The sequence below is a fragment of the Marmota monax genome, unplaced genomic scaffold, assembly GCF_021218885.2.
Source record: "Marmota monax isolate L192 unplaced genomic scaffold, Marmota_monax_Labrador192_F-V1.1 WCK01_AAM20220418_F8-fsc00079, whole genome shotgun sequence".
Classification (NCBI taxonomy): Eukaryota; Metazoa; Chordata; class Mammalia; order Rodentia; family Sciuridae; genus Marmota; species Marmota monax.
Genome location: NW_026694099.1, coordinates 3506310 through 3578398, shown reverse-complemented (window position 1 = coordinate 3578398; position 72089 = coordinate 3506310). Strand labels below are relative to the sequence as shown.

Below are 72089 nucleotides of genomic sequence, written 5' to 3'. Positions count from 1 at the left end.
GCCCAATTCTCTTCTAGTATTTCATTTCTTATAGATTTTCTTCTAGGTGTTTTAAATATCTTTAAAAGATAACTGATCATTTAGACAAAAATAAAAATATAATATTTTAAGAATATAAATGTAAAATGCATAACAGTTGCATAGAGGCCAAGAGTGGAGAAATGGAAGTATACTATTTTAAGGATCCGAAACTCCATGTAAAGTTGTATAACACTATTTTCAGGTAACCTGTTGTTAGTCAGATTTCTATCACGGTGACAAAATGCCTGAGATAAACAACTTATAAAGAGGAAAGAGGTTTTGTTTTGTTTTGTTTTTAGCTCAGGATTACTAGGATTTTTTAGTCCATGGTCACTTGGCCCTGTGGCAGGACAGTGTATAATGTTGGGAGCACATAGTAGAGAATGTCGGTTCAGCTCATCATGGCAGGGCAGTAAAGAGAGAGTGGGGAAGGGGCCAGGGTCCCTTTCAAGGACATACCTTCAATGACATAATTTCTTCCATCTAGGCCCTACTTTCTAAAGGTTCCACTCCATCCAATAGTACCACATGGTGGTAATGAACCTTTAAAACATGAGCCTTTGGGGGGCATTCTAGATCCAAACACCTATAATAATGCAAAGATGCATGTTATGAGGCTTATAGCAATCATTAGAATAACAAAGAGTATTGTTACAGCTAATAACTCAAGAAAGGAGAATCTGAAAACACAGTTATTTTAAAAGTATGCAGAAGTAGACAACAAAGAATGGATAGAACAAAAACAAATTGCAAAATGGTAGATTTAAACCTGGCCATATCAACCTATTATTGACTATTATTGTCTAAATACTCCAGTTAAAATTCAGAAACTGTGACATTTGATCAACAAAAGAAAAAAAAAAGAAAAGATGCAGATGGGGTGAGATGGTAGGTCACTGTGATTCATACTTCACCAATGGCTAATGATACTTGCTGGGAGCCATTAGCCAAGTAGGTATGACAATTTCCTTGCCAGCGTACCCCATGTTGCTTAGTGGAAGGACTCGTGGAAATAGGACATTTTGCAGTGACATTGCAGTTAGGTGACCTTGCTCAAGGACCAGGGCGGATCCGGGATTAGGGTGTTCCCGGTTTAGGATAATCAGGTTTAGGGCGTTCCAGGTTTAAGATTATTCCTGCTGGGAATAGGGCGTATCCTGCTGCCTGAGTTCCCCTTGAGTTCTCACGGGATTCAGACAGTATTTTTTTGGGAGATAGAAGCCCAGTGGAGGTGGATTTGGGCAGAGAACGTGGATTTCCCCAGAACGTGATTGTAGACGGCTGGTGTGAGTTTGGGAATAAAAAGTTGCTGTTTGAATCTACAAGCTGTGTGGTGGCTAGTGATTGTGTGCCCATCCAGACTGCGGCATGTGTGCCCAGCCAGACTGCGGCATTTGGCGGCCTGTGTGGGGAACTTCTGAAGCTTGGAGGTAAGTGAAATTGCTCGCCCCTGAGGAAGAGCGAAAGAATGGGTGACCAATTCAAAAAACAATGTGTTATTGTTTTGATTTATCTTGTTTTTGTTTCAAGCTGCCTATCCCTAGAAATTTCTCAGGCAAACTGGAAAAAATGGTTGACTAAAGGTTTGAAGTTTGTCGGCCCTGAGGAAGAGAAAATTGATACAACGATTTTTTATTCCGTTTTTGTTTCATTCAGTTTCAGTTTTGTTTTGTGTTATCTTATTGGGTTGCGTTATCTTTATAGTAGATTAGAAATTAGTAAAAAACAAACCGAAAAGATGTTAAGTAAATTGTTAGAGGTTCAGACCATGGAGAAAGACATTTTAGATCAAGCAAAAGAGAAGGTCTCTCGAGCTAGTCAGACAGAGGAAGAAAATTTAAAGGAAAAGGGGTTGTTAGGAAAAAGTCCACAACAGGAGGCTGTTACTAACTCCGTTTTATCACAAGAGGGCGTAATTCAACCAACAGCCCCACCGATGGAGACAGCTGAGTGGCCCTCAAACCCCATAGTTGATAAATGGGATCCTGAGACAGGACCTCAAAGATTAGCATGCCCTGTACTTGAACAGGTAGGAGGGCAGCGAATTCACTGTGCTTTAGATTTTAAAACAGTGAAGCAGTTAAAGGAGGCTGTAACAACCTATGGTCCCCAAGCTCCCTTCACGGTAAGCATGGTCGAGTCTATTACTAACTTGGACATGACGCCAGCAGATTGGGCTACCATGTGTAAATCTGTACTAAATGGAGGACAATATTTGTTATGGAAGGTTGCCAATGAGGAATTTTGCATGGAGACAGCTAGGCGAAATGCAGCAGCCGGTTACCCTCAAAGAAATCTAGATATGTTGTTAGGAAAAGGACCCTATGAGGGTCAACGGCAACAAATTGAATATGATCATTCTATATATGCACAAATTGCTACAGACGCAGTTAGGGCATGGAAGACTTTACAAGGACATGGAGATTTACAAGGTCAGCTATCTAAGGTAATACAGAGAGCTAATGAACCTTACACTGACTTTGTAGATAGGCTAATTCAAACGGCTGCCAAAATTTTGGGGGATACAGAACAAGCAATGCCATTAATAAAACAACTGGCTTATGACCAAGCAAATTGTTGCTGCAGAGAGGTTATTAGACCATGGAGACATGAAGATTTAAACACATATATTAAATCATGTAGAGATATTAATGAACAAGGGCAAGTCTTGGCAGCTGCAGTACAACAGGCTTTAGATGCCAGGCCAAAAACATGCTATGATTGTGAACAAACAGGACATTTTAAAAGGAATTGCCCCATAGGAGGAGGGTTTAACAAAAGTAGGTATCAAAGGAATAGAATACCGGGTATTTTCCCACGATGCCATAGAGGGAGACATTGGGCTAATGAATGCCGTTCTCAAACCACCATAGAGGGTACTCCCTTATCAAAAAACGGACAAAGACCAGGTATTTATCCACGATATCGTGGAGAAAGGCATCAGGCTCCATTGCCAAAAAACGGACAGGGGGGCCCAATGCTCCGGGGCCCACAACCACAAATCTACGGGGCAGTGGAGGAACCCAGCAACACCATCAGGGTAGTGCCCAGGAAACATTGTCCATTAAATCCCTCATCAGACAAACCTGAGGGAGCGCAGGGTTGGACATCTGCGCCTCTGCCAGAGCAGTATTAACTCCAGAGATGGGAGTTCAAATCATTCCCACAGGAGTAAAAGGACCTCTTCCCCAAGGAACAGTAGGCTTATTATTGGGACGTAGTTCATCTACATTAAAAGGACTTATGATAAGTCCTGGGGTAATTGATCCCGATTATGTAGGTGAAATAAAAATTATAGCCAGTTCTCCAAGAGGTATATCAGTAATTTCACCTGGAGATAGAATAGCACAGTTGTTAATAATACCCAGCCTACATAATAAATTTCCTAGTCATAGTGTAGAAAGAGGTTCCAGGGGATTAGGCTCCACAGGTGTAGATTGGGCTATGTTGTCTTTAAATTTAGATTCTCACCCAATGCTAAAACTAAATATTCAAGGTCATGAGTTTAATGGGCTACTGAACACAGGAGCTGACCTTAGCATCATATCTTGTTAAGAATGGCCAAAACATTGGCCATTAAAACAAGCCACTCAAACGCTTCGAGGCCTAGGAGTGGCGACTAATCCCCATAGAAGTTCTATGATATTAGATTGGAAGGATCCTGAAGGATGTGAAGGAACTATACAGCCATATGTATTGGATCATCTTCCTATAAATTTATGAGGACGAGATGTCCTAGATCAATTAGGTTTGACGTTAACAAATAACATCAATCCTAATGCGCCCACTACTAGGGCTAGACAAGGCTTTAGGAAAGAAAAAAGATTAGGAAAACAAGGGCAAGGTATAGCAGCACCAATACAAATAGATCAAGGAACAGACAGACATGGGTTGGATTTTCAGAAAGGGCCACTGAGACAATCAAAATTACTTGGAAATCAGAAAGACCAGTGTGGGTTCCTCAGTGGCCCCTAAAGAAAAGATACAAGTAGCCCATGATCTGGTCAAACAACAATTAGCGGAAGGACATATACAACCTTCTGTATCTCCCCATAATACTCCCATTTTTGTCATCAAAAAGAAATCTGGTAAATGGAGATTATTGCAAGATTTAAGAGCCATTAATAATGAGATGGTTATTATGGGACCTGCTCAATCAGGGATTCCTCAATTGTCTGCTTTGCCAAAAACCTGGCATGTTTTAGCTATATATATTAAAGATTGTTTTTTTTCAATTCCAATTCATCCAGAGGATAGTCCACGTTTTGCATTTACTATCCCTGCATTAAATCATGAAGGTCCTAATCAGAGATATGAATGGAAAGTACTCCCTCAAGGGATGGCTAACAGTCTAACTATGTGTCAAATATATGTTAACAAAGCAATCCAGCCACTTAGAAATCAAAATCCTAAACTACAAATATTTCACTATATGGATGATGTATTATTGGCACATAAAGATAAAAATATATTGCTGGAATGTTATGCCACACTTACAAACTTATTAAAAAATTATAATCTAGAGATAGCAATAGATAAAGTACAATTAAATTTTCCAATTAATTATTTAGGAGTTCTATTATCCTCAACCATGGTCCGTCCACCAAAAATTCAAATACGAGTAGATCAACTCAAATCACTTAACGACTTTCAAAAGTTATTGGGAGACATAAATTGGATAAGGCCTTATCTAGGTATACCAACAGGAGAGTTGGGACCTTTATTTGATATTCTAAAAGGTCCATCAGATCCAAATTCACCCCGCATGTTAACTCCTAAAGCAAGAAAGGCATTAAAAATTATTGAAACATATATGGAAAATATGCATTTGGATAGAATTGATATAAGTTTTCCTTTATTATTTATTGTACTACCAACAAAAAATATTCCTACAGGAGTATTTTGGCAAGAAGGTCCATTATTGTGGATACATTTATCTTATTCTCCTAACACTATTCTTACTAGGTATCCTGAGGCTGTAGGACAATTAATACTCAAAGGAATAAAAGCAGCGAAGGGAGTGTTTGGAATTTCTCCCAATAAAATTATTACTCCATATACTATGGATCAAATTGATGAGTTAGCTAATGAGTTAAACACTTGGGCAATAATCATGTGTAAATCTAATGTTTCATTTGATAATCATTTACCATCTAATCCTTTGTTGTCTTTTTGGTCTAAGCATCCTGTAGTTTTTCCTAAAATGACAAGAAAAACACCTATCATGAATGCTCCAAATATATTCACTGATGGGTCTAATAATGGTACAGCAGCGGTAGTTACCCCTGATCAAACTTTTACATTTTTAGTACCCAAACAGTCAGCTCAAAAGGTAGAGCTTAATGCAGTTTTACAAGCTTTTTTGATGTTTAAAGATTCTGTATTTAATTTATTTTCTGATAGTCAGTATGTAGTTAATGCTATAGTATCTCTTGAAGATGCTGGTAGGATTTCCCCTTCTTCTACTGTTTTCTCTTTGTTTTCCACTATACAAAGTCTAATCTGGGACAGAAAAGATCCATTCTTTATAGGACATATTAGGGCACATACAGGATTGCCTGGAGCCCTTAGTTTGGGCAATGATTTAGCAGATAAAACTACACATGACATACATATTTTCTCTACATTTGAAGAAGCTACAAATTTTCATAAAAGGTTTCATGTTAATGCTAATACTTTACAAAAGCGTTTTAAAATAACTAAGGAACAAGCCAGACATATAATAAAACAATGTCAGAATTGTGTGACATTTTTACCACAAGTTAATCTTGGAGTCAATCCTAGAGGACTGATACCTAACCATATTTGGCAGATGGACGTCACACACTTGCCAGAATTTGGAAAATTAAAATATTTACATGTTACAGTCGATACTTCTTCTGGATTTTTGATGGGCTCCCTTCATGCCAGAGAAAAAACTAAAGATGTTATAGCTCATTGCTTACAAAATTTTGCCACTGTGGGCGTTCCTAAACAGTTAAAAACCGATAATGGTCCTGGCTATACCTCTACCTCTTTTAAACAATTTTGCTCATCATTTGGTATTACTCATATAACAGGAATCCCATACAATCCACAGGGACAAGGCATAGTTGAAAGAGCTCATCAAACTATTAAAACATACTTATTAAAGCACAAAGAGGGAATTGGAAAGGGGTATATATCCCCCAAAGATAAACTTAAAATAACGCTTTTTACTCTAAACTTTTTAAATTTGGATTCATCAGGACTTAGTGCTGCGGAAAGACACATGTATCCAAAAAATGTACATAAGCCTAAAGTACTTTGGAAAGATATTCTAACAGGACAATGGAAAGGTCCTGACCCAGTGATTGTCTGGAGTCGGGGGTCTGTTTGTGTTTTTCCACAGGGAGAACAGCAGCCGATTTGGATTCCAGAGAGATTAACTAAAACAATTTCTACAGATCGAAAAGAAGATGATTTGACTCAAATCCATAACACCTGATATCCAGAACTCCAGCTTGGCCATTCTTACATCTGCGAAAGTGATTAACCAGGATGCTTTTTTTCAATAGCTATTTTATTATTGCATTTTTCCACATCATAAGGTTCTATTTTTATTTTTTGAGCTCATACAAACCTAGGTTAATGTTTTTCTGATCAGTTTTATTTTTTAACTGTGAAGTTTTTAAACATTGCAATGGAGATTTCACTTAGGTAAAGCTACAAGGCCTTTACTATTTTCTTATGTGTTGTACGTTTGTGTGCACATTTGTGTTTTGTGTTGTATGTCTGTATGTGCGTATGTCCATATTTCTTATATGAGGAGCACTCATGAAAATATGGATCCGAATTATTATTTTTTTTATTCACGTGATTTAAATGGTTTAATTTAAATTAGGTAAACAGCTGTTAAGGATTGTTTTTAAAGGTGGTTAACAGATCTGTTTGTTTACTAATTTAAATTAGGTAAACAGCTGTTAAGGATTGTTTTTAAAGTAGGTTAACAGATCTGTTTGTTTACTTTCACCTTTCCTTTTCATTATATTTAATAATTCTTTTCAGGATAATGTCTCTTTAGCATCATTGCCAGAATTCCTATCTCCATCCCAGTGCCGGTGAAGACAAAGATAAAACCAGACTACAGCTTCTATGATAGCTATCACAGTAAACTATATAAACTGATGCATCAATGAATATAACTCAACAAGTAATGCTCAATCAAGGAGTCAACTTACTTTGGGAGGAAACGGATTTTGGGAGGAAATGGACATATTGATAGATTCCTCCGCTTTGAACTGCTTGCAGAACTTGCCTGGACTATGTAACTATCGTTTGGTGCAGCGAATTGTGGTAATGCTGGCATATCTTTGCTGATGGTGTCACCAGTGATGCAATTTTTATTTCCTTGCCAGCACACCCCATGTTAATTGTGGTAGTGCTGGCATATCTTTGCTGATAGTGTCACCAGTGGTGCAATTTTTCCCAAGGAGCCGTCAATTGGCTTGGTGTCGTGGCATTTCTGTATCCTCCTCCCTTCTGCTAGTGATGGTCTAAAATTTGGGGGCCAATGGCTGTATGCTGGACCGGTAGTCAGTGATGGGTATGATCCAATTGCAGTGGTATCAACCTAAGACAGGAGGCTGACGCCTAAAGGTCAGTTTTCCGATGACGGGTAAGAACCATATGTTGAATTGGACAACCTACCAGGCACGGTCCTTAAGCCACATTGCTTGTTGTTTAATTAATCAGAAGGGGGGAGATGCTGGGAGCCATTAGCCAAGTAGGTATGACAATTTCCTTGCCAGCGTACCCCATGTTGCTTAGTGGAAGGACTCGTGGAAATAGGACATTTTGCAGTGACATTGCAGTTAGGTGACCTTGCTCAAGGACCAGGTCGGATCCGGGATTAGGGTGTTCCCGGTTTAGGATAATCGGGTTTAGGGCGTTCCAGGTTTAAGATTATTCCTGCTGGGAATAGGGCGTATCCTGCTGCCTGAGTTCCCCTTGAGTTCTCACGGGATTCAGACAGTATTTTTTTGGGAGATAGAAGCCCAGTGGAGGTGGATTTGGGCAGAGAACGTGGATTTCCCCAGAACGTGATTGTAGACGGCTGGTGTGAGTTCAGGAATAAAGAGTTGCTGTTTGAATCTACAAGCTGTGTGGTGGCTCGTGATTGTGTGCCCAGCCAGACTGCAGCAGATACTGGTCATTTTGTCATATATTTGTTGGACATTTATATATCTTATTTTATAAAATGTCTATTTAAATAATTTTCTTTTTTAAAAAAATACCTTTTTTAAATTTTTTAGGTGTAGATGGACACAACACAATACCTTTATTTTTATGTAGTGCTGAGGATCCAGCCTGGGCCCCATCATGCTAGGCAAGCGCTCTACCACTGAGCTACAATCCCAGCCCCTATTTAAATAATTTTCATTACAAGGAATCTTATTATTAAGTGGATACTTATTTTTGTTACATCTTTTGAACCCCTTATATGTTCAGAGTATTAATTCTTTGTCAGATGAGTAGTTGGCACATGTTTTCTCTCACTCTGTAGGTTGTCTCTTCATTTGGTTGGTTGTTGTCACAAGTGAGGAGAAGTATTAAGTTCTGGTGTTCTATAGCACAGGTGGGTGACTAAAGTTCAAAATAAGCTGTTAAATACTTGAAGATCTAGAAGACTGCAGCTTCTAGAAAAAATGATGAGGAGAGGGTAGTACTAGTGAACCTGATATGATCAGGGCATGCTGTTTGAATGTGTTGAAATACCACACCATATCCCATTTATGTGTACAATTATTACATGTTAATAAAACAATTCTTAAAAAGACTCAACTCTCCACAGTTTGAAAACGTACCTGTGAAAATAAGAGACAAAGTATATTTTTTTAAAAAAAAGGAATATAAAAATATATACTATGTAAACACTATAAGAAGGTGGAAGTGGTGATGTTGATATCACACTAACTAGAATTCAGGACAAGGAATATCCTAAAAGATAAATAAGGACATTTTCTAATTAAAGAAGCCCTGACAGAGCAAACATAATAATAAATATGCATGTCACTAATAACAGAGGAAAAGGCAAAAAAAACCTCACAATTATATTTATACTATGTAAGAGATCCATTTAAGAATCACCTCACGTGGCTGGGGGGGGGGGGGCTCACAAATGTGAAGACTGCGGGGCAGAGGAACAGGCTGAAGCCCCAGCCAGGGTTGATGCTGCAGTCTGATTGCAGTGAACCACAAGTGGACTGTTTCAGATAAGAGAATATTTTTATGTTTTGATTAAAATGAGATTACAAGGGTGAAAAAATTGTCAAGGAGCATCAAACTAGTCACTTAAGAAGGGACATATTTTATTGTATGTAAATGAAATTCTAGTTGTAATAGCATTACTTTTTAAAGTAATATCCACTTATTGTAACATGTCAGAGTATAGAAGTATATACAAAAAATAAAATAAAAAATTTCAAACCCCACCCCACCAAAATCCAATTCCCTGAAGTAAACAAGAGTTAAGAGAGTCCTCTCTGATGACCTCCTTGACACCACTCTATTCTTCTTCTTAACTAGCTTTCTGCTTGTTCCTCAATGGCAGTTCTAACTGTCTGGCCACCAAAGAGCAGGACTCCTCAGGATTCTGTCCTCAATTCTTTTCCTGTTCTGTTGTATACATTTTTATTGCTTGATCTTACATGCATTTACTTCCTCTATTCTAAAGCTAATGTCAGACAGAGTCTCTTTCTGAATGCTGACAACTTCTTCTCCCTAAGGTCCAACAGGAAAAGGAGTGAACTGTCATCTTCACCTACACCCGCCCCTCACCCTCCTTCACTTCCTTCCTGTTTAAAGACACCATTGCTCACTGATCCCCCTTGCAGGAAGTGGGAGGTCAATCCAAAATACAATGGACAAAGAGCAGTAGTAAACTTTTGGATTCACAGCTTTAGTTTTAAGGAAAAATAGCGTAATGGGTAGAAGGAGAACAAGTCCTGCATTCACTGCACACTGCCCAGCTTCCTTCTGGCAAATGTTTCCTTGGCCTGAGAGAAATGACCTTGTTGATTTCACCTGAAACAACCCGACATGTTGCCCCCACTAGTCTGTGAAGGGAAGGAGTGAAAAGGAAATGTCCACACATTTGATGCCCACCTGGACCCCACGAGCTGACATCCAGGACAGTTTCTCTCCAGCTCCATCATCCATTGCAAGGCCATGTAAATAATCTCTGAGTTGAATTTTGGGATACAGTCCCCACATAATCAATCCAGATCTTTTACTCCAATGTTGCTGGGAGGTATTATTTCTAGGAAAAGTACCTCACAATTGAGAACTGAATCGAGATCCTCCATCCCAGGATTTCTGACAGCAGGTCCTGCCAAGCCTTCACCCTACATTCGTCTCTAAATGTGGCATGCCCACCTGTGTTCCAACTTCTGCCCCATTCACTTTCTCAGCAAAAAATGTACTCTTTACCCATTCCTACACACCAAGAAAACTTCCTATTTTTTTTTTACTTTAGTACCACTGGAATTCATTTTATGCCTTCTGTACGCTAGTTACCTATAAAATATCTTATTCTCTATCACCTATGGGATATCTTTGCTTTAATTGTCTTGTATTTTGTATAACTTTTATATCCAGGGCTCAGCATAGGTTTTTCTCAACGTTGGTACTGTCAACATTTTGGGCCCAAATAATTCCTCATTTTGAGAGGCTCCCCTGTCTGTTTGGGGGTTTTTCATAGCATCTGTGTCCTCTGCCACTAAATGGTAATCCTCCCACATCATAATCATGACAATCAAAATTTTCCAGTGTCTCCTGTGGGCAAATATCACCCTTGTTGAAAACCATTGGCCTAACCCACATCCTGGCACAAAGAAATATATGGAATTAATAACAGCATATATTGTTTATTAGGTGTTGCAAGCAATGGCAGGAAAGTGTAGAAGTCAACACATCATCGCATAGTTAGCCAAATAGGAGGAGGTAGACAGAGGGAGAAGGCAAACAGGCTACAGTGATAGGGCCTACAGAAACAAAAGAGGGTTGGCAAAGCAGAAACATCAATGTGTCCTCTCCTCAGAAGTCCAAACTTGTAAAGAGCAGAGCTAGACTTTGAACCTTGGTTTATATGCTTAATCAGGAAGATGATTATGTATATTCCCCCATGTAAACCTGATCAGGCCATGGGAAGGCATATTCCAAACAGAGCAGGAATATGCTCCAATATTTTCATGTAAAATGCAAATAGATCTCACTGGCTCATGAAGGTGAACAATGGATTGGGATTTCCCCAAAATTGATTGCTGCCCTCCTGGAGAACTGGGAAGGAATAATGAACACTCCACTTTATTGGAATAGAAATGAAATAGAACCTCACATCTTCCCATATCTGGATTTGGTCACCAAGATTTGGAAGACATATGTGGAAACAGCACAGTAGGGTTTGTATTTGAATGGGCAGGGTTTTTAGGGCAAGTCAAATGTACTTTTGCACTAAAATAAAAAACATGTGAGCATCATAATGGAAATGCAGAAATCATAAATAGCAAAGCTAATGCCAACACAGCAGCAGTACAAAAGATCAGCAAAGAGGCATGACTGAGTGTTAAAAATAAAATAGGTTCTGAAGAGACACACTGAATATAGGAATTTTTTGTTTTGTTTTTTAAAGCCAGTGTAACAAATGATGGTAATAGTAACTTTGGCAGGCTGCTGAAAAGCTCAGTATCTTAAAAAAAATGATTCTCTCTTTCCTAGCAAAAATAATATTAAAATGAAACTGGGATATTTATTTCCCTTTTTAACACAGCAGGGATCACTTACAGCAAATAAGCCTAGCAACACTCCAATGGAAGAACCACTGAAGCTGCTAGGAACTGACCATTGTCATTATCCACACAATGCATTAAGTGCTCAGAGCATGTCTAACCACAGTCTACCCAGGCTGCCTGCCTTCAGAGCTGTTTATTTTCCCCCATAAAATCACAAAAGATGTTATTAAACAGAAAGGGAACTCCTCAACGACTCCCACTCTCACCTCACCCTATGCCGACCCCTAATGCAGGAAAGAGAAAAGTGGACCCATAATGCAGCACAGCGACTAGGAGCCAGATGTGGAAGAACTTACCAATTAGACAGTTATTCAGCACCTGCATGGTGTCAAGGACTTGTATCAGGTTCTGTAAAATAAAACAGAGAAGTCAAACTATTTTTTTTTCTCGAGTTTACAAATTATTAACGAGGACGAGAAGCCCAAAAAGCAATTGTATGTTTCCAAAACAGGCTGCTTAGATCAGAGAGCAGAGGCAAGGAAGTCCATGGATCTTCAAGGGGCTCAATCAATGAAGGCTTTCAAGAAGAATGCTTAATTGTTAAAGGGTGTATGACAGACACTTAAAAGCAGAACAGACCCTTATCAACCTGAGAGAAAATTAGATTTAACAGTACTTGAAATCCAAGGGGTGAATTCAAGGGCATTGTATGGCTGCACTTGCTGCCTTGAGCAAGGGGCTCAATCTCCCTGTCTCACTTTTCTCATTTATGAAATGTTGCAACACTAATTTCTTTTTCATGGATTGTTTTCATAGATTGAAGTGTAGGTGAAATAATTCACCTTATGTGCAAATAAGCAGCATAGTTGTTACTATAATTACTATGGTGACTTCTAGAACAATACAGTAAAAACTACAGAGCAGAAGAAAATGCACCAAGCAGATACACAAATTTATCTTCTGCTGATAGTAGGATTAGGGGTGAATTGCTTTCCTTCTACTTTTCTGCATTTTCTACATTTTCTATAATGAGCATATATTACTTCATAATCAGTAAAAACATCAGCATTTAAAACAGATTTTAAATTTAAATTTATTGAATGAATTATTTGGCAGGAATAATAAATGTTAATACAACTCACATAATCAAGGTACTTTTGAATGTACTAATCCTTGATTATACTGAATACTTAAATGGTGTCAAACATGTCCTAGGTCACACAGAGAAATGGAAAAGTACTTTCCCGGTCCTCAGGTAGAGTGTTGTGAATAAATGTATTCTCTTCTCTGTGAAAGTCTAAATAAACTGCTGCTATGTAAATAGATATGCATAAAAAAAGATACTAGAGACCAACCAGATAGCGCTCCAGGATTGGACATTAGATGATATGAGTTCAAATCTTGATTCATACTCAGAAAATACTGATTGACTGCCTACTATGTGTTGGACATTTGTGGGCCACAGGGAATACAGCAGTATTCGTTCAAACAATCAATGTGATGCCTTAGACATGCTTTTTAACTCGTTTGTCCCTATGGTCTTAACCCTTTTAATGGGAAAGAGCCAGTGAGATAACATAATCAGAATCCAGTATAAGCAAGTACACAGCACCCTTCTGCACTGAAATTTTCCACCAATATTCAAACACGTGGTTAAATCTTCCATTTTAAAAATAATACTACGGTAATGATAACATTTCCGCAATACCACATCCCTTCCAATTACCAACTCATTTTTCTCCTACTTCTTACTTGCTCTCTTCAATTCTTCTCCTTCCATTCTCTTTTGAACCCACTCCAAACAGGCTTTCATCCAGGAAAATGCTTTTGTCAACAGGGCCTTAGATAGCAAATACTATGCCTTTGTGCAAATGCAAAAATGATGTTTCTTTGGATTGATGAATTAAAAATAGCTGTGCTTTCCAAGTAGTTGTTGCAGAGTAATTTACAAATTACAGTTACCAACAGCTGCGCTCTCTGAGTAGCTAGAGCAGAGCGCAGGGAACGTTTTAACACCACAGACCCATTCATATGAAAACTTGCATACAAGGCATAAGAGCATCCACAGCGTTACTCTTCATGACCAACAGTGGTTTCCCTGTAGTTAAGTAGTGGTTGATTCTCAGTCCTTATTTTACTTTGCAATACCAGCAAGATAATGCCTGAGTTTAATCTTCCCTCCACTTTGAAGCACCCCTTTAACAACACACCCCCTTTCGTTTTTTCCTTCTTGCTGGCTCCTCTTTCTCTCTCAGACCTCTTAACACTAAAGTGGCTGTAAAAGGCTAGGCTTTGGATATATTCTATTTTCTATCTGAAATAATCCCCTTATAGAACCAAGCTAATCTCAGGCATATGCTGATAGTGCCCAACTATGAAACTTCAGTCAGAATCCTTCCCATTAATTCCAGCTCCTGTATCCAACTGCCTCACAGCCATCTGCACTTGGATGTCTAATAGGCATTTCAAAGTGAGAAAGCCCAAAACCAGGTTCCTAATCCCCACCCTACCCCAATATGGCCTTCCTATTTTTCTGATTACTCAGGTTCCAAACCTTGAAGTAGCCCACAATTCCTTCTTTCTCTCATACTCCCTACCAATGAGCATTACTTTAAATATTGAACAACTTCTCACCAACTCTACAACTCACGCTTTGTCCAAACCACTACCAATATCCATATTTGTTAATTACTCCCTAACTCTTGAATTCACTTCTTTTCTGAGTTATTTTCTTTTCCACAGGAGTCAGTGTGGTCCTGTTACAATTTGTCAGATTGTATTACTGTTTATGTAAAACCTTCCAGTGGGATCCTACCAAACCCAGAGAAAAGGCCAGTGATCACAATTTCACACAAGCTTCTCCACCACACCTGGCTTGAGCTGTCTCTCTAACCTCACCTCCAACACCTGCCCCAACACACACAGTTCATTCCACTTCTGCCATGTTTGCCACTTCACACCAAGCACGCACACACACAACCTACTTCAGGGACTTTCTATTTGCTGTTACCGCCTGCAGAAATACTTTTCCCTCTGTTTCTTTTTCCTGAAATGTGTCTTTTCCCCCCAGAAAGCTCTCTTATTTACTCCTCTTCCAGACTAACCTTCTCATGATGCCTCCCTGACCACCATATTTATAACTATAACTATGTATTTCCTTCCCAACCTTATTAACTAAGAAATATATTTTAGTCATAACAGGGTCATAACAATTAGTAGAAATCTGATACTTGTTGATATAATACACAGATATCAACACAACATATAATACTTGAATAAACATTGTAATTATCAATAGTGACACAGCCCTTCACTTAAGGTCTGTCTGAAGATGAAGATGCAGAATGGGGAGAAGGTGAACTCAATGATGCTGGAGGGGGGACTGGCCATTCTCTAAAGTGGGACAAATGCCAACAGTGACATCGCAGAATACAAGAGCTATGAAAGTAAAGGCAGTACTAATTCTCATTTGTCAAATTTACCAAATTTTACTTAATTTGTTCCCAAACAAATCAGATTCAGGTGATTTTAAAAAATGTCCCTAAAGAAATTTATAAAGTTCAGAGAGATTTAATGAATTTAAGTGAAAAATTATAGTAATGATATATGCCTATATAGACATATTCAGGTTCATCGCTATCCCAAGTATCCTATTCTGCAAACATATACAGTTATGTATGGTCATTTGATCAGTTCCAGCCAATGGAGTGTGAACTGAGAGAACAAACACCCTGGGTTTCACCCTGCCAAGGCAGGTGTGCATGTAGCCTCATTTTGAAAAGACAAAGCCACAGGATCACAGGAGCCAGCACTAACAAGTCCTGTATAGAAGACATCAGCCAAAGAGGGTAATTGGGTCCTGCTCTATATTCTGCGTAACTTACACAGACTTTGCTTTCAAAGCCGCTGAAACATGAGGGTTGTTTGCAATGGAACTTATAACAGCTAACCTCTGTTAATACAATCCTACAAAGGTTTATGTAAGTCTGTGTGCAAATAAATGATACAGATTGAGAAAGTTACAATTGTATTATAAAACTGAAGGAGCAGTATGATTTATGGAGTGAGAAATGTTGATGAGATACAAAATATTCCACTATGAGAAAACACACAAGAGAGGCAATGGAAATATCTACCTAATAAAATGGTGCAATAAGTCCTAACAAAAAAATAGGGTTCCTTGAACAAGGCAGTATACTGAAGGGAAGTACTGACATGTAAATTCATCTCCTTGAGTATTTGTGTACATGTGTGTGGTATTCATCATCAACTTATCGATCCTTTCTCAGACATGGGTTATTGAAACACCATTTGTTTCACCCTAGGTTTCTAGTAATAACTTTAACCCTAGGTTTCTAGGAATCCACTGGATTTCTTAAACCTGTTCTCGCCCTAAAAGAACACCAGAACTTCTGGACGTCCAGCATTCCAAGCACAGGTTGCGGGAGATAGAAGTGCTACCTCAGGGGACAGCTCTGCCTAGTGACATTACTACATTCTTAATCCACTTTGTCCACCATGCCCTGATTCCATGTAAAAGCAAGCCTCTCGGAATTCCATGTAGTACTTCCAGTTCTAATGAGTACTACAATCCCCTCTGCTTTTCCACATCTTCAAACATCGATCTACCACTTTGCTAAACATCTTTTAATTTCTTTTTTCTTTCTGTTGCTGAATTCTAGTTTAATTCCAAATGTGATGGACATCATTATACAAAGTACATGTGTGAAAACTTGAATTGGAAGTCAACATACTTTATATACAAACAGAGATACACAACTCATGGTATGTATGTATATTAAGAATTGTGATGCAAAAAAAAAGAATAGAGTTACCTTATATTAGGTAGAGGAGGTAATGAAAGGAGGGGAAGGCAGGGGATGTGGGGATAAGAAATATAGTAGAAGGAAACAGACATTATTACTTTATGTATATATGTGATTATATGACCAATGTGATTCTACAATATTGCCGCAGTCTGGCTGGGCACAAATGCCGCAGTCTGGCTGGGCACACAATCACGAGCCACCACACAGCTTGTAGATTCAAACAGCAACTCTTTATTCCTGAACTCACACCAGCCGTCTACAATCACGTTCTGGGGAAATCCACGTTCTCTGCCCAAAATCACATCCACTGGGCTTCTATCTCCCAAAAAATACTGTCTGAATCCCGTGAGAACTCAAGGGGAACTCAGGCAGCAGGATACGCCCTATTCCCAGCAGGAATAATCTTAAACCTGGAACGCCCTAAACCTGATTATCCTAAACCGGGAACACCCTAATCCCGGATCCGCCCTGGTCCTTGAGCAAGGTCACCTAACTGCAATGTCACTGCAAAATGTCCTATTTCCACGAGTCCTTCCACTAAGCAACATGGGGTACCCTGGCAAGGAAATTGTCATACCTACTTGGCTAATGGCTCCCAGCAAATATATATACTCAGAAAAATGAGAAGTTATATCCCATCTATGATATATCAAAGTATATAAGTGCATTCTACTGTCATATGTAACTAATTAAAACAAATAAAAAATTAAAAAATAATTAAATAAAAATGCATTTGTTTCCATAGTGCCAGTTGAAAAAAAATAAGTTTTATTATTTTTTTCTGAAGATAGCATGACATTTTTCTTGGGCTGATTTTAAGAACTTTCTATTGGCATCAATTTGATTAGGACACAGTTAGCTGTTTTTCTTACATTTATTCTGCTTCGTGTTGTATTTGCTGTGTCTCTTGCATCTAAGTGTTGATGTCTTTTATCTACTATGGACAATTTTCAGTCATTATCTTTCAAATATTGCTCAGTCACTTTTGCCACCTCATCTTTAGCTGATACTCCAGTGACACATTTCTTTAAATCTTTTGTCCACATTCCCTAGGTCCTTTACTCTTTATTTGTGTTTCTTTTAGTTGTTCTGTCTCTGTTTCAGTTTGGGTCCTTTTTTTAATCAGTTTTTGAGTTCCATAATAATATCTTTGGCTTCATTCAAGTAGATGCTAAAATTAATTTGAAAGATTAAATATTTTCATTGTTAAATATTTAAATTTATGGATTCTAATTATTTAACGAATCCCTCTCTTATCCTGTCAATTTTATCTATTTATTTTACCTATATATAGTAATTGTATCATAATCTTCATCAACTGGATGTTTGAATATGGTCTATCTATTCCTGTTGATTTTTTCCTCAGTTATTGAGAATGTTTTTTGCCTTCTCACATGTCCTTCAATTTTAATTATGTATAAGATATCATCTATTAGATAAGCTGAAGCTAAAATAGATATGACTTTCTCCTACAAAGGGTTTGCCCTTGCCTGTGTTGCAGGTGTGATCATAGCAATTCTACCAGGAATTGAGCTCGATCATATCTATTTTTATTATTATTGTTTAGTAAAAAGCATTCTTCGTTTAGTTTCAAGTGTCTCCTGGAAATCTATCAGGTTTGTTGCATGCTCCTCCCTTCAGTGAAATTTTTTCTGAGAAGCATGGAGTTGTAAAAGACCTCCTCCTTTTCCTCTACCTCTTCCTGCCCCTCTTTCTCTCTAGTTCATCTTTACAAGACCCCCGCTCCATCCTATCAATCAGAAAACATTCAGTGTAGAAAACATGTCATGGTTTGGGTCTCTTAGATTCCAGTCTCTTGATCCCACTCAAGTGACCTCACCTCTACTGTTTTCCCAGAGAATCCTTACTTTGTGACAAGCACTTCCTCAGTTCAAATGCCCCATGGATCTTGTGAACGAAGTTCACCAAAAAAGAGTCCCCATCTCTAGATTTTAGTTCATTCATTTATCTTTTCTTCTTAAACTCTCCTATATTTGTAAAAGTATAAATTTATGAGTACTCTGTTTTTTATTTTCCCTAGATGTTATAACAGGAATTATAGTATTCCATACCTATGATATTATAACTTGTAAAAGTCAAGTTCTGTATTTAGGTTTTGAATTGTTTAAATCTAAACAAAGGATTTTATTTTGTTAAGCTTTAAGTCCACTTTTCAGACTTTTGAATATTAATTGTTATTCAAAACATAGGAAATCAATTCCAGTTTTGTTTCCATTTTTTGACTAGCATTTAAGTAATCATCCAATCAATGAATTAACTAGAACTAAGTTATTTTGACTAGGTAAAACTACAAATATATCTAGTGAAATACAAAATGTTTTTAAATTAATAAGTACCAATTAATGCTCTTTAATTAAATATTCAACCACTTGATGGATCTTCTCCATCATTTTATTTGAGTTAGACCTTCATCTGCAAGACAGATTGTCAATGGACATGACAAGAGAAAAGATACACTAAGATGAATTGTAGTAAGCTTACTTTTCCTTAAAATATCTTAAAGAGTGTTATTCAGAAGTTGATAGTTTAAAAGTTAAAACTATAACTCCTAATAGTTGTAATAGTATCTTAGAGGTGATAATAAATTATTCACAAATTTTAAAATCATTTTAGCTGAGTAGATAAAGCATCCATGTTAAATTTTAAAGCATGACTCACTGAAGAGAATACAGGTTTCAGATCTGAGCCATATACGAAATTATAATAAAAGAAATGAATACATAAAAGAAAGATGCTCTGAAAGTGGTATTTGTGAGAAAATTATTAAGAGGCAGTTTTCATCTACACAGATATCTCTCCTTTAGTTCCAGTAAGTCATATGCCAATGTTGCTTAAATTTAAGATCCTTTCTCACTACTAGATAGTGAAATTGTTTATCAAATCACAATCAAAATTTCTAAAAAGAAAAATTAGTTAAGAGGCTATATCAAAGAATTTCTCTTATAAATGGTTTAGGGAAATGTGCTTTATTATATAGACAGATATACAGATGCAAAAAACCATATACACCTACATACAAAAAGGTATGGTGGTAAGAAAAAAACATTTAATATGAATTGTAGTAAAAAAAAAAAAATGAAAGTATATCTCAGGTGAGGTCATGGGCTACACATAGCAATTCATCCAGAACAAAGAATAAGATGCCTGGCACTAGATCCACCCACCAAAGCAGACCAGGTGCTGGTAAACAGACCCAACCTAGGTGAGCAAGCTTGCCATTTCCTAATATACATACTGACAACTATTCATATACATCCATCCATCACCACTGAGAGAGACCGCCACACTGCCATACCTATTCCCTAACTAGATTATAGAAGAGTTAGCCATTCCCCACATTCACCCATTTGGTCATGGTCCCCATTAGAGTACTATCTTGGCTATTTTTTAGTCTCTAATTCCACTTTTTATCTAACCTTTTTGAATCTGACAACTTGGATTTTTGTTGCTTGTTTACACACAAATCACTTTATTTCTTTGATCTCCCTTGGACGTATTGATTGGCTCTTGGTCAATTCCTTAGGTGAGACCCCAGTCTCTTAAGAATTCTCTATTCATCAAACACTTTCCATTGATCCACAGAGACTATGGGTAGGGAAAATCTTATCCTCACCCACTACTGACATTTCTTCCTTTACAGAGATGCCCCCACATACTGAAATATTAGGTCTGGTTTCCACAACTGTGACCAATCCCATTCATAGCTTAGGCCTTGAAGCAACAATCTAATTTCATTAGATTAATGAAATATAAATTAATTTTAAAAGTTTATCAATCTAAGCTGCCTAAGCTTAGATTCCATCTTAGATAACAATCTAAGATGAAAAATCAGCAAATTCCCTGTTAATTACATATAGCTTTAAAAAAACTTACATCCTAGCAGCTGGAGCAGACCAACAGAGACAAAGCAAGGCAGATAAAGTTTGTGTATGAATTTGGGATAGAATAATAAGAGAAAAGGTAGAACAGGTTAGCTTCTGGCACCTAATCAGACTGGGATCCAGAGCAGAATCTTAGTGTCATGCAGTGTACCACACAACCAATGCAGATAGTAGAACATGGAACTTGGGTCCAGTTCTGATATGGGTCTTCCTATAAGGATGGTCTTTCGAGGAAAGTTCTATGACTCAGGGAAAGTGTAAAAACAACAGAGAGTCAGTTGAACAAGAATCTAGAAGTCATCAATTCAGTTAGGGTTACAACTCTAACAAGAGGCATAGTTCCCTATCAAAGGTAGATAAACACTAGATCAGAGCTCCTTCACAATTTACCTGCCTCTGCCTAAAACCCAGATTACACCAAGAACAAACACTTACATAGACCATAGGTTATAAATCCAGAAGGCCAAATTATGTTGTTATTAAGCTGGTGGGGGTGATGGTGGCAGATAGCTAGCTAGCTAGCACAGACCAGGGAAATAAGTCAAGTGTTAAAGGAACAGAGATATGACATTTTTCTGAAATGAGTTGCCAAGAAGTTGGATAGGTGGAAGAAAATAATTTGTTGCTTCAAGACAAAGAAGTGAAAGAGAAAAGAATGTGTAAAGTAACTGTGTTCAATGCTTGCTCCAGGACCAAGCAGTGCTGATGAGCAGATGCTGGGTCCAATATCACCTATATTATTGTGTTGAGCAGAACTCTTAGGTGCTGTGATCATGCAATGAATGCAAAAGGAGATTGGGAACTGAGCTAATTAATAAGTCAACAATCAATACAGATTAAGGTGAGAGTCAGCCTGTGAAAACTGGAGAGAACAGAAAGAACAGATGCTGACATAAAAGATAGTAACATCCAGTCTTGATATTATAGATTCCCCCATGGGGCTCCAGAACTACTATGAAAAATGTTCAGATCCATATGTACTCTGAGCATTTTCAAATGATAAAATGCTGTCCTGCATCACTATCACTTTCAAATACATGGAGGTTCGATTAGATTAATGAAATATAAATTAATTTTAAAAGTATATCAACTTAATTGGTTATGTATTTCTCACCATTGTGAATACCAAAATATAACTATCAAATGTTGCTCTAAAATTTGTTTGATATTATAAAACATTCCTCATAGTCACATAGGCTGAGATTTAATATTTCAGAAGCAAAAATAGAGGCAATATCATCAAAAAGAGAAAACAAATAGAACTAGGGGTAGGTTGAAGAGGAGAGGTGGGGGAGGCAGTGTAGTAAGGTAGATCGAACACAGTCCTGTCATTAGTTCAGATCCCCTCTGCATTATTTTCTAGCTGTGGAGTCTTGGGCAAATTATTCTTTTCTATAGATGGTTCAGCAACAATAAAACTGATATAACCCAAATTTAGAGTGTTGTTGCAAGGATTAATAACAAAATATGCAAGGATGTTGGGAGTGGGTGTGTAATTTGTTTTGGCCAATAGAACACAAGCAGAAGTTACAGTGTGTGGGTTTCGAGTCAGGGTCTTTGTCCTCCTGTGAGTCACCATGATAAGAGCATGCCCTGGTTGCTGCTGGTCCAAAAAGAGTGTGAAGCCATATGAAGCAGATTTTAAATCAACAGCCCAATCAACTAGCAGCTATGTGAGAATGAAATTTGCTTGTTCAGATAAACACTGAGTTTTAGACTGCTTTGTTATACATTGTTGTATATTAACAAAATATTGTTGGATCAGTATGATGGTAGTATGACTTAATATCTAGCAAGACAATACACACCTATTATTTTTCATATATTTTAGCTATAATCAGATGTATATTCAGTCATATGAAGTTTAACATCACCTACAATTGAAAGGTTAAGAAAAACATAAATTTAAGTTGCCATTTATAATTATACCACATTCCTAATTTATTCAGATCTTGCTTTGTTTTATAAAATGGAATATTTTATACTTTTCTTTAAATGAATCCTTTATCACATAGTTTGTCACTATTGGAAATGGGCTCTTTTCCCATTTCTGTTTCTAGCTTGCTATTGGCAGTAAAGATAAAGCTAATAAGTTTTTTCACGTTAGCCTTATATCCAGCTACCTAATCATATTTCCATATTAAACCTACAAATTTTCTCAAGTTATTCCTTTCTAGCTAACTAATCCTATAAGTGGAATAAAAATAATCGTATCTCTCTTTCTTATAGTAGTTATTGAATTTATTTCCACTTTCTTGTCTTATTGTGGTCAATGTGATGAATGCAAAGTCTTGGTGACAACATTATGGAGGGCAGCATAACATCAGCTAAGAGGAAGAGATAAAGATAAACATTATTGAAAAAAATTATTATACTAGTAAATGTAAAAGGACTTAGCAATGCTAGAGTTAAGCTACATATCATTATAGACAAAAAAAACTTTAACAAAAAGATATTTTGTGGTATATCACTAAGAGATCTAGTGAAGATTTCAGATAGCCTACTAAAACATCCAGGTGGAAAAGCACCTTTGCTCCCCTAGCACCTGAATTTTCATTTTTGATAATATCTTTCACTTGAAGCAACACTATATTTGGGGGTAGGGAACAAAACCAAGATGGGTCTGAAAAATATTGCTAACAAACAAGGGTACTTTAAAAATGCCTGAGTAGTGGCAATAACACAAAGGAATTTCTAAAGGGGTTACACTGGCCAGCTATAATAACGTGAGCATCAGAAGGAAAATAAAAAAAAACAGAGCCATAATGATAATCAACATGAAAAGTAGAAAAGTAAATGTAGTAAGAATTGACTGACTTACATGGTTTTAATGAGAGAGGAGTATTGATTTGTATAGGCATTCTGTTCTGTTTATTCTATAAAGTATATGTCTGTAGAGAACTCACATTTTCTTTATGAGTTAAGTAGAATGGATAGAAAAAACTAGAAATACACAGAATAGCTGGGTCAAATGGTGGTTTCATTTCCAGATATCCAAAGAATCTCCATACTGCTTTCCATATTGGCTGCACCAATTTGCAGTCCCACCAGCAATGTATGAATGTGCCTTTTCCACCACATCCTCACCAACACTTATTGTTGTTTGTCTTTATAATAGCTGCCATTCTGACTGGAGGGAGATGATATCTTAGTTTTGATTTGCATTTATCTAATTGCTAGAGATGATAAACATTTTTTCATATATTTGTTGAGTGAGTGTATATCCTTTTCTGAGAAGTGTCTGTTCCAGTCCATGGCCCATTTATTGATTGGGTTATTTCTTTTTTTGGTGCTTAGCTTTTTGAGTTCTTTATATACCTTAGAAATTAGTGCTCTCTCCTCTATACTCAAAGAATTTAAAATCAGCATACTACAGGGACACAGCCACATTAATGTTTATAGCAGCATAATTCACAATAGCTAAACTGTGGAACCAATCTAGATGCCCTTCAGTAGATGACTGAATTTTAAAAATGTGGCATATATACACAATGGAATATTACTCAGCAATAAAAGAGAATAAAATTATGGCATTTGCAGGTAAATGGATGGCGTTGGAGAAGATAATGCTAAGTGAAGTTAGCCAATCCCAAAACAACAAATGCCGAATATTTTCTCGGATATAAGGAGGCTGATTCATAGTTGGGTAGGAAGGTAGAGCATGGGAGGAATAGACAAACTCTAGATAGGGCAGAAGGGTGAGAGGGGAAGGGAGGGGGCAGGAGGTTAGCAAGGATAGTGGAACGTGATGGACATTATTATCCAAAGTACATGTATGAAGATATGAATTTGTGTGAACATACTTTATATACAGCATGTAGTTGGACTGAAGGCTGTGATTTATTACAGCCAAAGGATACCAAGCACAATTGGCAGAAGGGAAAAGCACAAGGGGAAAATATGAGGGGAAATCAAGAATTCCAAGAGTTTTATTACATTGTAAGTTTTTATCTAGAGATATAAAAAATTGTGCTGTATGTGTATAATAAGAATTGTAATACATTCCGCTGTCATTTTTTTAAAAATCAATTAAAATTTTTAAAAAATAGTAGAGGTTAATTTTTGTCTCAGATGTCTATTTTAATCTCTGCCTTCAAGATTTTTATTAGAAAAACACAGTTGAAGGCGTATCATTAAGATTTGTGTATTTTTCATAAAAAGAAAAAAAAAGGAATACACAGAATATAGGAGAGAATCTAGCGCCCCCCCCCCCCCCGCAATGGGCATTGCCTATATGAAAAAAAAAATTACATAGCTTTTGAGGAATATTTAAAAAATAAACAAGGGAAAAAGCATACCACATTTCATTTAAAAGAAAGAATCAATACTTCAAAAGTGCCATTGTTCTCAATGTAGTCTGTAAATCTATTATGAACTCAATAAATATAAAGGTTGTTTGGGTTTATTTTGTTTTGATGGATCAGGTAATATAGTTCTAAATTTCATAATGAAATTTCTTTTAAAAATAAATAATTTTGCAAGTATATTCCTGCCACATACTACAACAAACTGTGAAGCAATACACTTAAAAGTTTCAAAAGTACTAGAAAATACGTAAATCATAAAAATGCCTCATAAATTATATTGTATTTCAAATTACAGATAAATTATTCATGAATTATACTGGTAATAGTTTTTAAAATCATAAAATTTGATCCCAAGTACCTGTAAATGAATAATTTTTAAAGATTATATATGAAATTTTATAATATTAGAAACCTCATAAAACATTCCATAACAAGTTAAGGGATTCCTTCTCTGCCTGGATTTCTGGAATTTTTTTTTCTTTTTTTTTTTCCTGTGGATGCTGTATAATTTTCATGAATAATTTTTTTCAGGGTGTTATTTTAGTTTTGACTTTTTTTTGCGTGAGATCAAACAACTTTATTTATGTAATTCAGCATATTTATATGGTGAATGTTTCTAGATTTCCTTTCCTATTTCACTTCTCTCACTTCTGCTGAAATTTAGTCATAATTTACTAGCAATTTAATACATTTGGATAGTTGGTTTGCAAATTATTTTCTTAGATCTATTATGTCTATGATTATGAGTAACACTGGTCTATGATTTTCTTTTTTCATGCTGTGTATGGTTTGTAAATCAAGATTACACTCATCTAAGAAAACAAGTAGCAAAATATCTTTTTTTTTCTATTTTTAGAGGATTTAATATGAAATTGGAATAATCTGTCCACTATCTGGTAAAAGATACCTGTATAACCATCTGGATTTCATTTTTCTTTCAGGAAAATTTTAGGTTCCACTTGGATTTCTTTAATAATACAGGGGATTATTCTGACTTTCTACTTCATCTTGAGTAAGTTTTGGAAAATTATTTCTGTACAATTGTCAATTTCAAGTTCTTTACTCTTCCATAACGTAACATTCCACCTAAAAAATCTAGAGGATTAAAACAACACAATAATTTATTGCACTCACTAATCTGCAATTTGGTAGCGTTTAGTTGAATGGCTTGTGTCTGTTCCACATGGCATTAGCTCGGGAACCTACAAAAGCTGAGTGGTCCACGTCCAAGATGGTTCATTCGCATGGCTGTTATGGGACCTGAACCTGCTCTGTTGGAATGGAGCCTCAATTATTCTCCATAAAATTGCTTGGATTCAATAAAGCAAGGTGGATTGGTTCCATTCATAAATGTTCCAAGAGACAGGAAATGGGAGCAGCCAGTCTCCTATGTCTGAGTCCAGAAAATAGAGCACCCCATTATTTCTCCATATTCTACTGGTAAACCAATCTCAGGGCCCTAACTAAATTGAGAGCCACAGATATAAATGTCTTGAGAGGAATGTCAGGGGATCTTCAGTCTATCACATCAACTTACTTGTATAAAATTATGGATAGTTTTATTACCTTGTAAGTATTTATCCTGTTTGTAGGACATATCTATTTTTATTCCTATTAGTATCTGTTTCTTCCTTTTTTTTCCTTAGGCTTTCCAAATAATTATCTTATACTTTTATTCATAAAATCAAATCAAATTTTAGCTTACTTGATATCTGCATTATAGTTGTGTTATTTCATTAATCTCTATTTTTTCATTGCTTCATTTCAGGTAGTTTAAGATTAATGTCTCTAATTATCCCAACTTATTTTTTGTTGACTTTCATTTAATGCAAACATTTAAGGTGATGTATTTTTCTTTAAGTAACTACAGAAAAGAGATAACACAGCAGACCTGACCAATATCCTCTGAAAAGCATGTTTACAGGGTTGGATTTGCAGGCATCTAGGAATTTGAACTTTGAGAAAGTTCCTACCATTAATTGGTAATGGTGACTCATTGTGCCTAAGTTGTACAAACAATAGAGTTTATTCTGAGCACCTGCTTTCCTTAGGCGATCCTGAAATTAGGGTACTCATTTTACCCAGTCCCCAAAATAACCCTGGGCATTTATTCTCCAATGTGATTCTCTGATTGGCAACATTTCACATGCATTGTCAGGATTTGCTGCTGGTGAACTAAGCATGTATCATGTGACTCCAATGTGAAAGAACTCTTGGGATTCTTGATTTCCTCTCATATTTTCCCCTTGTGCTTTTTCCCTCTGTCAATTGTGCTTGGTATCCTTTGGCTGTAATAAATCACAGTCTTAAGTCCAACTACATGCTGCATCCTGTGAGGTCTCCTATCAGATTATCTTGGTGACTCTGGACACAATAACACCTTAGCTACACCCTACACATTTTGATAGGCAGTTGATCCATAATGACTACTTTCAAATCTCCAATATGAACTTTCTCATGGACCCACTATTTATATTTAGAAAGATGTTTTAACTACCTCCTTTTACTCTTTCAAATGTTTTTATTATAAATTTCTAACTTATTTGTATTTGTTGTCAGAGAGCTGATATATAATAGTCTCTCTTTGGTAAATTTTTGAGATTTGCTTCCAGGTCAAATGTATGTTCAGTTTTCATGAGATATTCTGTATTCTTGACAAAAAAAATGTATATTGTCAAATCATTAGTTGTAGTAATATGATCATGTGCACAAATTATAAGATAGGAACTTCAGAGAGGACAAGTTACTCAAAGAGAGCTCCCTGCTGGGTTACTTAGAAACAAAGGGCCCCTTTTAGTACTTTCTAGGTATTTCAAGTGAGAAGTAGTTTAATACGGGAACTTGCCTATGTTCTTATGTGAATTTCCAAGCAGTATTCCTCCAAATAATGCACAATCACAACAGTGGGAAGTTAGACTCTATGTATGTGTGCCAAAATACATTCTACTCTCATGTGTAACTAAAAAGAACACATGAAAAACTTTTTTTATAAGTTCAATATAGGGAATTAGGTACCTCCTAAAGAATTAGTAGTTCTAAGAGACCAAAGGTCAGAGAAAATCTCTGCTAGTTTTTAGGACACCAGGACACTACAGAAATGACTGCAAACTATCAAGATGATCTCAGCTTTCTATATCCCTGAGATGTGTGTTTCATAGAAAGCCCAGATGCATGTATTGTCTGCCCAAGGCCACTCATACCACTGTCTTCTGAGCAGAAAAGGCTCTGCTGCTCCTCTTTTCAATGTGTCAGAAGACTGCTTCTCAAGGCACAATCTAAACCAGAAATCTCAGGACAAGGAATTATAGGAAATATGCTTGTTACATTTCCTGTTGCTGATAGAAAAGAGAAAACCCTTAAAGAGGTAGACATGAACACCTGATCAAAACACAAGAAAGGGAAAGAGCAAAACAGCACACTCCATGTAGCAAAGTGTAGCAATTAAAAGAGTAGAACACACTGATAATACAGCATCCTGACACAAAAGGAAGTGGCTGGTAAAGTCAGAGCTTTCTCTGCATCCTTCCTGTAATCAGATGCCCCATAACACTCCAGCTCAGTGACAGTGTTACCCTCGGGGTACAAAATTTAGAACACAATGCTTTAGGATTCCTTGGCTGTGTTATGAGATGAGCCAGGCATGTCAACACTCCATTCATCCCAGCTCACGGCTTCCTGTAGCCTCTTGATACATAACTATGAATGATAAAGTAGCTTCACTTAAAAACAAACCAAGAAGAGCTGTCTTTTCCTAGAAATTGATTCAAAGCCAAAGGAGTACACATGGCTTAGAGAGCTGGGGTTAGTTTCCACTGGACCCTCCTTGTCACATTTGCATAGGACACAACGCCAGCAGGCTTCAGTCCCAAAAAACAAGTTTATTAATTTCATAGCTCAAATTATCTCTACTCTTACTGATTTGGGGCTAGTGTATTTACCCATCAGTGGAAGAGAAAAGTTATCTTTCAGCATGATGTGGATTCATTGTTTTCTTATCATTTTGTCAGATTTATATATTCTAAAGCCACCAGGTACATATCTCCCTAGTGAATGAATATTTCATCAATTTATGCTGGTTCTATTTATCTCCAGTAACACTTGGTTGTTTTTTTGTTTGGGTTTTTGTCTTTTCCCCTAGAGTCTACTTGATCTAAGACTAAAATGAGCACACCAGCTTGCTTTGAATGGTATTTGCATGGCAACTCTTTTTCTATCTCATAACTTTTCAACTTTCTTTGCTCTTATATTTCAAAATTATGCCTTATAAGTAGTATACAGCAAGATTCTGTGGAATTTTTATTTGGTTTGAAGATTCTCGTCTTTTACCTAGAAAGTTAGTGTGTTTACCATGATAGTTTATTTGCTTGGATTAATTTTTATAATACTTTCCCTTTCATTATTTCCAATTTCTTGTGTTCTTTGGATAGATCAAGGGTTGTTGTTGTAGTTGTTCTCTTTAAAATATCCCCATAGTAGCTTGAAAATTAACATTCTTCTTTTATTTGTTGGGTGTTTACCTTGACATTTTAACATTCCAACTTAAGGATCTTTAATGTTAAGTAGAATATTACCTCCTGGCAAATAATAATTAGACTGTACACTTACAACACTTTAAGTCTAATGACTGTTTTAATAAATTACATGCTATTTTTTCTAGTATTTTTAATTACATCTCTTCTCATCCTCAGAAATAGATAGTACTGTTGCTACTTCTGTTTACATTTCACTTTGACTTGGATTTGCCTATGTTTTCTGACTCCAAAAAAAGAATCCAGTAAACAACACATTTGCTTCCTAGCCAGACTGAAGTTTTTCTTGAAGATAGTAAAAAAAAAATTAGGCTATGAAAAACAAAATATGACTAGTATTGGAGAATGTAGCTTCAATCTGTAGGCAAGAGGGCTACAAGACCTTCAGGCACAGAATGAGGAAAGTTTAACCACAAGCAACTGTGAATAGTATGGCTTCTGTATATGGGAAACTTCCCTGCAAAACATGGATGGAGGAGCAGGGGGAACATATGCTTCTTGCATGTAATTAGGCATATGATCACAAACACTATAAAAGTAATGAAGAAACCAGTTTGTCTAAAGCACCACAACCTTATTTTTGTGTTAAATGTCATAATTGTAAGTTTTGTAATCAATGTAAAAATACTGTTCTGTTCATAAAGATTCGAAGCATTTAAATAAAGTTGGAAATTGGACTATTTTCTCATCTTAAAAATATTTGAAAAAAGTTGATGAGCAAATATATAATGCATAGTCTCTAAATTTTGATGTGTTTGTTGTACAAATATTTAATGTTTAAATAAATTTTTATTAAATCATATATTAGTATAAAAAAATAACAGTAAATGAAGTGATAATAGTAGTAAGCAATTTCACATACAAAGCCCCTGGAATACTTAAAAGATCCTGGCAACAATCACATTTTGTCAAGCATGCCAAATGGCATTTATAAGAATAGGCATTATGTCTTCCACTTGTTTTCAATGGAATGGGACTAGAGTTTCCCTTTAAAAAGATTTTGTTGTTTATTTACTTGGCAAATTATAATGTTTAAGTTAACTTATAAGAAGTTGCAAGATAATTTTGCTTACTTCATTTTAGGTTTTTCTGCAGAATCTTATCAAATGCTTCCCCCCCCCCATTTTTTTTTAGTTATAGTTGGACACAATATCTTTATTTTATTTATTCATTTTTATGTGGTGCTAAGGATCGAACCTAGGGCTTTTTAAGCACGAGATGAGTGCTCTACCCCTGAGTCATAGCCCCAGCCCCCAAATGCTCTTTTATCTACTTGAATTACCATGTGATTTTTTTTCTTTAACGTGTAGAAAATTGTTTTGGCAAATTTCCCAACATTTAATTATCTTTATATTACTCAAATTATCTATACTTGTTCATACTAGATTTTGTATTGATATACTGATGAACTTTAGTTGGTTATATTAGACAATTTTTCCTTCTATATTCACAGGTGAAGTATGTTGATACAGTTTTTTGTTTTTGTTTTTTGTTACCTTCTCAACTCATAATATTAATTTGGGGAGTTAACATCAGTACTAACTAATCCTTAAATGACTGGCCGACTTTGGCTATGAATCCATCTTGGTGTTGGTTTTGATGTTTAATTTTACTTTTAAAATTTAGATCTTTACCTTTCCAGTCTTTCTTTATATTTTTTACTCCCTGGATCAATTTGAGCATGTTTCTGCTGGGTTTTCAAGTTCCAAGCTATTGAATTGAACACAGAATTCTCACAATCCATGTCCTCTCCTTCACAGTCACAGCCTCTTTGTTTTCTTTCCAGTTTTTATGTTTTTGTTCACATGCTTCATACTTTTTTGATAACTAAACTTATAAGGGTTTTATTTTCTCAGTTTATTATCAGTCTTTTCTCTTAGTTATGAAGGCATTGAACACTGCACATTTCCTTCCAATTAAGCTTCTGTTGTATCTTGAAACATAAACTTTGCCACAGTGTATTTTTATTTCATTGCTGTGTAAATAGGTCACAATTTCAGTTTTGGTATCCTCTGATCAAAGGCTGAATAAGAGGCTTAATTCCAAATAATTAAATTCCTCAGTCGTGTTTTTTATTCTTCATATTTTAATTTTACTAGATTATTATCAAATATATAGTCCACCATGAGTCTCTTCTTTTACAGTGAATTGTTTCCTTTGTGCCAAATATACTATAGATTTTTGTGCATGTTCTAAAGGCATATTACACAATTATATTCTCTTTTGTAAAGGAAGATTAATGAATATTTATAAAATAGTCTTGTGGGTTTGTTTTTTTTTTTACTTTTTTCTAATAAATTTCTATTTTATGAAAAATTTCAATTAAAGTGTCCTAATAAAAGGGTATATTAATCAAGTTTTCTATTATTTTTCACTATATATATTTAGATGTACTGTTGTTTGGTCCTGAAAGATTTATGACTGTCATATCTTCCTGATAAATTATAGCTCTAGGGATCACATAATCTCTCTTTATCCTGTTCAGTCTTTTTATTCTTAGATTTCACCCTGTTTAATATTCATAGTGAATCCCTGTTTTCTTTTTATTTGCATTTCTTAGTATCTCTTAGCCCATTCCATTATTTTTCAACCTGTCTTTATGGCTTTTGCAAACCATATATAACCAGATTTTGACTTGCAACACAATATTATAGTGTTCATCTTTTAATAGCTAAATGAGTACTTCCACATTTAGTCTATTCACTGATGTGCTTTATTGTATTTCTTCTATTACTTGGTATTTGTTATTTTTTTCTTTTTTGATTAGTTTTCTTCAACTTAACTATTCTTTTCCCTTTACAGTATGTAAGCTCTATATTTTTCTTTTCTCTAGAGTTTATCTTATTTCCAAATCCTCACATTCTCATACACATTTTCTCTTATTAATAATATACCAACTATATCTTCTTACAAAAATGCTCAATTATCTCCCTTTTTTACCCTCATGGCAACAGGAAGAAACCTTTCAGATACCTTATCTCACCACCCATTTCCTCTCACATACTCTTTATGTTAAATAGTTTCATACTTTCTGTTCAACTCCATTCCTTTTCAGTATGTCTTTGTATTTTAGGAATCCTTTTTCCTGTCTTAAATATATCCCACCATTTATTCATTTTGAGAGAGACAGAGATTGATTCCATATGTCTGTTTTTCTACCTTCATCTTTTGCAATCTTGGGAATCTGAGTCTTATTATTTAGTTAGAATCTTTTAAGTATTTTCATCAGATTGTATATGTATGTTGGTGATATTTCTATTCACAAATACTTGTCTTTCACCCATGCAGCTGAGTATCTTGGTTGAACATGGGATTCTTAAATTACACTCCATTGATTCTTTCTCATAGTTTAGGTTCATCTTTTTTGTTGAAATCCAGTGTTAATGATGAAAATCTAATCCAGGTAACTAATGGTTTTTAAAAGTACCAATACCTTCCATCTTGAAGCTTATGAGACTTTCTCTTTATTCTTGGAAAGAGTGATTTTACCAAGGTGTGTCTGTTTTCTTAGTCATCATGGCTAGAATTTGGTGAGGTATTTAAATTTACATATTCAATTCTTTATTCAGCTCAGTGAAATTTTCTTTTATAACTATGAAATTATTGCCTCTTCTCCATCTGTTCTTTCATCCCCCTCCCCTCAGACTACTATTATTGCTATATTGGTTTTTTTTAACCCTTTACTTAGTATCTTGTTTTTCCCACAAGATCTGTATTACTTTGATCTTTTTGATCTGTTTTAAGTTATTGCTTGATTTTTAAAAACACATTCAAGTTTCAATATCGACTTTCTTCAACTATAATTCTCTGATACAGATTGAGTATCACTTGTTCAAACTTCTTGGGACTATACATGTTTTATTTAATATTTACATATAAATAGTGAGATGTCTTGTGAATGTCTAAACATAAATTTTATTTTTTCATACATACCATATACATAGTCTAAAGGTAATTTTACACAATATTTCTAGTATTCCTGCATTTTGACTGTGACTCATGACATGAAACCAGATAGGGAATTTTCAACTTATGGCATCATAAAAATGTTCAAAAATTTTCAAATTTGGAGGCATTTTTTATTTTTCATTCTTTAATTAGGGATGTTCACTGAATAATTTTTTAAATTTCCAGATATAAAGTACAGCACTTTCCTAATACACACAAGGCCCTGGGTTCAATCCCTAGTACCACAATCCATAAGTAAATCAATTCTAGATGTTCAGAACAGGACATGAAATGCTGATATTTAAGAGATACTTCAACTTATTAACATTAGGAAAGATTTTTACTTAGTTCTAAGGCTTCAATATCGGTGCATTTCCTGATAGACTGCAGTTGAGTACTAGGCAAATGACTAAGAAATGAAATTGTGCAAAAGCATATGATAAAAAAGAACACTAATAGAGCTGGAGTAAAAGTTAATAATAGCATATTGAAAATTTCACAGAAGTCCTTTCATTAACACCAAAGTTCAAGATTAAGCAAGCAGGAAGTTGACTTTTTTCTCTGTCTAAAAAATGGTCTAGTACTCCTCATGATTGTCCTCCTTTAAGAATAAGATAATGAAGAGCACCTCAAGATCCAAGTGTGCATGTGTTTAAGAATTAAATTGGCCATGTCTTTTTTCTAGCAAAAAACTTGTTCTCTAAAAATCACAAATTAGTATATTTAAGATTTCAAAGGCAGGTGAGCATGAGTGACTCATTTTTATGGATCAGGTATGTTAGTCACTTATAAGTGAAAAGAGGCAAGGTCATCCATCCTGTAGAAGGGATAACCCCTAACCAACAATTCCAGAATCTTCCCTGAACATTCCAGTAGGAAAACATAGAGTGGCCAAAGTACTCAAAGCATACATCTCTAGGGATGTCTAGAATAAGTTGAGAGGTCAAGAAAAGAAAAGTGGTCATGAGGACAATGTAGTTCCCAGAACTTGTGATGCCACCACTCTGTTCAATGGATGAGAGGAACAAAGCCACTACAGAAATACACAATCCTCGCCAGAGCAAGAGAACAATAGCCTGTGTGGAAAGAGTTGGTTGAGGAAGCATTTGAGATATGTCATTAGAATTTACACAAAGGTCGAGGAGGTGGGGGAGAGGAAAACCTGAGAAACAATTTGGAAAATAATCAATATTCTAGACATTTAGAGGAATTCTGAAGTCCTGGATATCAAGCTGGCAGGCAAGTTTTTGCGGAGAGATCAGTAAGAGGAAACAGAAGGTCAATGCCCTGACAAAGTAAAGATGGATTTTCTCATCCATCTGACAGCAAGTGCATGCATCCTGTGTTGTTATCTGCAGCTGTCTCTGGGGCTTTGATCAGTTATGAATGTTATTTCATCATATGCATGACCTGTGGGGAAAAGATTCTATATAAATGATTGGGATTACTACAACGTGCACCTCACAGCTGCATCCAGTCTGTAAATAATTGAACAAGATTTTCTTGCCATGGCCAACCTCCCAGGTGAATACAATACAGGACACACAAAATAAAATAAAAAGTTAGATCAGTGCAGTTCCATCTGGGCTTGTTATCATGTGAAGGCCATCTTGTAATGAAGAATACTCAAGAATGACATCTGAAACAATAGTTTCTCAGGTTGAAGAGCTCAGTAATGAATCACTCAGCTACTTCCTTCCAGGGCTGATTAAAATAGCACTTGAGTTCCTGAATGTACTGAAGTGCTTGCTTGTAAACGAAGCAAACAGATGTCTGGTGCAAAACAAGGCAGGGCACACTCACACAGGGGTCAGGGTCTTTATGGTAAAACCAAATTCGCTCAACAAACTCATGAATGAAAGGGTGTTTTTTTTCCCTAGTTAAAAATTCAGATTTTGTAAGGAATCCTTCTCTCCAAGCGGGTTGATTATAACTTCTGCATAACTGGATCAATCTTAGGAATCTAATTATTATTTATATTATCTGCATTCTCATGAATTGAATCAGCCAGGTTATAAACCTTACCAATTACTCAAGAAATACTTGCCAAGCACCTATTAGGTGAAAGTTTTAGTTTCAGTGGGTGAAATAAAGCTGAATCAGATCTAACCCTCACCATAAACAATTCATGGAGAGCTAAAAAGATAACTAATATCTATTTTTCAGAAGAATAACTATATTGTGGTATATTTCATAAGAAACATATATCATAAAATGCAATATTATTGTATTTTGTTTTTGTTCTGTTTTTAATTTGGAGAGCTGTTAGAATATGCTATTTTGAGGATGAGATATTAGAACTATATTTTAAATACAGGTAAAATCTACTTATATGAGAGTACATAGTACAGGGAATAAACTAAGGGAGTGGAAAAATGAGTAACAGAAGAATTAAAAAATGTGAAGATAACATAGGTGTTGTGTAAAATATCTTGAACCGAAGTACTCTCCCTTCTCTGAACTCTTGTACTACGTTATTATTTATGATATATTGCCTTTGTTTGTTTGGTATTTTTTTTAATAATTTTTAATATTTATTTATTTTTAGTTATCGGTGGACATAACATCTTTGTTTGTATGTGGTGCTGAGGATCGAACCCGGGCCGCACGCATGCCAGGCGAGCGCGCTACCACTTGAGCCACATCCCCAGCCCCTTGTTTGGTATTTTGAAGATGGGCATCGCACATATCTTCATATTTCCACAGAAAAGTGCTCAGCATATGGAGTAATAGCAAAAAAAAAAACATGTTTATATGAGTCAGAATAAATACCTGGAAGAGAATGGTCTCAGAAACCACAGGTGTGAGACACCTCCTCTCATTTGCTTCATTTCGTGTTGTAATAACAAGACTTGATTTCTGCATCTCTTCATTTTCCTTGGTTTCTTTTATTCATTTTATTACAATCCTTAAAAATGCACATCTCATTACTTTCTTCAATTTTCATGTGACGTGACATCATTTCCTTCATGCCCCTCATTAGATTATTTAACGTGCTCATCTCATTACACCTTACCCATCTTGCATCTCATTATGCCCCTTAAACATGCACATCTCATTACACAGTCCTTACATATCTCATTACACGATTCCATTTTTGTATCTTATTGTCATTTCATTTCTGCATTTTATTACATTAAAACCGAGTTCCCATTATATCTTACGTATTTTGAAAATTTATATACTCTCCCTTCCTTCTTTTATGCATCTAATTATAATGCTTCTCCTTTTTGTGACCAGCTCATTACACTTTTCCTTTCACCCATCTCATTTCAGCCCTGAAGGATGCCCATCTTGCAGGACACTTCCCAAGACATAGCTCATTAAACCATCTCACGTACTGACCTCATTATGGCTTTTTAACATATATGTCTTATTGCATAGAACTTTTCATGAATCTCATTAAAGTCTTGGAAGGCACATATCCTACTAGTCTCTTCTATCTTATGCAACTTGCCACAGCACCATTACTGCACATCTCATTAAAATATTATTTTAACATATCCCTTATTATCTACCCTTTACATGCTACTTGCTAATATTTCAGTACATCATTACATTTTCCCATTTTATATATAACAAGAATGAGCACATATCTTTCAAAAAGGGGTTCTCTTAAATTGTATTTCACATATCTATAAGTTATTTTGTTATTACACTGATTATTCCCAAACTCATGCCCTGATATGCTCATAGATATGCAGTAAAGTTTAAAAATTTGGGGATTTGTAAAATGTTCATAAATTTTTCTGGACAACTAAAAAATAGTTAAATAAAAAAACTTACATTCTTATTTCAGGAATTCTTGAATTTTTTTTAAATATTTTATTTAGAATTAGGAATATTCATGAAGTCCTCTAGCATTTCTCAAATGAACTGGACATATTTATTCATAGTCTATACATTAACTGCTCCCAGAACTTGTGTCCCATTACAGACAATTTAAGAAAGTCTGCATTGTAAAATTTTATATACATACATGCATATATTGGCATCTATATGTAGTTCTATGTTTAACAGCATTTATTTCACACACATTTATTTATTGCTTTCTAGAATGAATTACACTTGCACAACTGATTCACTGTCTAATATCTCATTGCAGTAGTTCTCAAATTTGAAGGATACAGAGTCACCTAAAGAACTTGGTAGAGTTGCAAAGACCAGTTCTGTCCTATTTCATGAAGCCTGGGCTATAGTGATCTTTATTATCTTTATGGGTGATTCTGACATATATCAAAGTTTTGGAATCTCTGTTGATCGTGCTTACTGAATCAGCTTCTCCATGAGAATACATAAAGATGAATGCATATATAATAAGACATGGTCCTGACCATGAAATTATAACACTGCAATGGTAATGGCTGCTTTCTTTCTCCTTACAGCTTGACAAAAATAAGTACTTTCTCTCAAAAAGTGGGGTTACTGAGATAAGTGCTAACAATATGTTGAAGTTACTTGCAGTGGCTGGAACACAATTGTTGCCATAAGACAGTCTTGGGTTTGAATTCTTTTCCCATCAACATCTGGTTATCATGGAGAAGGACACACTGTCCTAGGTCTGGATTTAATTTCCTTAACTATAAAAGGGAATAAAAGTACTTCTTAATATCATTGTTGTGAATAAATGAACTTAATACAAAGAAAATTCCTATCACTATTTCTAGCACAGAGGGACTCCTTAAGAAGCAATGGCTAGGGCTGGGGATGTGGCTCAAGCGGTAGCGCACTCGCCTGGCATGCGCGGGGTGCTGGGTTCAATCCTCAGCACCACATAAAAATAAAGATGTTGTGTCCACTGAAAACTAAAAAATAAATATTAAAAAATTCTCTCTCTTTCTCTCTCTAAAAAAAAAGAAGCAATGGCTATTATCACTTTATTTTGACCCAATACCTTTTAAAATTACTACTATGTATCAACTAATGCACAATTAACAGAGGTAAGGAAATAAACAAAGACACTTATCTCGTTACATGGTCATTATGGGAGAATTTACCTACATACACAAATTAACTGTGTCCTATGAACCTTGACATTCATACTAGATTACCATCTTTTCCTATGATAGAAAACCAGAAGTTTCCCATTCATACATGCATTTAAAACAGTATGTGACCTCAAGGATAGAAAACCCTGGTGCATATTTCCAAAGTTGAGTGATCTTATACAAGTTATTTCATTTCTTGATTGCTTATCACCTGTGCAAATGACACTACTAATCCTTACTGTGGCTGTCTCAGAAAACAAATGTAGTCATTGCATTAGAGTACCCTTGTGCAAATACATCATACAAAGTAGCACAACTCTAAAAGGGAAAATCATGATTATTTTCCTGAACTTAACCAGTAAAGTTAGCTCCCATGAGAAGCTCAGTTATTTACAAGTTTATTTATAGGGTGGTCTCTAGACAGAAAATCTTTTCTTCTAACTATTCAGACATTCTTTGAGGGATTCAGATCTACATATTCAGCTTCATAACATCTTAGATGATACTAAGATAAGGGTACTTAAAAACAAACTTTCTCCATGCAAAGGAAAGTTGATAAAGAACTCTGGAGGAGTGGTTCTCAAACTTGCCTGTACTTTGGAACAAAGAGGGGAGCTTTACAAACTGATTACCAACAGATACTCTGAATTAATTGATTTATGATGAGGTCTGAAAATGGGGATCTTTTGAGCCCTTCAGTTGATTCTAGCATGTAATACTGCTAAAGAAACTGTGTCCTTCAGGTTCAGGAAACCACCTGGTTCTACTATACACTATTTGTTTTCAATATGAAGTCAGCTTAAAGTCTGTTTCTACATGATCTTTCCAAGGACTTCCATCACTCTTTCTTCCTAACTCTAAACACTGACACCAATTCCTCTTCCTTCTTAGGAGACCTCTTGATTTGGAGTCAGAAACATTTCCCAATTCCCTCTCAGTTTCCTACTGTTTTAGTCAGCTTTTATCACTGCTGTGACCACAAGGCTGAACAATAACAATTTTAGAGGGGAAAAAGTTTATTTGGCAGCCACATTTTCAGAGGTCTCAGTCCATAGACAGCTGACTCCATTGCTCTGGGCCCAAAGTGAGGCAGAACACCATGGTGGAAGAGTATGGCGGATAATAGCAGCTCAGAATATGCCCACCAGGAAGCAGAAAGCATTTCTCTCACCATGAACAAAATATAAACCCCAAAGTCATGCCCCCAGTGACCACACTACTTACTATCTAGTAATCCATTAAAGTGGATTAATGTACTGGTTAGGTTAAAGATTTCATAACCCAATCATTTTACCTCTAAACTTCCTTGCATTGTCTCACACATGAGCTTTTGGGAGACACCTCATATCTAAACCATAGCACCCAGATGGCACATGCAGTGTACTGTGACATATTGACTGTCTAAATCCTGGTCTTGGATATTACCAAGATCAGATTTAATGAAGTACACTAATTTGCACATATACTGAAAGACAAAACTATGGCTTACTTTCTTTACAAACCAATTCCAAAATTAAACTGAAAAAACATTTCCTCCCAGATGTCTATGTATCTCTATTCTTTGAGCTCCATGGATTGCTTTAGATTAATTCTAAAGGTAAGGATATGTTTTCCCTTAATGTTTTGATCATTTTATCTCCAATTAGGAAAGACATTGGCAGACTGCTTGGTTGTAGAGAACTACTTCCAATCTTGTTTGTTTGTGCTTTAATTTATATTTTCTATGTGATAGAACTGTGCCATTATGCTGATGTTAAACTTGAACATTTATGAGAAACATTATTTAACAAAATTGCACAAAACTATACATAAATATTCTAAACAAAATGAGTAAATTAAATCCCAATTCAAAATATTCAATATTCTAATCCCCATTGAAAGTAAAATAAAAACACAATAAGATTTGATAAGGAATAAAAGGAAAGCAAAAACAAAACAATAAGAAATTAAAAAGCAAATCCATGGTTTAAACAAGACAAACCAAATGCTTTATAAAGCATATGGTAGAATGTAATAGACATTATTGATATTTTAAGAAATTCAAAAATGAAGGAAAAAAGAAAAAAGCTATAATATTATTTTGGGGACCTACGACCAACATTTTCATTAAAATTAAGGGCTAAGGTAAATAAGTTTAACAGTTCGTATTTATTTAACATGGTTTAGGAAATTCTGGCCAAAATAAGAGATGAAACTAAATATGCATGAATATTAGAAAGTAGGTTCAAATCAAAATATTTTTGCAAATTACAAAATTTTCTAAGTTGAAAGCTTGAAGTAAAACTTTGTATCTCATGATTGGATTGCTATAATGTGAATATTTACAAAAATAAATATGCTCACTGGCTATTGGTGCTATCACATTCAAATAAATTTTAAAAATCCATTTTTGATAACAGTTTAAATTTTTAGAAACTATTTTATTAGAAATGTGAAGTACCATTTATCTGCTGGTGACATAGCTGATAAGTGATTGGGTTTCTATCCGTGTCCTCTCACACCATATGAATGTGCACCACTTCTTCTAAATTGCCAAAGACAAAAGCAATAACCCAATAACCTATCATTTAAGGAAGACTTTGATTAATTTTACTCCAAATGTAGAGTTTCACTTTAAAAGGCACATTATTTGCTTCAGCAAAGGTAGATACCCCGTTGGGGTGATATCAGAGGCTGATTATACCTGTGAACATTCTCTAGGTATTTTCCTACATATGATCCAGCATTCATAACCCAAAATGTAGAGAAGGAAAAAACAACCTGTCCTCTCACGGTGCAGTGACAGTTGAACCTACAAACCCTACTACTAGTGACTCCAAATATTAGAGACTCTGGTAGTAAGTGGAGCCATGTGTAAATGCTTCTACTCTCAGCTCTTTTCGACCTCATGATAGTACTGCACTTTCTAACCCATCTGAAATTAGGTAGGGGCATAGGACCCTCTTTAGCCAATGAAATGTGAACAGAAGTGACCATATCACTGTTGGGTGAAAGACACAAGAGCCAGTTGTTTCAGACAGCTTTTTCGCTGCTGTGACTAAAAGGACACAACCAGAACAACTGTAGAGAAGGAAAAGTTTATTTAAGGGCTCACAATTTTGGAGGTATTAGTCCACAGAAGGCTGGCTCCATTCCTTGGGGCTCAAGGTGAGGCTGAACAATGTGGCAGAAGAGTGTTGCAGAGGGAGGTGGTTCACATCATGATCAAGAAAAATCAAGAGAGACTCTACTCTCCAAATAAAAAATAGACATACCCCCAAACCACACCCCCAATTCCCACCTCCAGCCACACCCTACCACTTTAGTTTATCACTGAGTTAATCCCTATCAGGGGATTAATTCACTGATTGAGTTAAGACACTTAGAACCCAATCAGTTCTCCTCTCTTCTTTCATTGTCTCACACATGAGCTTTTGAGGGACACCTCACATCCAAACCGTAACACCTGTGCACTATGTACACCTAACCACTAAAATAATAGAAGCACATTCTGAGGAACCCCCATTTGCTTAGATCCCTGAATAACTTCCAAGGCCAAAGTCCCCCAACAAACCCACATTGACAAAGAAGTATTTATTGTTTTAATTATGTTATGACATTGACTTGTGGGTTTTCTGTTGTTGTTACTGGTGTCTTTATAAGCCCAGTAAACTGGAGAAAATCCATTTTTAGGATTTTTATGGGACTAGAAGTAGCCATTGGCCACTGCTCCTTTAGCCATTCTGAATGTAGTAAGTTTGCTGCAGAATTGCTATCATGGAAGAAGATAGTAAATTCACATTTAGTTTGATTTTAAGCAGTAGGAGAAACCTAACTATGACCCCGTGTCACCATGTTGTCATCAAAGTAAAATGAAGTGAGAAATATTAGAATTAAAATATTATTCAGTGAGGTGAGGTTTTTACAAACAATAATTGGTTTGTTTATTTTTATTTTATTATGGATTTATTTTCCTGAGCTATTGCCCCAACACTTGTTTGGAGTGAGAGCCAGCCCACTCCTGAAAATTTGTGGTCACTGTGCCTTCCCTGGATCAACAAGAGAAGGTGCTTGTATGACACGGAGAGCAAATGGGAAGTAATCATTGGGATAGATAGGAAAAACTGGAAGGAGAGAGAGAGAGAGAGAGAGAGAGAGAGAGAGAAGGAAAACGTGTGCATGCAATAACCTCTTGAATTGCTTCTAGAAGAATAAAAATATTGCAATTTATATAAAGAAAGAACAGGTGGAGAAATAGAGCCAAAATAAATGGCAAAAAAAAGGTGGAATAAATGGAAACAGGAAGATACAAGTGTAGAAAGAACATTGGAAAGGAAAAATAGCTAAACAGGAGTAAAAATTAAAGAGATCTTAAAAACCAGCATCATTTTCTGAGTACCTCAAAGTTTTTTTTCTAATTAGATGAACACAACTGATATAATGCTATTCATAAATAACCAGATCACTTTCTACAGCATAAATTGCATTTTCAGCTGACTAGTTTATAATAAATAAATATTCACCAAAGTGCATGCTTCTTGAGATTGGGTCATTTAGAAACTTCCATTCCATTAAAAGTAAGTTTTATTTACTTGACAAAGGCCACTAGCTGAAACGTCAATTGCCTGTCCTAATGGATGACACCTGTAAGTAAAATAAACATATTTTTAATGGAATAGATGGTCAAAGTGACCTTATCTTAAGATAGCCTGCACTTTGGTGAATATTTATTGCTGAATTAAATAGATCCTAATATGAAAGGACAGTAGTTCCTCTTCATTACCTTTTCTTTCTATCTAAAGGCAGAAAAATTTTAAATACTCAAATTACTTTAAGAATTTACCAATAATTGAGTGAAAACATAACACATAATACCACATGAATAATTAGAAATAAACCTACTGGTTCAGATTATAAATATTAATATGAAATGCTGATAGAATCAGCCACATATCCTCTCAACCAAAAATTCTTATTCCATTTTATCATCGATACCATTTAGTTGGTTTGAAGTATAATTTCTACAATATGTGGTTAGTTTAAAATGTATTTTCACACAATAGCAATCAAAATCCAAGGTTATTGCTAAAATGTGAAAATGAAATGTATAAACTGTCTTTTTCAAGTTAAATATAAAGTCTGTGATACAATGTATCACTGGATTTTTAATTCTTAACTGGAAAACCTATACTTCTATTGGATCTGGGTTGAAGTTTTCAACTGATAACAGATAAAGACATGACATAAAATATGTTATTTCATTCAAATTAATGGACATGACAAGAAAACCAAGGAAAGAAAATATCAGAAGTTTTCTAAGATTTTTTTTTGAAATATTGAATTACATTTACAAAATCTAGTATTTTCAAATTATGAATGAAATCATATAGTTACTTTTTTATTTTAAAGATTAATACAGTTAGTCCACGCTCAAAAATGTTCAAAAGGCTTGGCAAGATTCATACACTCTGGTATCTGTATAACAAGTGCCAGAGTTTAGATTCTTTGGGGAAAAAAATATAAGGCATTTCTTTCAAAGTTCTGTTCTACTCTGCCTGAAACACAATTGTTGTCTTGAAAATTCCCGTTTCATGTTCTAGGTTACACAAAGTGGCTTCTTGATTGACTCTCTGTAAGTTTTCTACTGTTACATTTTACAAATCACCAAACTTAAAGTCTCAAAATAATAGTAATTATGCTTCAGAAATTTGGGAGTAGCTCAGTTGGGAGATTGTAGCCCAAGGAGGTCTCTGGAGGGTCAGAAAGATGTTGGCTTGTGCTCTGCTCATAGTACTGACAGCTTGCTATTTTTACTACCCAGAGCCTCAGTTCTTCTCAAATCAGGCCTGTGAGAGTGGCTACCTTAACCCACAGTGAGAAATCCAAAAGACCAAGGTGTAAGCTAACGTATCCTACAGCCAATCGCTTATACCACTGTCTACCAATCATACAGAACCAGTTCTAATTGAATGGGAAGGAGACTGCATAAGGGCATCAAGACCAGGAAGCAAAGCTTATTGGAAGCAAACTTGGAGGCTATTGTTGTCTGCCCCATGGTCTCCAATGACTCATGTTACTACCACCTGCCAAATAGAGTTAACCTTCTTAAAGCCTGCGAATGTCTCATTTCATTATAGCAAAACTTACCTAGATTCTCCTCAAGTAAATAAGGTACAGATGATATTAGATGAGACTCCTGAGTTGTGTTTCCTCCTTGAGTAGAATCCCTCTTGATCTCAAGACTTTTGTACTAAAGTGACAAAAGTCTACGCACACAAATACACACACAAACACACAACCCATACAGAGATAAAAGAGAGATAACTACTGTAGATCTATTCAAGAAGCGGGGGAAAACAGAAGATATACGGGATTCACTGTTCTACAGCACTTCTGAAATTCAACCAGCACGTGTTGGCCGTTTAATAATCAGGGGTGGGCCCTATTCTCTGGAAAACTTTCTTCACAGTTCTTGGCACTGTGCCTTCTGGGTTCTTTTTCTCCACCTTCTGAGTTATTCTTCTTTTTCCATGAAATATGACCAGTGTTTTCAGCTGAAGGTTTCTCAGCTGCTTCCTGTCTATAGAATTTCAGGAGATTCAAAAGCATATTTTCATTTTGTATTCTCTGTCCTTTTTAATTCAAAGCAACACTACTGATATCAGCATAATTCTCTTAAAAACCTATGGGCGTCCTATGAAGTATATACCAGCTTGATTCCACTAGACAGAATCCACACCTACAAATAAACCCTTCATTAACCTTGATTTTCAGAAAACTGCTGCAGGCCAACATACCTAATACCCACACAGGTCCTATTGCTTAATAAGAGGATCGGTGATGCGTATTTTCAAGATTCTTACAGATGGTTTTTCTGCTGGAGGCACTACTTTAAATCCTCCAGAGGTTTTTACTAAACAAGTTTTACCCAAACTCTCAGTTTCATTATCAAACCAAGAGTTCTAAAGGTGTGGCCTAAAGACCCCTAGGTCCCAAGACACTTCCACAGGGTCTCTAAGGTCAAAACTTTTTTTATAATAATATTAAAATATGATCTTTCTCAGTCTCATTATGAGAATTTCCACCCAAGTCCGGTACCCACATCAAGTCCGGTACTAAAGAAGTTGGAAAAAATATATAAGCTAATGATTCTCTTATCACTGATTTTTTGAAAAATATTGTTATTTTAATAAAATGTATTTTTATTAACATGTTTATTTCACTTTTAATAAAGTAATAGACATATTTTTAATTCGATTTTAATTTCTAAAATCAATAAATATAACACACACAAAAAATGCATGTCAGGGTCTTTAGCATGAGAGTGTAAAGGTGCCAGGCATGGTGGTGCTCATCTGTAATCCCAGCAGCTCAGGAGGCTGAAGCAGGAGAATAGTGAGTTAAAAGCCAGCCTCAGCAATTTAGCAAGTCACTTAGCAACTTAATGAGACCCTATCTCAAAATAAAATATGAAAAAGAGCTGGGGATGTAGCTCAGTGGTTAAGTGCCCCTCCTGGATTCACTCCTCAGTAACAAAACAAACAAACAAACAAACAAAAATAGAGTGTATAGAGGAGGTGCCCTGAGATTAAAAAGTTTTAGAAGTGCCCACTTTAGATAGTGTTTTGTGTATAAAAAAATGTTTGCTCAACATACAGATTGCATTAGGTATTATTACAAAGACTCTGCAAACACTACAAGCAACAATAAAAAAATTATCAAAACAAAGTAGACAAAATAAAACCTATACTACAAAGAATCCCATTAGAGCAGACAGTAGCTGACATAAATAAGCAATGTTCCTAAAGGCTTTTCATAAGATAATGCCCAGCATTTGAAATTATATATTTTTTTCTATCGAAACAATGTGTGAATCAGAAAGACTCAACCCATCAGGAATCCTCTGATTTTCTTTTCTTTTGACTGAGGAAGCTGGGTACAAGCAATCTCTCGCAAACATGGACAGACCCCATGCCTACCCCTAAGCCCATGGAACAAACCAGATTAAAAGAGCAAATACAATCAAAACACTTGCATCATGTCTACTCTGTAGGAAACAGTTTCTGAGGATAGTTGAATTAGTAGTTATAGTCATTCATTTTAATATCTGAATTAGAATAATTCATATTTTCTCCATCTCCAAACTAGGCAAAAGCCAGCAAAAAAAAAAAAAAAATTAGATGGTTTTGATTAAGATGGTATCATGTGCTATTTTAAAGTTACCTGCAAAGAAAAACTCTTTGTTAGAATTTTAAGTTTAAAATCAGATGTTAAAACGAAGCTGATTCTTAAGATTTCAATACTGTAACGGTGAAACATTGAGTATCTTAGCTCTCATATCATTTTGTGCATTCAAGAAATGTCTGTCACTTCACTTTAGTCCCATGCTCAATCATTTAGAACAAAACACGACACAACAAAAATCCCGATCCATTCTGCCAGCTCAACAAAAGGCTTTGTGTGGGTGTGTGTTAGAAAGTAATTATGAGGTTTTTATTTCACTAATTATTCTTCCGCCTTTGAAATGTCAGTGTAGGTCAAAGTAGCAGCCAATGTTTTGAACCAGATCGGAATTAAAATAAGGAGGCCACTTCAGGAATAACAAGAAAAGGAATCAACAGTAAGGTAATTCCAGGTTATGAGAGACTGAAAATGAGGTTCAAGGTCACAGGAATTTAAAGTTTCCATCCAAGAAACCTCAAAAACCCCAGTGTCATGAAAAATTTATTTCTTAGATATGACATGATTGAGTATGCCTTTATATCCAAATTGCAACCATGTTCAAAGGAAATATAAGTTAAGATTTGGGCAATTAGATCATTTTTAAATATTTTAAAAATTATAAAATCATATAGGGCTTTTTCTTCAAAGTAGCCATTTTTAGAGATTATAAATTCATCCCAAATACTGTATAATTGCTTCGAACATCTTCTTTAAATCTTCTGCAGAAATTATTTTCCTGAGCTGATTTTATGAATTAATTTAAAGATAGTTTTCATTAACTAGTAACAAAATTTCATTTTTATAAGTATTAAATTGTGACTTTTTCTAACTTCTGCAGAAAGTAAGCACATCCTGTGAGGAGAGAACGTTAAATAATGCAGGCAAATTGATTGATTGCCTCCTATAATAACTAATATGCATGAATAAGCTGATTTTTCTTTAATAAATTATCCTAGGAAGGTTAGTAGACTTAGGTATAGCACTGATTTCCCTGACCCCAAACCCTCAGGACCAGCGAAGTTTACACAATGAAAGCAAACCAGATTGGAGTAAAGTGATTCCATTCATTTCAGTCAAGCTCATGACTGATACCCAGTGTCATGACCAAATTGATCACACAATGGTCGCCATCCATCTTTGCAACAGTAGAATTGAGCAGATTAGCTGTGCTGTGGCCTGTTCATTTCACCTTCTATAGAAACAGCTCAATCTCAGAGGAGAAAGAAGAGTCAGTTAATTAAGGAGAAAGAGTTCCCTCCGATGGTTTCTCTTCCCAAATTTTGATGTCTGATGGGTCTACTATCTCCCAACTCCTGGTTTCATGTATGTTTCCCAGACCTATAACTTTGGTATCATCTAAAGCCCCTTACTGGACCAACACACTCAGCCTTTACAGTCAACAAGACCACCACCACCACCACCATGATTTCTATGCGTGTTAAATTTTAGAAGCACTGGTCTAGCTCACAGCTGCTTTGGGAGGTGATTAAGCTCTCAATATTAAATCTGATATTTATAAGATCTGAGATATTTTATACAGCTTGAGACCAGGAATGCTTATAAAGAGTAAAGAAAGAGACCAAATGAGACTTTCATAAAAATTTTTCAAAAACTGAAACCATCACCTTCTCTAGAACCTGAGTTGGGTCTGAAACAAAAACTCTCTCTACAGGTTACTGTGGTGGGCCCAGTTCCTGACACTCTAACCCAGCACAGTATAACAGAAATGTAATACAAGCCGCAAAGGTGCACCACACATGTGATTTTAAAATTTCCACTGGCCATATTAAAGAGATAAAACTAAACAGGTAAAACATATTTTAAAAATATATTTTGGTCAGGTGCAGTGGAACATGCCTATAAATAAGCCCATCCATTCAGGAAGATTACAAGTTTAAGGCTAGACTGGGCAACTTACCAAAAGACCCTCGACATAAAAAAATAAAAAAGGATTGGGATGTAGCTTAGTGGTAGAGTGCCGCTGGGTTCAATTAACAGTACTGAAAAAAAATTAACCCAATACACCCAAAATACCATTCAACATCAAATCAATCTAAAATATTAATGAGTTGATTTATAAATTTTTGGACTAAGCCTTCAAAAGTGGTTTTGAGTTTATACTTGCAGCAATCTCAATTAGAACCAGACACATTTCAAGTACTCAGAAAACACCTGCAGTAGTGGTGACAATACTGGAGAGCACAACACCAGCTCAAAGACAGAATACGGCTACACCTGTCCTCCCAAAGTCCAAGGTGTTCTACTTCGGGTACATGTGTGTACCACCACACCCAGCTTGGCTCCATACTTTTTAATTACTGTACTTGTATTCTGAAATATAATTTAGAAAATTATTATATCTTAATTTAGTGCTCATTTGGGGGTTTATGTGATTTATTTTCCCATAATTTCAAGCATGCTCAAGTAACATACCTGTGTTTTAGTAAATAAACAATTCCTAGAGATTCTACTTCTTTTCAGCTCACTAGATTAGGTAACTATTTCCTCTTTGGATATTCTCCAGGCCTATCCCAATTGAGAATGAGTAAAACTCAACTTTCCAAATACTATATAATAGATTTGATAACATAGAAGATATTGTTCTTTAATCCCTAATATCTTTATGTATAAAAAAGGGAAGTTAGAGCATCCCTATCACAGATTTTATGTGAGAATTAGACAAGGTGGTGCCTGTACACATGTCCAATGTCAGCATGTACTAAGGGATCTGTCAATGTTCTTTATCATTATTTTTCCATCTCCTTTTAACTCTGATAACAATCAAAAACATAAAAATCAACCTAAGATTAAGGCCTAGGCAGGGAATTATTATTGTTAAGAATGAGAAAGTTTCATAACAGGGCCACCTGCCTTCCAATACTAAACAATATTTCATGCCTTCTGTTTTTATTTTAGCTACTGCTCTTTTTTTGGTACTAATATTTGTATCAGCTATAGGTTAGGCAATGACTAAATAAGTAAATGAACAGATAAATAAATATTGAAATCTCAGTAGCTACAATGCAACAAAGATTTATTTCTTTTTTTTTTTTAATTTTTTTATTGTTGGCTGTTCAAATCACAGTGTAGTATGGGTCAAGTGAACCTCAGTGATGACTGTTCTCCACATGCTACTCTAAGCTATTCCCATATGCTTTGGCCAGTTGAACACCTGGCCTCCACAGTCTCCAAAAGAGAGATTAATAAAGCAAGATTTACGAATGACCCAGAAAGAGTATGCAGTAATTCTAACCACTTTCCATTGACTGAAATACAGTTAAATAGCTACAACCTCACAACAAGTCTTCCTCTGTCCCCAGAAATGGGCATATGAAATAGTCTTTGGGATAAACAACAGCTGCTTTAGGCTCAGGTGAATATTCTGTGCATTTTGAGTACATAATGCCGTACTTTCAAAAGGCTCTCCTCCCCATTATATGGGTGTATGCAATGGCTTATATAATGGAGAGAGGGACTGAATTGAAAATATATGAAAGGAAAAAATTATAGCCCTAGTTTTTATGTGGAAAAGTCAAAATTTGAAATTAGGGGAAAACTACAGATTTATATAATTTAATAATATCTAATAATTTCTTTAGTCCAGTATTATTTTAAAAGTCATCATATACTTTCTTTCAAATATATCTATAATTATCATATTGTATCTTCACAAACCTTGGATAGGGATGTAGGTACAGCATAGGAGGAATAGATGAACTTTAGATAGGGCAAAGGGGAGGGAGGGGAAGGGAGGGGAGTTGGGGTAGGAAAGACGGTGGAATCAGATGGACATCATTACCCTATCAGTACATGTATAAAGACACAAATGTTGTGACTCTACTTTGTGTACAACCAGAGACATGAAAAATTGTCCTCTCTTTGTGTAATATGGATTGAAAATCATTCTGCTGTCATATATAACAAATTAGAATAAATAAAAGAAAAAAAAGATTAATATTTAAAAACATGAATACTCACAAGAATGTTCTTGTGAGATTATGCATAAAACATATATAAATATAAAAGATCTGACACAGGAAAGACTAAAGTGTGAGTCCTATAAATGTATATATTGTAAATATTGGAAGGCATGAATGAATCCTATATATGATATATTGTGATATGAATGCAAACTTAACATTGAAAATGAAAAACGGAAGTGAAAATACACACACACGAACACACACATACACACACACACACACAAAAGAGTTGATTGAGTATTGGCAGATTCCCTGACTGCCATCTGAAGTGTCTAATATCAAAGACAGGCCTCTGTCCCAGTTCCACAGAGCCGATTCTAGAATCTTAACATCCAAAGAACAAAAACATGTGTTATGAGGCTTCCCTTCCATCCCCAGCTAGCTCCAGCTACCTAATGTAGCTTTCCTGGATTGTTCCTTATCTACCTTGGAGAACATAGAAATGGCTAATCTTCTGGTATATCAAAACATTTGAAATAATTGAAGACAATGATACCTGCTTCCAAACCTAAATTCTTAGAGACATTTTTTTCCAAACTTCACTGAGGATATTTTTTACCAGATTTTTATTTTCCCCTATCATGCTGTAGTTTGTCAACATCCATTTTAAAGTTTAATGCCCGCAGTTAAACACAGCATTGCATGTGATCTGAGACTGCCATTTCTCTTGAGCAGGAATGATGCATGGCATGCCACATCCCATCCTTCACCCATCCTATTTTGATGCCTCTCTACCCTTGTCCTTGGACTTGACCTACCTCCCTATGGGAAGCTCTTAAATATAACTTGGGGGCTCTGACTTAGATTCATTGTCATCTGTTTTAATTTCTCCAAAAGTTCATATTGAATGATTTAATATGATTCCTGCATTTTGAAGAATCTGTTTTCATGGAACAGCACCTTGATGAGGAAAAAAATAAATTTCCTTCATTTAAACATAGTCTGATAATATGACAGTGGTTTGTGGACAACAATAAATGTATCATTCTGGTGTGAGATTTTGATGGTTGTAGGCTCTGATATGTGGGACAGGTGGTTCCTGTGAAATGTTCATAAATTTTTGCTCAGTTTTGCTATGAATAAAAAACTGCCCTAAAAAATAAAGAGTATTGCCATATCTTTTAAAAGGAGAGGCAAACTTAAAAAAAGTAAACATGAAAATAGACTGATTTTGTTTTCTATATTCTTCTAAAGAATTTCCATAGGTTTTAAAACACAGGGCTGGGGATAAAGCTCAGTATTCAAGTGCCTGCCTAGCATGTACAAGTTCCTGGGTTCTATTCCCAGCACTACAAAAAATTAAACACAGAATTAACAGGATACCAACTTTTTTAAAAAAGAAATAGAACAATCCTAAAATTCATATAGGATCATAAAAGACCTCAAAGAGCAAAAACAATATTGAGGAAGAACAAAGATGAAAGCATCAGATTTTGTGACCTGAAAATATATTACAAAGCAACAGTAATCAAAACAGCATGATGCTGGCATAAAAAGACAGGACCAACAGAACAGAAGAGACAGCCAGAAATAAACCTGTGAGTTTAAATTGATCTTTGACAAGAGAGGCAAGGATATACAACATCTCCAAAAAATTATGCTGGGAAATCTGGATGTCTACATGTAAATGAATGAAATTGAGCCCTTATCACATACCATACAGGAAAACAAACTCAAAATAGGTTAAAATCTTATATATAAGAACTTAAGCCTTAGCAAGGATTTCTTGGATATGACACCAAAAGCACAGGCAACATAAGCAAAAATAGATAAGTGGGATTACTAATAACTAAAAAAAATTGACACTACAAAGAAAACAATCAACAGAGTGAAAAACACCTAAAAAATGGGAGAAAATGTTACAATCTGATAGAGTCAATATCCAAAATATATAAGAAATTCAAACAATTTAATAGCATAAAATAGCCTAATTAGAAAATGGGTAAAACTAAACAGACATTTCTTCAAAGAATACATACAAATGGCCAACAGACATATGAAAAGGTGTTCAACACATTGATCACCAGAAAATTCAAATCAAAATTACAATGAGATATAACTTTACACTTCTTGGAATACCACCAAGAAGACAAAAAATCATAAGTACTAGTGTACATAAAAAGGAGCCCTTGTGCACTGTTGGTACAAGGTTGGCACAGCCACTATGAAAACAATATGGAAGGGCTGGGGTTGTGGCTCAGTGGTAGAGCACTTGCCTAGCATGTATGAGGCACTGGCTTCAATTCTCAGCACCATATAAAATAAATAAATAAAATAAAGGCATTGTGTCCATCTATAACTAAGAAAAATTAAAAAAAAAAACAAAGTAAATACCTCTAACTCATTTAAAAAAATACGGAATCTCCTTAAAAAATTACAAATAGAGCTACCTTACCATCAACAAATTCTATTTCTGGTAATTTATCCAAAAGAATTGAAATAAAAATCTCAAAGAGGGGCTGGGGTTGTGGATCAGTGGTAAAGTGCTCTCCTAGCTTACATCAGGCACTGGGTTCGATCCTCAGCCCCAATAAAAATAAAATAAAGGTATTTTGTCTACCTACAACTAAAAAATAAATATAAAAAAAATCTCAAAGAGATATTTGCACTCCCAGGTTCATTTCAGCACTATGTACAATAGCAAAGACATGGAAACACATAACTGTCCATTAATAGGCAAGAAAATGAGGTACATACATTCAATGGAATTATTATTAGCTTTAAGAAAGATGAATTCCTGCTATTTGAGACAATATGTATGAACTTGAAGGGCATTATGCTAAGGGAAACAAGGTAGAGATAGAAGAAAAAATACTACATGATACGACTTGTTTCAGGGGTCTAAAATCATCAAACTCATGGAAGCAGAGAGTGGAATGATGGTTACCAAATCCTGGAAGAAGAAGAAATTGGAGAGGTGTTGGTCAAAAAACATATAGTTTCAGGTATGGAAGAAAATTAAGTTCTAGAATTCTACTGCACAACTCAGGGCATACAGTCAACAACTATGTTGCACATGAACAAATTTGTTAAGAGAGAAGGTTTTTTTTTAATATATTTATATCACCAAAAAAGGACAGAAAACTATTAGAGGTGATAGGGACAGTTTCATAGGTATACACTCATCTTCAGACTTATCAAGAAGTATACACTAAATGTATATCTTGTTGGCATATTAAATAAGCTTTGAGATAATAAAATTACATAGTATCAAAACATTCCCTCATAAGGATGAAACATTGTTTATTCATGTATTGTGACATACCTGAATATTTGAAATAGTAATATGTAAATCTGTTTCTTTGTGATAATCTTCAACCCTGGAAAGATCTAAGATTCAATAGCCACTGATGTTTGTTCCAAAACATTTTTGAAAATAATCTTTACTGCAAGCTGTGTTATAGGAATTTAGGAATTATAGGAAAACGTGAATGATCATAGAATCCTTTATGTATTTTATTTTACTCTTTTAATTCTTATATTGTTTTATTTTGTATTTATTATATGCCAGAGACTATGACAAAATGGATTAAAGTGGTAAATAAAATACTTTGTTTTCATGTGCTGAGACCAGTTAAAAAGATAGACAAAATTCAAATAATGAAAGTAAACATAAAATCACACCAGTGATAAGTATTTTGAAAGAAAATACTATGTACTTTGAGAGAGCAGAAAAAAAATCCTGCTGCTGACTGAAGGGAATAATCTCAAGTGGAGATTTGGTATTTGAGTGGTGACAAAATCTGACAAGGACAGCTGGAACCCAACTCTCACACAGATCCGTTTCACAGGCTGCCTTGGTATAGGACAGAGAATTTGTCCAGGAAGTTTGTCATATGAAGGAATTCAAGTACAAACAGCAATAAGCACATAAAACAAAGGGTGAGGTGATTCATATGTATCCCTTAGAGACAAAACAACCCCAGAGAGATAATTTCAGAAAGAACTCCCCCTGCTGAAAACAGAGAGTGATACAAAGGACTGGGACAAGGGAGAAATACAATTTGGAAAGACTTCTCAAAGCCTTATTAGGATAGTCATTATTAGGATACTGAAGGAAACAGCCCAGGTTTGAGAAATAGATGACAGATGATGCTCTAAGGGGATGTATAGCAAGTGCAGGGCCTCAGTGGAAGGAGAGAAGGAGGATAATGTATCCTGACCCTTGATTCCCAGAAGGAATTCCTTGCTTAGAACAGGGTCTCTTTTCTGAGAAGTGTCTGTTCAGGTCCTTGGCCCATTTGTTGATTGGGTTATTTGGTTTTTGGTGCTTAGCTTTTTGAGTTCTTTATATACCCTAGAGATTAGTGCTCCATCTGATGTGTGAGGGGTAAAAACTTGCTCCCAGTATGTAGGCTCTCTGTTCACCTCACAGATTGTTTCTTTTGCTGAGAAGAAACTTTTTAGTTTGATTTCATCCCATTTATTGATTCTTGGTTTTAATTCTTGTGCTAGAGGAGTCTTATTAAGGAAGTTGGGGCCTAATCCCACATGATGAAAATTAGGGACTACTTTTTCTTCTATTAGACACAGAGTCTCTGGTTTAATTCATAGGTCCTTGATCCATTCTGAGTTATACAATCAATTAACAAATATATGAAAAAATGCTCATCATCTCTAGCATTTAGAGAAATGCAAATCAAAACTACTCTAAGATATTATCTCACTCCAGTCAGAATCGCAGCTATTATGAAGACAAACAACAATAAATGTTGGAGAGGATGTGCCGAGCCACCACACAAGCCTTGTAGATTCAAACAGCAACTCTACCCACACTTCCCAGGAACACACTCCTCCACCCGGCTCCGCATGCCAATTCTCTCAAAACCCCTTGAGAACTCAACGGGAACTCCAAAGGAGCGGGCACCTGAGGCAGCAGGATACGCCCTATTCCCAGCAGGATCCACCCTAAACCAGGAGCCACCCTAATCCCTGAGCAGGGTCACCTTTCAAACCAAAATGCCATGCATCATTCCTACTTGGCTATGGCTCTCAGCAAGGATGTGGGGGAAAAGGTACACTCATACACTGCTGGTTGGACTGCAAATTGGTGCAGTCAATATGGAAAGCAGTATGGAGATTCCTTGGAAATCTGGGAATGGAACCACCATTCTATCCCTCTCCTCAGTCTATACCCAAAGGACTGAAAAACAGCGTACTACAGGGACACAGCCACATCAATGTTTATAGCAACACAATTCACAATAGCTAAACTGTAGAGCCAACTTAGATGCCCTTCAGTGGATGAATGGATTAAAAAAATGTGGCATATATACACAATGGAATTTTATTCAGCATTAAAAAAAAACAAAATCATGGCATTTACAGGCAAATGGATGGTGTTGGAGAAGATAATGCTAAGTGAAGTTAGCCAATCCCAAAAAAACAAATGCCAAATGTTTTCTCTGACATAAGGAGCCTGACTCATAATGGAGTAGGGAGAGAGAGCATGGGAGGAATAGATGAATTCTAGATAGGGAAGAGGAGTGGGAAGGAAAGGGAGAGGGCAGGGGATTAGCAAGGATGCTGAAATGTGATGGATATCATTATCCAAAGTACATGTATGAAGAATCGAATTGGGTGTCAACATACTTTATATCTTAACAGAGATATGAAAACTTGTGGTATATTTGTGTAATAAGAATTGCAATGTGAAAAAAGCCAAAAAACAAAGTACATGTATAAAGGCATGAATTGGTGTGAACATACTCTATATACAAAGATATGAAAAATTGTACTCTATATGTGTAATAAGAATTGTAATGCATTCTATTGTCGTGTATTTAAAAAAATAAAATCAATAAAACTTAAGAAGAAAAGAAAAGAAAAGAACAGGGTTTCTCTGCTCATCAGAAACTGTTGCACCTTGCTGGAGCCCCAGCTAAACCATGGATTCCAGAGTTCATGTATGTGGGTTCTACTGTGCCCCCCAAGATCCTTTATGTCACATTAGCCTTGTCTGGGCAAAGCAAGCCTCTGAAAAGTTGTTCTTACCAGTTGAAGAAACAAGAAAATGATTTTCCAATGTACTATAATGTTTTCAATTGAAATCTGATCCATGCACTGCAAAAAACGCACCAGCCTGCTGCTTCCGACAGTTCTTACTTGATTTAATTTCGGGTTTGGAGCACGTTACCATTCTGAATGCTTTAGAATGATAAACGCTAACTATTCTAATGAAAGTTTATACTCAATCTCTTCCTCAGTGCGCAACATTTTTTATAGGGAAAATAATAAATTTCCAATCTGCTATTATTTAGCAATTCTGAATTTTCCAAGGGCACTGTTAATAGGTAAGTACCTTAAATGGAACTGACAACAGCATATAAGCCTCCTAAAAGATGGTAGAAATCTCCGACAGGTCTCCAATAGAGTTTGTCTATAAAATTAAGTTGCTCAAAAAACAGGCTATTTCCCATCCTGAAATTCCACCCGTCTTCCATATTATTTTTCAAACCGAATGGTCTGAGGGCAATTTGACTTTACACAGCATTTTCAATGTGATTTTAAAATGCACTTCTTGAATAAAAGGATTTCAGTATTATAAAATCATTATTTAGCATTTCCTTTTCTGCCCTTCAGCATCTGGATTTATTTCTCTTTTTCTCAATTCCATGATTAGGCAGAATTTCTATCTTTTCTATCAAGGACATTTAAACAGGGTGTAGATTTCAGGCTTGTTTTGTCTGGGCCTCTAAAAATGCAAAGAGCTTTGTTTCAATGTATTTGATTTTCTTTGGAGTCAACATTCCTCCTTGCATTTAAATGTGATGATGTAAATCAGAGCTGACACCATGAGTACTGTCTGCAGTCTTTGCTTGGTCCTGGTATTTATGCACCTTCTCCATAGATTCCGACACAGTCCACATTGTTTATACTAATCACTGTTATACCATCTGAATAAATACTGTATAGTTTATCTGTACAGCAGCTCCTGAAGAGGAAAGCTTTAATGGTGATTCATGAAAATACAGAAAAACCACAGAACTCCAGACCTTCAGACACATCATAAAATGGAGTTGTATGTTATGTACAGTTCTACGAGGAAAATTGAACACCTCTTAAATTGCACATAAAGTACAGTACGTACAACATCATTTTAAAGACCATCAGTGTCTTTAGAAGCCCAATGCCATTTGTCCTCTGCCTTTGCAACTGAACCCTTATTTCTTTGATTAAACACAAAGTTTCAGGCTTTCATTTGGGTGTCTGTGTTGCCTGACAAAATGTGTGCCTTTGAATCCTAAACTTACACTCAGCACTGTGAGGTACCCACTCTCTGGAAAGCTTCTGGAAATGTAGGTTCCAGGATCCCAGCTACCCTGCACTTTTCTATGCATGCTGTCTCCAGGGTTTTGATGAGAGTGAAGAGCAATGGAATCTTTACCTAAAGTCAATCTGCCTTTTCATTCTCTGTGCCCTCCCTTCCACTGACCTCCTCACTCCCCCTTTCCTCCTCTTTGCTCCCCCAACATCCCCTTTCCCTCTGTCTTTGGTGTAGAAAGTGTAAAACTGAATGTTTATACCAAGGTTATGCAATGCCTTCCCACTGTGCTGCTGGGAGAGAGCTTTGTCAGGCCAGTATTACTATGCAGCTCACAGAACCACAGACACTTTTGCAGCTAGAAAAGAATTAGAGATAACCCTGTGAAGTGGTTTCCAAATTATATTTTCGTAGTGGAATCTTTGGTTTAAAGAAAATTCTACATAGAATCACAATATATAAAACTGATGAAAGTGGAACTGCTCTTTGAAACAAAGAAATAAGGAAGTCAGAGTCCCTCATCCTCATCCTCCTCCTTGCCTTCAAGAAGCTCTGGTCTCCTCAGAAAACAATTTAAACCCCTTGATCTCTGCTAGCCCCTATCTGAGGACCATAAAGATCAAAGATTTTATCCCAGGTAATGTACCTTTTAAGTTACAAGGACACAACTACAACCTACATCTACAACCGTAGGTTGCTTTGCCACTTGAATAGAATGTGAATCTGGTGCAGAAGAAAACAGAATAACCTTGAGCAAGGGGCAGAATAGTTATGTAACTTGAATAAAAATTTATTTAGCATTTATACTGTGTTGGGCAGTAAGCAGATGTTACGCATAGAACAAAGAAAGATTTATTCCCTCAACTTTCTAAGAGTCCAGTTAGTAGAAAGATGTGCAAAACAAAACACAATAACCCTGGGTTATGAAGCAAACAACACGGGAAGGAACTTCAACCTTTCATGTTGGATCATGGAATTTGAATGTGATAGCTTTTTAGCTATGATATGGAAGCCTGGGAGCTAGCCGGAAAAGGAACATATAAGTGGAGAGGACGTGTGGGGCAGTCTAGGAACTTCTGGTACCTTGGTGGAGCCTATGATGGGGGAGGAGGAATGGTGGGCAATGAAGTTGGAGAAGCAGAAAGGACCAAAAGGAATTTATCTTGTGAGAAAATGGAAAGAATTTGAGAATTCTGAGTAGGAACATGACATTGAAGTTAGAAAAAGTATTTTTAAATGATGAGGATGCAAAATAGAACCACAACCATGAGGCTAACAATGAAATTCAGAGCCTAAAGGACTTAAGTGACATGCTGGGTGGGATGAAGGAAGGTGGGAGGTAAGAAAGGACTGGGTTTCTGTATGGCCTATGGGGAAGATGGTTGTCAGCCCCTGGGCTGGGGATATAGAGGGAGATCAGATTTTAGGGTCACAGTAAAGGGTGATTGCTTGGGTTCTGAATATACTTAGTTGGAGAAATTTTGAGGTCCCAATGCAGAAGTCTTATGTTTGCTTTTAGAAAAATGCTAAAAGTCCCTGAGCCAAAGACTTTGAAAGGAGGGAAAAAGAACAAAGTCAACTCTACCATCTAACTGGTACGTGGAGAATAAACACCCCCCAATGAAAGACTGGGAAAGGCTCATCAGAGGTGTAAGATAATGTCTAGGGAGAGAAGTGGGGGGGTGGGTAGACAGACACAGAGAGAGAAAGAGAAAGATCCCATGAAAACCAAAGAAGGAAAGAATCTCAGTAGACTGGAAGTGAGTGGCCAACTATGTGCAAAGCTAGAGAAGGTGAGAATGGAACATTGCTGACTAGTTTGGCCACAAGGCGGTATTCTGTGGTCTTCTCTGAGCAGTTTAGGGGTGCGACACAGATACAGGCTGAAGCACCCCTCTATCAGTTTGGGAACAAATGTAAAGGGAGAAGAGGAGATATTTGTTAGAGATGGTTTCTTTCAAGAAACTGTCCCATGAAGACAAAGGAAAATGTAGGTTTTTAGTTCAAGGAAAATGTGAGATAAACTTAGGATTTTTCTTTGCAATGGGAAGGACTTGAGAGCTAAGGTCAGTGAAGCTGGCAAGGCTGAGGACCCAGGAGAAGTAGAAATAGCCAAAGGAACAGAGCCCAGAGGAGGTAAACCTCATTCCCAAACCCTGGAGGCAGCATAGTCAAGAACAGATAGAAGAGGGATACAAGGTAAGAGGCTTCTAAATAGTTGTGCAGAACCTGAGAATATTCTTCCTTCCCAGATAGCAAAATGCAGGAAGTGAGAGAGGAGGTGACAGGACAGAATCTGAGGACAGACAGAAGTTTGGAAGAATCCCTGAATTAAATATCTGAGGATAGATAGAAAACACACTGATGGGGCATGTGTTAAAATTGCCCCTTGGTGGTGAAAGTATGACCCAGTCTAGAGACATGTGAGTTTCTGGTTCAATTCTAGTTCCAGGCAGCTGTCTATCCTTAATCCACATGGATTAAGCCATTGGGGTCAGGAAACAGAGCAAAGGTGATGTGAGATGCAGCACCATTATACCCAAGCAACATGCAGACACTGGAACAGAAGTGAAGGAAAGTGCACATTCTGAAAACTTTCTGAGTTTCAGCTTCCGTCATGAAAATTTCATCATCTCTCTCTCTAAGCCTTCCTATACCCTTTGGGCAGAGACAAGCCAAATTTCTCCTTTTGCTACTAGCCACATACTCCCACTACTTTGTATTTACTTTCAACTCTACTTTCCATTTTTCAGTGTCATTAGGACCAGCCACAGCCCTATAGGATGACTATGTCCACAGAGGCCATTTGCAGTCCATCAGAGGGCAGGTATGTTATCTCTGTTCTGGGAAGATTATATTGTATACATAATCACCAACACTCCCTATCTCTTTATGGTCAGTTAATAACAATCTGTCTTTCCAAAGACTGCAACGAATTCAGGAGCTGTTGCCTCCAGAGTATTTTCACAACTAAAATTGCTCTTAGAGATGGTAGAGGGAAAAAAAAATCAAATTAAGTCATTTCCCTCCTACCCTTTTGCTACCTACTTGGAAATCATTAGTACAGATGATAGTTAGCCCAGCAATAGCAATGCAATCAAAACAACCACATCCATCTCAGTGAACCATGTCACCAGCTTGGGTATTCCAATGGCTACTAATTAACAGTGACACACAGTAATGGCCCCAGCAGCAGGGTCAGCACAGCATTAGTAGTGCCTTAATGCAGACAGAAATGATAGATATTAAAGTCTTTTCTCCAGCCCCAAGGAAGGAGGGGGAAGTAGAATTGGAAGTCACTTGACAACAGATACCACAAGTTAACAGTTTCCCTAAAAGCAGCAGGCTTCCTAACCTGAGAGGAAGAGAAAATGCTCTATGAAAAAGAATCCCTGCTTCAGGGGATCTGGTATAATTTTATGTTTAATTTAACAGAACATGAATTTAGTCCCAAACAAAGGAGACCATTACCATGTGGAGTTAGGAGGAAGGTCCAGACTGGGCCAACTGTTTATTCTGAAACCTTTCCTCTAGTCCCTGAATTAATTTTTCCTAAAAAAAGGATTTTTTAAAATGTTAAAACCTATATTGGCTTTCTACCATACTAGGACTGCAGCTCAAACTTTTAGAAAGGGAGAATCAACAGCTGTCCAGAGGGAAACTTAAAAGTCTGCTTTCCTTAAAAGAAATCCCCCTCCAGCCTGTGAAGAACCCCAGTTGGACTCCTCAGGAGCTCCAGTAAAGGAGCAATTGTGTTACTTGGCTAAGATTCTATAATAAAGGACTGTCCTTGTGCCCTCAGGCTCTGCATGGTTCCAGGCAACAGCAGGTGCTCATTAAATATTTGTTGACTAAATGAATAAACCCACCCCCAATTGTTATCCACTTAGCTCTGACTAGATGATCAAATTATAGTTTGCACCTATCCCTGAGCAATGTTTAAGAGGATAAAATACGGGTTTGCTTTGGGACTGGGGTGGGGTGAGAAGATTCAGCTCAGGGAACAGCTGGCTAGTAAGGAGAGGGGTTCGGGGTAATCTAGGACAGCATGAGGGCCTTGGGCACCTGTCAGGAGAAAAGTGGAAATGATAAAGGTGGTAGCAAAGACAAAGGTGTCCACCTGGGAACTGGAAAGGGCAACCTGGGTGGCCTTTCTCTTCTGGAGAGGATGTGTATCCCAGACCCATATTCTGGATGCTTCTCTGTAGCCCCTTCCCCAGTCTCCAAGGGAAGCAGACTGTGTTTGTTTGTTATGCACAGCACTGCAATACACAAACAGATTGACATAAATTTATGCCAGCCTTTCTTGTTTAAAAACATGAATTATTCAAGAAATATTACAATATTAATTAGAAATCATTAAAATACGAGTGTTGGGGGAGGGCGGAATGAAATGGTGCATTAGCAAAATCGCATTTAGCCCAAACATAAAGTGTGCCAAAGCTGCTTAATCATTGTTTTGATAGTCAAAATACCATAGCACCAGTTTCACAGTACAGGGGAAAGGAAGCTCTTGGAAGCTTCTGCTTCCCATTATTATTGGGGAAATTAATTATTTATGGAACTCCGGCAGTATACTGGGTGCTCCAGAAGACACAAATAAGGCGGAGGTTTTTGCCCGGAGGGCACAAGAGCGAAATCAGAGCAGCACAGAGTTCTGACACACACTTCCAGCCAGTGATTAATGATCAACAGTACGAGGGGCTTTTGCTCTGACTTTTTAGTTTGCTCAATGTTTTAAGTTTTCAGCCTTTGGAGGAATCACAAAGTGAATGTTTTTCCTAAGGAATGCCTTGGAAGAAGTAAGCTATCAGAAGCCCATAAGTGAGAAAATGTATATAAATCTGGAAAGTCAAGGATATATTTACAACCTATGGAGAGCAGGAGAAAGAACCCGGATCCCGAAGGGATTTCACTGTATTGAAAGCAGGTCTGGAGGATCCGGGTGTGATGTTGATGATTTCATATATATTATGGGTCCATTAACTGCTATTGTTACACAAAAGGTGCACATGGCATAGCTTCTTTAAACTTTAAATGCTACAACATTGGTGAATGTGTACATCATATATATAAATATGACACTAGTATTGACATATAGTGATCATTTGAAAATGGCTGATAAATTAGTGCACTAAGACCAGGACACACAAAGAATGGGTTTATGGTTGTTTTAAATGGACCATCTGGACAGTAGAATTTAACTATTTCATGATGGTAGGCTATCTTCCTGAGGTGCTGCCTGGAAACACAAATGGAATCCTCATGACCTTAATTGATTACAAGAGCTTCCAACTCATTCTAGTCAATGAGCAAGTGATTATCACACCCTGCAGGACATGAGCAAGACAGAATAAAAGCAGAGTTGCAGAAAGTCCGTATTAGAAACTAGTTCTTCTCTTGCCCCATTTAACTTGGTTTATGCCCGGCAATGGAGTGTGGTCAAGCCCAAGCACTATCAGCACTGACTCTTTGGTAAAAAAGAACCACTTAATCTTTCTGTTGTATCCAAATGGATAGGACTTTGGATAAGCCAAGAACATTCAGACTTGCTGCTTCTCCCTCTTTTAAATACTAGCTAATCTGTTGCATGATGAAAGCATCAAGTCCACAGTTCCTTAAGATCCTGGACCTAGTGACACCACCACCACCCCCAGGAATATCCATTTCACACATCAAGGAGAAGAGAGGGAAGGGAAGGTTTGAAGCTGGGGTGGTTGGAATATAGAGTCAGGAAACAGAATGGGTCTAGATAAAAACATATAAATGAATCCAGAAGCAAGAGTCTCAAATACATTGTGAGAATCCAAATGCCACAGTAGGTCAGAGTCTAGCAAACAACATAGTCACAAAAGAAGAGGTGAGTGATTTCTCTGGGGCTCCCTCCCACTGAGGGCTTTTAAATTCCTGTTCATGATTCTTGTGTGCCTTTCCTCATGAAATGCCTTAAAGTTGCTGAGGGGGGTCTTCTAACATCCAGCATAAGGCCCCACCAGGCTCAACAAATATGTGAGGGGCAAATGACTATGTTTTAAAATTTTGAATCTAAATCTATGTACAGTACTTCCTACTTGACACATATAAATTGACCAGTATTACTAAAAGGCATGGAGGCAGGGACTGAAATAACTGACTATAAAAATCAAGGGTAAGGAAAGCAGTTAAAGAACCTTGTAAGTTGCATAGCTTTACAAACTAACTTGGCAGCCCCCAAACAGCAGACAGCTTGTGACATTTGCATTGGCACCTTGCATATTGCCCAGTATTGTCATATATTCCTCCTGGAACTGCCACTTCTCTTGTGAATAGAGATCCTCATTCTCTTTATTCTGTTAGGAAACGCAAGAATCTGCCTTCAAACACTGAGTTCCTCAGTGTAGATTAATATTAACCAACTCTCTTCTCTCTCAAAACACACACACACACACACATTCATATAAAAGGGAAAGCTAGTATATTAACTTTTTCATTAGATCCACTTATTTTTTTTTCTAGAAATGTTTCTTTTAGCTTCTGGGAGTGGGAATAGGAGTTATTTTTAAGTCTGCAATAATAGGCTGCAATAATAGGCCAGAAAAACAAGCAGCAGAATAAAATAAAGGTAAAAATCCATTTGGAAGAAAATACAAGTGTAATGAGATACTTGACCCACAAGCATGACCTCAGTAGCTGATCAGAAGCATTGTGGTTTCCAAATAATCAGAATGCAATTTAATATAGTGGAAACTGCCCAGGTTACAAGATCAAATGTCACAGTTTACATTTTCTTCAGTTCATGTTTACAAGCACTGAATATCTCTACTGATATACTGATATCAAAAAAAAAAAAAAAAAAAAAAAAAAACAGCTCCATTTAAAGAGAGGAACTTACAAATACTTCTAGAGCAATCCATTCACTGGTCAGGCATTCAGGCTGAGTTCAAGTTTGTCTTTCTAAGGCTCTGTTTCTGTTATCAGAATGAAGTACAGGACAAATGGCAACAACATTGGTAAAACTTACCTCTCTATTGGTCATGTTCCAATTAAGACCATGGATTAAATTCCCTATCCCATAACCATATCCTCTACCATGCAACATAGGCCAAAAAAGCAGTGTGAGATTTCTGGAAGGGGAAAAGGTTAAGATGAGTAGAAATGCATGCAACACACACACACACACACACACACACACACACACACACTCACTCCTAACACTGAAGAGTTAGGTAGTACTGGATATTATCTAGAAGTTATGCTCCAGACTGATCGATTAAGAATCTCCTGGATCCAATAGAATATTTTGGGAAAAGGAAACATATTCCAAAGGACCACAACCATCAGTGTCCTGAAGTAGGAGTCAGCCTACCCAGACTTGAGACTCCTCAGAGCCACTGGTGAGGTGTGCCACTGAGAATCCTGATAGTGCTTCTAGGCTCCTGCTGATCCCAGAGCAGAAGCAAGATGAAGAATCACTGTCTACTGGACAAGGACTCCCTCAAGACTCTTCCCTGGGCTGAATACTTCTTAATGATTCTCATTAAAGGCAAAAGTCAAGAATCTACACTTTGTTTTTAGAAGGGCTCTCACATGTGGCACTCAGTTTTGCCAATTCTGGTCTTAGTGGAAGTTCATAGTGCCTTCAGTATGTCTGGAGAATTATACCATGAGGCTCTCCATGAGTACCCTTCTACTCCCCACAAATCCTCCATAAGTAGATTTCCAAATGTTAGAGTATGGCTAAGGCTAGTTACAACTAGTGTATACCATAGCATAGACACAGTTAGAAGTAAGCACACTACCTATATGCAAGTGTTAAAATTGCAGCAAGGTGTGATTATTTATATTCTATGTTCATATAAAACTCTGCTCCGTATCAACCCGCTATCATATGTCTTCTTTTCAAAAATTCTTCTCTTTGGAAGCCTGGCCTCATGGCAACTTCTCCAAACTTACTTCTGGATAGAGATAAACTGCACTGGTAATCACAATGTAATATATAATTTACTGTAATGAGAACAAAATAATGAGGGGACTCAAATAAAATCCCTCATTCCAGTGCCTCATACTATTTCTTATTAAAAGACAAAACAAAACAGGAAATCTGTGTCTTGTCCATTGCAAAGGCTCAGAGAGAATATGCTTGTCCTAGTGCCAGTGCTCAGTCTGGGAATATTCTGTGGGCAAAGGTACAAAACCTGCATAGAATGCTAACCCTTGCCCACTGGAAAAATTAAAGCCAAGAAACCAGAGCAGAGGAGACAAGTAAATATCCCCTTTCCCCGTGGCACCTCCCGCCTAATGGGAATCGTAGTTAATGATCTGAATCGAAAGCGAAGTCTTGTTTTATGGAATGCTCACTCTTTGTTAAGCAAAGCTGTTTGGGCAAAGGACCATTCTATTGATTTAAAAATTGATTTCTTTTTTTCCCCCTTCATATAACTAAAACATGACTCACAAATCACAGCTCTTTTATTCTTCTGGCTGCAACCTAGGCTGAATCTTTCCCAACCTACTCACCGAGGAATGTCTGATGGAGATGCGGGAGGAGGAAGTGAGAACATTTGGACAGAGATTGTTCAAGATTCTATTAAAGGTTTCAAGTGGCTTCCTTTGAACATTTGGTAATTTATATTTCGAGTCCCTTGGTGTAATTATTGTAATTATCATTAATCATCAACTTCCAGACCCAATCGAAATGCAGAACATTGGAAAGGTCAAAGCAGTGGAGAATTCTACTATCCTTCACAGAAGATATGAGGCATTAACATTCTGATGCTCCACTTGTGTGACAAAGATTGTAATGAAAACAGAAAATAGCACAAGATTAATGTGTTCTCATGAAGAGAATTATCATAAGGAAAAGAGAAAGTGGAGCAAACTTAACCCTCTCCTGTCACAGCAGCATAGTGATAAGATGGGTTAGGCTAAGAAACAGGCACTGGCAGCTCAACCTGGCTCTGATGAAGGTCACGATTTCATCTTTCCTTGTGGAGCAACAAAAGACAGGAAACTCACTCAGGAGCATGAAGGGTCGTGCTTTGGATAGTTCAGTGGATCCCTGGTTGTGTATCTGTCTCCTTCCCTACATATATGCCTCCTAATCAGACCCCACGCTTGACCTTCCAACCATATAACAACTACCTTCTGGAAATCCACCAGGTCCTAAACAGAACTCACTATCTCTTTCTCATTCAGACCCATCTACTGGGGACAAAAAGAGGATGATGGTTCAGCATCAAAGTTCTGGAGATACACACACACACATACATACACACACAGGTTCAAATCCCAGTTTAGTCATCTATTGTATGATCCTCAAAAAGAGGCTCACCCTTCCCATGCCTCCATTTTCCCATTTGTAAGATATGCTTTATAAGATCTGTTCCACTGTAGTAGTATTCTAATTACTCGGGACATAGAAACTGTTCAATAAGTGCCAACTATTTTTTTAATTATACTTTCTTCCTTATTATGAAGTTTATCCAGTTATTGAAACAAAAAAAGATGAATGTACCAATTGTTCCATATTTCTCCATTTCCATCCCCTGCAAAAAAAAAAAAAAAAAAAAAAAAAGCAGAATAGAGCTCAAATCCTGTCAATTTATCCCCATAATCTTCTCCCTCGTGTATTGTGTGTGTGTGTGTGTGTGTGTCTGTCTGTCTGTCTGTCTATGTGGTTCTTTGGTTTTTGTTGTTGTTGTCATTTTGTTTTGGGGTTTTTTTGGGGGGTACTGGGGATTGAACTCAGGTGTACTTAACCATTGAGTCATATACTCAGCCTGGTTTTATTGTTTTTGTTTTTTGAGACAGGGCCTTAGTAAGTTGCTGAGGCTGGCTTTGAACTTGTAATACTCTTAACTTTAGCCTCCTAAACTCTGGGATTACAGGTGTGTGCCACTGTGTCTGGCAAACATATGTGTGTAGTTATTTAAACATCTGTGGTAGGAAAGATATTTACATAAAACAAATGCACAGTTTAATAAGTAAGTTTAAGACAATCATATCATAACCATCAGCTAGGTCAGCAAACACAAGATTACCTGTACCCAGGAGTGTCTGTGAGTACCACCCTCATCTTACTCTCCTCTGGATGCTTAAAGATGGTCAATATGCCTCAGATATTTTCTTTCAGTTTTTATTGTTACTGCCTTGTTTGGGCCCTTATAAGTCTTTCCTGCATTAATTTAATAATCAAATTCCCACTTCTAGCCTATCTCCATTCTAAACCATCAGCCACATGGGAGCCAAAAGTATTTTCAAATGCATGAATATCATAATGGGCTTCTGCTAAGTTCCATCAAAGGCTTTCTAGCACCTTCCGCCATCGCTCAGATCCCTTAGGAAGGCACAGGAAGCCATGCCCAGCCCATCTCCAGCCTCCCCTCCCACCCTCTCTCCTAAGCAGCATCTCCATGCTTCAGACTGACTGAATGCTCTGCAAGCACAGCCTGGTGTTCTGTCTCTCTGGCTTCCATGACCTTGTGAATGCAGCACCCTTGGCCTGAAAGGAACTTTCCTTCTGTGACTAGAAAATCCCTCCTAATCCTTAAATGACTCGGCTCAGGCATCATCACCTCTCTTGGAAGCTTTGGAAGCCTAACCCTCTTCTTCCCTCAAGTAACTTTAAATATTCATCCTATGTCCTCGCAGCACTTAAAATATTGTTCTCTGTGTATTTATGTTGTGTTATAATGTGTGTAGGTTCCCATCCCTGACTAGGTCATAAATTCCTGGAAATAGGGCACTGTTTTTAATCTAAACCAGTCCTTAGCCCTGTGCTTCATATGGAGTACACACTCAGGAAATTCTCTTAAATAAATCCACACATCGTTCTCGTTCTCTATCAACACTTACAGATGAGAAGAACACTAGAATAAAATTCATGTCATTCTTTTTGCTTCTTATTAACCATTAAGGTGGGAAATGAGTTGGAAAAAAAAACTCTTAGAGGGAAAAGAAAGATTGTGAATTATCTATGTATTTCCAAGATTATTCAGGTTTTTTTTTTTTGTACTGTGAGCTGATAGAAGACAAGGTAGGGCTTGCTCAAATGCACCAGTAGGCTAAAGATAATTGTAGTAATTTGCTGAAATGTGTCCCCCTAAATTGCCCCTGTATAATGGAGAAAGGAATTGAGAAACATTATAAAGAAGAAAAAAAAAACTAAAGCTAACTTTTTATGAGAGTAGGAATATGGGAGAATTATACTATACCAACAGTTTTCTGAAGTTATGTTAAGAGATCCAGCAGGGAAAGCCATAAAGAACAATAATTCCACCAGAGAACCCAAAGGTATGAAGCACAAGGAGTCACTCCCAGTACCCTGCAGAGGGGCACTGTTTATCATAATGCCAGAGGCAAACAGCTGCCATGAGAGTGGTAAATACTATAGCTGATCTCTCTGAAGAATCCCTCTCCATACCCCTATGGATACAAACCAGTGACAAGTGTCTCAGTTGAAGTGAGGTGGCTGGGATCCACTTGGAGGGATCAAGAGAGTTCCCTGGGTACAGAGATGATGGGAGCTGTGCCAATGGAGTCTCCGGCTGGGCTGACCAGGGAAGTGGTTTACTGCTGCAAGCAGTGACATTGGAGAAAAACAAAATCTTAATCAAGCAAAGGAAAGAGTACTGAGGTCCGAGGGGTGAATCAAAGTCTGAAATGGGAACTAATAACAGCTTTAGAAGATAAGAATGAGTGTGAGATGCATTCAGGCAAGTGATTCCTGACCGAGGCTGTGGGTGAAGCTAGGGAGCCAGAGGGTGGACTCCCATGAGCAGTGCAGACAAAGCTCTTTAAGGATCTGTTCAGGATTAAGCAGAAAAAATTTTTGGAAAGAATAAAAATATTAAGGTTTCCTTCAAGTGTCTCTCTTTCATGGCCCCGCAGTGAAGAAGTAGATGTAAATCATGGAAATACAGAGTTGAACAAGGTGAACACAGGAAGGAAGAAAAACAAACAAACAAACAAAAACAGTAGCAGAGGAGCCACATGATGGGTGCCTTGACTAGTTCAGCAGATCCACAGCTACATCCAGCCTTCATCTCAGGGGCCAGAACATTCCTGATAATGACCACTGCTGGGCTCAGATAATTGTCCCCATCCTCTTCTATTAGCCTTCTCACTCCCATCTGATCTGGTTTCCCTGCTTTGCCCATCCTTTTCAGGCTAAATATATGTCTGATGATCTCCCCTGATTTTTAATTCAGTTTCTCTATGAGATGAGTCTTTCAGCTAAACCTCCCCTGGGCTACATGATCCAGAGCCTTCCTGCTGGATGGGGGCTGTCATATTCTGCACCCTGACCAGGCTCAGGGCAAAGGGGAATATATCCCCCATCACATGCTTGTGGGTCATAGAAGAGCTCAGAAGAATGTGAATTCTGAAAACCACTAATAGGCTTAGTAGGAATGGAGTTATAGTGGTCATAAAAAAACCAAAGATAAACAAAATGAAGTTTTGAGTAATAAGATTGTTTGCTAAGTTGATATACTCATGAAGCTGATATGTAACAAAGGGTTTTCCAAAATATTTTCAATTGATTTGGTATGTAATCCAACATGGAAATGAATTAACACTTTCAGAAAAGACCTAGGCAAACTCCTAAAAACTCAGAGACCTGGGCATGAAAATTAAAACCTTGGAAGAACAGACATTCCATTTATCCCTAATTCCAAAGGATGACTGGAGTTTTAGCTCAAAGGAGAAAAAAAAAAAAAAAAAAACACAGTAGATGTCATAGGTTTGGGTCTAAGGAGATTGCATCTGATTAGAAGGTGAATTCCTGAATGAACTCATCAGGACATCCTTAAAATAAATATAGAGGAACATTTCCAGATTTGTGTACAGCCAGTTACTATGGAAAGAATCATGTATGTCTTCCCAAAAATAAAAGTAGAGTTAAACATATCTAATTATTTCAGATGAAAAAAATAAAACTGGAAAATTCCTTTCAACCAATACTGAAGGCCTAACTAATGATAAAGCATAGTATAAGAAAGATACAGTAGTAAGAAATAAGGTATCACTAAGATCTGACAACCATTTTAGTCCTGGTTAAAATACCAGTGAAAATGTATACCCCACTCAGCATCAATAAGTCTATTAGAATGAAGTGTTGGTGAGTCCCCTGAAATATGGTCCTGAAAGGGATGTTCACACCACCACCTCACATCATCTAGTGCCTACTAGAAGTCAGGAGACTCTGGAGTTGGCAGGGCAAATACTGGGTGACAATGGGGAAGCATTCTGCTATCCCAGCATATCCAGTGCAGGCCTGAATTCTAGCCAAAGCAGAGAGACTGTATGATTAGATGCTGAATGCAGTTGAGAGATCATAATCCTGGACCTGTACGAAATAAATGTCTAGAATCAGTAAAACAAACCCCCTGAAACACAAAAATATTCAAAAGATACTGTGTGGTTAGAAAGAGTCATGGGTAAACAACTCAAGCTTACAATGATGCATTACCAATGTGAGAAATTTTGGGGAAAAAAAGGGAGAATTAAAGCCACAGTTACTTACATGACAGTCAAGAACGTACACTCAAACTAGATTATCTAGGTTCAAATTCCAGCCCCATTGATTGCTTAGCTATATGATACAAGGCAACCTATGCAACCTCTCTGTGCCTTATCAGCTTGAAAAATAGAGGCTGTTGTGTGGATTAAATAATTTGTGAAAAGCATTTAAGGGAATCTGAAGCACTATGCATTTACTGTTGTTGCAATACAAGACAAGTCTTATAATGTTCATAAATCTAAACATAAAGCAGAGACTCACATGAAACTCAGGGGCCAATTAGAAGGTCAAGGCAACATTAATTGAATCAATAACTACTTTTTATGATACTTTGCTAGATAGTTGGGATGCTACATTAAAGACTGAGTCTAGATAAAGGTGTTAGAGTCACATAGCTGTGTGATTACCAAACCCCATAAGGACAGAATTGAGCTAGAGAGCATTTGAAAATTAAAGTTCTTCTTTTCTATTCTCCTTTCCTGGAAAATATAGTCCAAACTCCATTCAGTGGGACCATCTGTGCTGGTAGTTGGGGGAGTCATCATGGCACAAAGCTGGGTATTAGAGCTCTGGGGAATAAGGAAATGCAATGTAGGGAAGGAGGTCATCTTGCGTTTCAACAACTGAGTGGAGTGAGGAGGTTGCACCACAGAGGATGTTCCACACAGAACAGGTATGGGCCCTGCATTACATTCACAGGCCCTGATCAAAGGACAGAATGTATCAAGGCAAATGGGAACCAGGTTTTTAACTAACAAAGATAAGAATTGCAGATAAAGAGAGAACATTAGAAAAAACTTTGTGTGGGGCTGGGGTTGTGGCTTAGCAGTAGAGCGCTCGCCTAGCATGTGCGAGGCCTTGGGTT

At 36.6% G+C, this 72089-nt stretch overlaps 1 long non-coding RNA gene across 1 annotated transcript; it reads right to left on the bottom strand.

Annotated features, from left to right (window-relative positions):
* Positions 1 to 12123: 12123 nt before the first annotated feature.
* Positions 12124 to 66301, bottom strand: LOC124107198 (uncharacterized). The gene is made up of 3 exons (XR_006856317.1): positions 66220 to 66301; positions 64724 to 64826; positions 12124 to 12179 (listed from the first exon to the last, which is right to left on the bottom strand). It is a non-coding gene; the product is annotated as an uncharacterized LOC124107198 (long non-coding RNA).
* Positions 66302 to 72089: the final 5788 nt, after the last annotated feature.